This window comes from Pleurodeles waltl, chromosome 6 (genome assembly GCF_031143425.1).
Source record: "Pleurodeles waltl isolate 20211129_DDA chromosome 6, aPleWal1.hap1.20221129, whole genome shotgun sequence".
Classification (NCBI taxonomy): Eukaryota; Metazoa; Chordata; class Amphibia; order Caudata; family Salamandridae; genus Pleurodeles; species Pleurodeles waltl.
In genome coordinates, this window is record NC_090445.1 from 295,669,892 (window position 1) to 295,741,980 (window position 72,089).

A 72,089-nucleotide genomic window follows, 5' to 3' on the forward strand; every position below is an offset into this window, starting at 1 on the left:
TGTGGGCACCCTGGCACTAGCCAAGGTGCCCCCACATCATTCAGGGCAAATTCCCCGGACTTTAGGAGTGCGGGGACACCATTACACATGTGCACTGTACATAGGTCACTACCTATGTACAGCGTCATAATGGTAACTCCGAACATGGCCATGTAACATGTCTAAGATCATGGAATTGTCCCCCCAATGCCATTCTGGCATTGGGGGGACAATTCCATGATCCCCCGGGTCTCTATGACAGAACCCGGGTACTGCCAAACTGCCTTTCCGGGGTCTCCACTGCAGCTGCTGCTGCTGCCAACCCCTCAGATAGGTTTCTGCCCTCCTGGGGTCCAGGCAGCCCTGGCCCAGGAAGGCAGAACAAAGGACTTCCTCTGAGAGAGGGTGTAACACCCTCTCCCTTTGGAAATAGTTGTGAGGGCTGGGGAGGAGTAGCCTCCCCCAGCCTCTGGAAAGGCTTTTATGGGCACAGATGGTGCTCATCTCTGCAGAAGCCAGTCTACACCAGTTCAGGGATCCCCCAGCCCTGCTCTGGCGTGAAACTGGACAAAGGAAAGGGGAGTGACCACTACTAGCAACCTTGCATTTCTTCATCCTGCTGGCTTTTTCGACTGTTTCCAGGTGGTGCATGCTCTGGGGGTAGCCTGCCTCCTCTCTACACCAGGAGCTCTGAAGAAATCTCCAGTGGGTCGACGGAATCTTCCCCCTGCAACCGCAGGCACCAAAAGACTGCATCACTGGTCCTCTGGGTCCTCTCTCAGCACGACGAGTGTGGTCACTGGAACTCAACAACTCTGTCCAAGTGACTCGCACAGTCCAGTGACTCTTCAGTCCAAGTTTGGTGGAGGTAAGTCCTTGCCTCCCCATGCTAAGACTGCATTGCTGGGTACCATGTGATTTGCAGCTGCACCGGCTCCTGTGCACTGTTCCAGGATTTCCTTCATTTCACAGCCAAGCCTGGGTCCCCTACACTCTAACTTGCAGTGCACAACCTTCTGAGTTGTCCTCCGGCATGGTGGGACTCACTTTTGTGACTTTGCATGGACTCCGGCTCATTCTTTTTCCTAGTGCCTGTTCAGGTTCTTCTTTGGGTGCTGCCTGCTTCTGCAAGGGCTCCCTGAGTTGCTGGGTGCCCCCTCTGTCTCCTCCTCCAAGTGGTGAGATCCTGGTCCCTCCTGGGCCACAGCAGCACCCAAAAACCTCTACCAAAACCCTTGCAGCTAGCAAGGCTTGTTTGTGTTTTTTCTGCGTGGGGATACCTCTGCAAGCTTCATCGTGATGTGGGACATCCATCCTCCAAAGGAGAAGTTCCTAGTCCTCTTCTTTCTTGCAGAACTCCAAGCTTCTTCCAACCGGTGGCAGCTTCCTTGTACCCTCAGCTGGCATTTCCTGGGCTCCTCCCCACTCTCGACACTGTCGCGACTATTGGACTTGGTCCCCTTGTCTTACAGGTACTCAGGTCCAGAAATCCACTGTTGTTGCATTGCTGGTGTTTGTTCTTCCTGCAGAAACCCCTATCACGACTTCTGTGCTCTCTGGGGGTAGTAGGTGGACTTTACACCTACCTCTCAGGGTCTTGGGGTGGGCTATTTTTCTAACCCTCACTGTTTTCTTACAGTCCCAGTGACCCTCTACAAGCTCACATATGTTTGGGGTCTATTCGTGGTTCGCATTCCACTTTTGGAGTATATGGTTTGGGTTGCCCCTATACCTATGTGCTCCTATTGCAATCTACTGTAATTTTACACTGCTTGCATTACTTTTCTTGCTATTACCTGCATAATTTTGGTTTGTGTACATATATCTTGTGTATATAACTTATCCTCATACTGAGGGTACTCACTGATATACTTTTGGCATATTGTCATAAAAATAAAGTACCTTTATTTTTAGTAATTCTGTGTATTGTGTTTTCTTATGATATTGTGCGTATGACAGCAGTGGTATAGTAGGAGCTTTACATGTCTCCTAGTTCAGCCTAAGCTGCTTTGCCATATCTACCTTCTATCAGCCTAAGCTGCTAGAAACACCTCTTCTACACTAATAAGGGATAACTGGACCTGGCACAAGGTGTAAGTACATCTGGTACCCACTACAAGCCAGGCCAGCCTCCTACATTGGTTGTGCAGCGGTGGGATAAGTACTTGTAACTACTTACCACTTTGTCATTGTGTACTTTTCATAAGAGAATAATATACAAAACAGTTCAGTGTATGTACTTTTAACCCCAAAAGTTTTGCTTTTCTTCTCTCAAACTTTTTACAAAGTGCTGAAAAGTATTCTAAAAACTTCTAAAGTTTCTAAAAAGTTAGAAAAAGTTGTTTTCTCTGTTCTTTAAAAAGTTCTGAAACTTTTTCTTCCTTCTCACTATTTCTAAACCTTTTACTATCATATCTGTAGAAGACTCTACTCTTAAAATGGTAAATACTACTTATGACAATTTGAAATACAAGAGCCTAAGGAGTCTCTGCTTAGAGAGTGGTTTAGTCATAGGAAAGAACCCTGCAAAAGAGTTTCTATTTAACATGCTTATTGTGAATGATGAGTCCCAAGCAGGGACATCAAATGAGAGGTTAATAGAAGGTTCCCATTCTGATTCAGGGGATCTCCTTGAGGGAGGTGGGGAGGGTTCTGTACCAGATCTGCCCCCTAGCAGGACACCTAGTAATGTTGGTAGTAATGGAGGTTCCCATCACAGTAGGGGAGTCTTTATTCCTGGAGGCCAAGTTGCTATGGTTCAGTCAGTTAGGGACAGATCCCCCTCTGTTGTTTCCAATTACTCTTCTGTGTCCAAGCATTCCAAACCCACCCAGCCTGAAAACAACATGTTAGAAAGGGAACTCAAAAAGTTGAGGGTTGAAAAGACCAGACTGAAGCTTAATCAGCAACAGCTGGCCTTAGACAGGGAATCCCTCGACCTGGAGAAGGAGAGACAGAGATTGGGGTTTGGACCCCATGGTGGCAGCAGCAGTATTTCTGATAGTAATCCTGTTAGAGAGCATGATTCCAGGAATCTGCAGAAGATAGTCCCCCCTTACAATGAGGGGGATGACATCAGCAAGTGGTTTGCTGCACTTGAGAGGGCCTATATGGTACAGGGGGTCCCTCAAAGGCAGTGGGCTGCTATATTGTGTCTATCTTTCACTGGAAAGGGTAGGGATAGACTCCTTACTGTTAGAGAAAGTGATGCTAACAATTTTGCAGTTTTGAAGGATGCACTCTTGGATGGATTTGGCTTAACCACTGAACAATACAGGATTAAGTTCAGAGACACCAGAAAAGAGTCCTCACCAGACTGGGTAGACTTTGTTGACTGTTCAATGAAGGCCTTGGTAGGGTGGTTACATGGCAGTAGAGTTTCTGACTATGAAAGCCTGTATAATCTTATTCTGAGAGAGCATATTCTGAATAACTGTGTCTCTGACTTGCTACACCAATATCAAGTGGACTCAGATCTAACCTCTCCCCAAGAATTGGGAAAGAAGGCAGACAAATGGGTCAGAACAAGAGTGAACAGAAAAGTTCATACAGGGGGTGACAAGGATGGCAAGAAGAAGGATGGTGAGAAATCTCAGGATAAGCATGGTGATAAGGGTAAAACCAAAGATCCTTCTTCAAATCCTAAACACTCTTCAGGGGGTGGGGATAAATCAAATTCTTCCTCTTCTTCCCAACATACACACATTAAAAAGCCTTGGTGCTATGTGTGTAAAAATAAAGGCCATTGGCAAGGGGTTAAGTCCTGTCCAGGTAAACCACCCGAGCCAGCCACCACTAATACATCAAATCTAGTGCCCCTAGCAGTAGTGGTAATAGTGGTGGGACTGCTGGCAACAGTCAAAGTAAGGGTGTAGTTGGGTTCACTTATGGGTCCATCATGGAAACTGGGGTAGTCAGTCCCAAGACAGTTTCTGTCACACCTAGTGGCATTGGCCTTGCCACACTGGCTGCTTGTCCCCTTACAATGGATAAGTACAGACAGACAGTTTCAATAAATGGTGTTGAGGCCCAGGCCTACAGGGACACAGGTGCCAGTATCACTTTGGTGACTGAAAACCTAGTGCCTCCTGAACAACACATCATTGGACAACAGTACAAGATTATTGATGTCCATAACTCCACTAAGTTTCTTCCCTTAGCTATAGTTCAGCTTAGTTCGGGTGGAGTTACTGGCCCTAAGCAGGTGGTAGTGTCACCTAGCTTACCTGTAGACTGTCTCTTAGGTAATGACCTAGAGACCTCAGGTTGGACTGAAGTAGAGATTAATACCCATGCAGCCATGTTGGGTATCCCTGAGGAATTGCTTCCTCTCATTTCTACTGAAATGAAAAAGCAAAGGAGGGGAACAGGCCTGAAAACTCAGGATCATTCTCTAATAACAGGTAAAAAGGGCATCACAGTATCCCCTAACCACCCTGCCATTCAGGATACAATTCCTGTGGTAGGGAAAACCTCTCCTGGGGTGGCACCGGTACCAAGGGAACCATCAGCTGGCACAGCTGTACTCACTGAGGTGGAAGTACCTCTCTGTGGGATAACTGATATTGGTGAGAAAAAGTCCATTGTAGTCAACATGGAGCATCCCTCCAACCCTCCCAGAGAAACTTTAGTGCAGCAACCCTGCACTGCCTCAAAACACTTAGGACAGCAGCCCTGCCCTAGTGTGGAGCTCATAGGACAGCATCCCTGCCCTGCTCCAAAACAAGAGAAACAGCATCCCTGTTCTCTCTTACAGCCATATGGACAACGTTTTTGCCCAGATATGGCTTTACTGAGACAGCATCCCTGTCTGGCATTCGCATAACTAGAAATAGGTCCAGTGGGCAATTCCCACTGTTCTAAACTAAAACTTTCTGATAGGAACTCTGACAATATATCTTCACATTGTTGGTTAGCTAAAAAACTTCAAACAGGGTGGTTTATATCCCCACAGGGAAGTAACCATATAGTGGATGATAAAGGGAGTAAACAGTCTATTGCAGAGCTACTCTCCACTTATCACCACTTAGACAATAAAGACTCAACTGGCCAAGGTTAGCCTTATTGTCCTTCATTTGGGGATTTTGGGAGGGGGGGTTGTGTGAGAAAGTAGCCTCTTTCTAGCCTTGTTACCCCCACTTTTGGCCTGTTTGTGAGTATATGTCAGGGTGTTTTCACTGTCTCACTGGGATCCTGCTAGCCAGGGCCCAATGCTCATAGTGAAAACCCTATGTTGTCAGTATGTTTGTTATGTGTCACTGGGGCCCTGCTAGCCAGGACCCCAGTGCTCATAAGTTCATGGCCTATATGTGTTCCCTGTGTGATGCCTAACTGTCTCACTGAGGCTCTGCTAACCAGAACCTCAGTGGTTATGTTCTCTCTGCTTTCCAAATTTGTCACTAACAGGCTAGTGACTAAATTTACCAATTCACATTGGCATACTGAAACATCCATATAATTCCCTAGTATATGGTACTGAGGTACCAAGGGTATTGGGGTTCCAGGAGATCCCTGTGGGCTGCAGCATTTCTTTTGCCACCCATAGGGAGCTCTGACAATTCTTACACAGGCCTGCCACTGCAGCCTGCGTGAAATAACGTCCACATTATTTCACAGCCATTTACCACTGCATTTAAGTAACTTATAAGTCACCTATATGTCTAACCTTTACCTGGTGAAGGTTGGGTGCAAAGTTACTTAGTGTGTGGGCACCCTGGCACTAGCCAAGGTGCCCCCACATCATTCAGGGCAAATTCCCCGGACTTTAGGAGTGCGGGGACACCATTACACATGTGCACTGTACATAGGTCACTACCTATGTACAGCGTCATAATGGTAACTCCGAACATGGCCATGTAACATGTCTAAGATCATGGAATTGTCCCCCCAATGCCATTCTGGCATTGGGGGGACAATTCCATGATCCCCCGGGTCTCTATGACAGAACCCGGGTACTGCCAAACTGCCTTTCCGGGGTCTCCACTGCAGCTGCTGCTGCTGCCAACCCCTCAGATAGGTTTCTGCCCTCCTGGGGTCCAGGCAGCCCTGGCCCAGGAAGGCAGAACAAAGGACTTCCTCTGAGAGAGGGTGTAACACCCTCTCCCTTTGGAAATAGTTGTGAGGGCTGGGGAGGAGTAGCCTCCCCCAGCCTCTGGAAAGGCTTTTATGGGCACAGATGGTGCTCATCTCTGCAGAAGCCAGTCTACACCAGTTCAGGGATCCCCCAGCCCTGCTCTGGCGTGAAACTGGACAAAGGAAAGGGGAGTGACCACTACTAGCAACCTTGCATTTCTTCATCCTGCTGGCTTTTTCGACTGTTTCCAGGTGGTGCATGCTCTGGGGGTAGCCTGCCTCCTCTCTACACCAGGAGCTCTGAAGAAATCTCCAGTGGGTCGACGGAATCTTCCCCCTGCAACCGCAGGCACCAAAAGACTGCATCACTGGTCCTCTGGGTCCTCTCTCAGCACGACGAGTGTGGTCACTGGAACTCAACAACTCTGTCCAAGTGACTCGCACAGTCCAGTGACTCTTCAGTCCAAGTTTGGTGGAGGTAAGTCCTTGCCTCCCCATGCTAAGACTGCATTGCTGGGTACCATGTGATTTGCAGCTGCACCGGCTCCTGTGCACTGTTCCAGGATTTCCTTCATTTCACAGCCAAGCCTGGGTCCCCTACACTCTAACTTGCAGTGCACAACCTTCTGAGTTGTCCTCCGGCATGGTGGGACTCACTTTTGTGACTTTGCATGGACTCCGGCTCATTCTTTTTCCTAGTGCCTGTTCAGGTTCTTCTTTGGGTGCTGCCTGCTTCTGCAAGGGCTCCCTGAGTTGCTGGGTGCCCCCTCTGTCTCCTCCTCCAAGTGGTGAGATCCTGGTCCCTCCTGGGCCACAGCAGCACCCAAAAACCTCTACCAAAACCCTTGCAGCTAGCAAGGCTTGTTTGTGTTTTTTCTGCGTGGGGATACCTCTGCAAGCTTCATCGTGATGTGGGACATCCATCCTCCAAAGGAGAAGTTCCTAGTCCTCTTCTTTCTTGCAGAACTCCAAGCTTCTTCCAACCGGTGGCAGCTTCCTTGTACCCTCAGCTGGCATTTCCTGGGCTCCTCCCCACTCTCGACACTGTCGCGACTATTGGACTTGGTCCCCTTGTCTTACAGGTACTCAGGTCCAGAAATCCACTGTTGTTGCATTGCTGGTGTTTGTTCTTCCTGCAGAAACCCCTATCACGACTTCTGTGCTCTCTGGGGGTAGTAGGTGGACTTTACACCTACCTCTCAGGGTCTTGGGGTGGGCTATTTTTCTAACCCTCACTGTTTTCTTACAGTCCCAGTGACCCTCTACAAGCTCACATATGTTTGGGGTCTATTCGTGGTTCGCATTCCACTTTTGGAGTATATGGTTTGGGTTGCCCCTATACCTATGTGCTCCTATTGCAATCTACTGTAATTTTACACTGCTTGCATTACTTTTCTTGCTATTACCTGCATAATTTTGGTTTGTGTACATATATCTTGTGTATATAACTTATCCTCATACTGAGGGTACTCACTGATATACTTTTGGCATATTGTCATAAAAATAAAGTACCTTTATTTTTAGTAATTCTGTGTATTGTGTTTTCTTATGATATTGTGCGTATGACAGCAGTGGTATAGTAGGAGCTTTACATGTCTCCTAGTTCAGCCTAAGCTGCTTTGCCATATCTACCTTCTATCAGCCTAAGCTGCTAGAAACACCTCTTCTACACTAATAAGGGATAACTGGACCTGGCACAAGGTGTAAGTACATCTGGTACCCACTACAAGCCAGGCCAGCCTCCTACATTGGTTGTGCAGCGGTGGGATAAGTACTTGTAACTACTTACCACTTTGTCATTGTGTACTTTTCATAAGAGAATAATATACAAAACAGTTCAGTGTATGTACTTTTAACCCCAAAAGTTTTGCTTTTCTTCTCTCAAACTTTTTACAAAGTGCTGAAAAGTATTCTAAAAACTTCTAAAGTTTCTAAAAAGTTAGAAAAAGTTGTTTTCTCTGTTCTTTAAAAAGTTCTGAAACTTTTTCTTCCTTCTCACTATTTCTAAACCTTTTACTATCATATCTGTAGAAGACTCTACTCTTAAAATGGTAAATACTACTTATGACAATTTGAAATACAAGAGCCTAAGGAGTCTCTGCTTAGAGAGTGGTTTAGTCATAGGAAAGAACCCTGCAAAAGAGTTTCTATTTAACATGCTTATTGTGAATGATGAGTCCCAAGCAGGGACATCAAATGAGAGGTTAATAGAAGGTTCCCATTCTGATTCAGGGGATCTCCTTGAGGGAGGTGGGGAGGGTTCTGTACCAGATCTGCCCCCTAGCAGGACACCTAGTAATGTTGGTAGTAATGGAGGTTCCCATCACAGTAGGGGAGTCTTTATTCCTGGAGGCCAAGTTGCTATGGTTCAGTCAGTTAGGGACAGATCCCCCTCTGTTGTTTCCAATTACTCTTCTGTGTCCAAGCATTCCAAACCCACCCAGCCTGAAAACAACATGTTAGAAAGGGAACTCAAAAAGTTGAGGGTTGAAAAGACCAGACTGAAGCTTAATCAGCAACAGCTGGCCTTAGACAGGGAATCCCTCGACCTGGAGAAGGAGAGACAGAGATTGGGGTTTGGACCCCATGGTGGCAGCAGCAGTATTTCTGATAGTAATCCTGTTAGAGAGCATGATTCCAGGAATCTGCAGAAGATAGTCCCCCCTTACAATGAGGGGGATGACATCAGCAAGTGGTTTGCTGCACTTGAGAGGGCCTATATGGTACAGGGGGTCCCTCAAAGGCAGTGGGCTGCTATATTGTGTCTATCTTTCACTGGAAAGGGTAGGGATAGACTCCTTACTGTTAGAGAAAGTGATGCTAACAATTTTGCAGTTTTGAAGGATGCACTCTTGGATGGATTTGGCTTAACCACTGAACAATACAGGATTAAGTTCAGAGACACCAGAAAAGAGTCCTCACCAGACTGGGTAGACTTTGTTGACTGTTCAATGAAGGCCTTGGTAGGGTGGTTACATGGCAGTAGAGTTTCTGACTATGAAAGCCTGTATAATCTTATTCTGAGAGAGCATATTCTGAATAACTGTGTCTCTGACTTGCTACACCAATATCAAGTGGACTCAGATCTAACCTCTCCCCAAGAATTGGGAAAGAAGGCAGACAAATGGGTCAGAACAAGAGTGAACAGAAAAGTTCATACAGGGGGTGACAAGGATGGCAAGAAGAAGGATGGTGAGAAATCTCAGGATAAGCATGGTGATAAGGGTAAAACCAAAGATCCTTCTTCAAATCCTAAACACTCTTCAGGGGGTGGGGATAAATCAAATTCTTCCTCTTCTTCCCAACATACACACATTAAAAAGCCTTGGTGCTATGTGTGTAAAAATAAAGGCCATTGGCAAGGGGTTAAGTCCTGTCCAGGTAAACCACCCGAGCCAGCCACCACTAATACATCAAATCTAGTGCCCCTAGCAGTAGTGGTAATAGTGGTGGGACTGCTGGCAACAGTCAAAGTAAGGGTGTAGTTGGGTTCACTTATGGGTCCATCATGGAAACTGGGGTAGTCAGTCCCAAGACAGTTTCTGTCACACCTAGTGGCATTGGCCTTGCCACACTGGCTGCTTGTCCCCTTACAATGGATAAGTACAGACAGACAGTTTCAATAAATGGTGTTGAGGCCCAGGCCTACAGGGACACAGGTGCCAGTATCACTTTGGTGACTGAAAACCTAGTGCCTCCTGAACAACACATCATTGGACAACAGTACAAGATTATTGATGTCCATAACTCCACTAAGTTTCTTCCCTTAGCTATAGTTCAGCTTAGTTCGGGTGGAGTTACTGGCCCTAAGCAGGTGGTAGTGTCACCTAGCTTACCTGTAGACTGTCTCTTAGGTAATGACCTAGAGACCTCAGGTTGGACTGAAGTAGAGATTAATACCCATGCAGCCATGTTGGGTATCCCTGAGGAATTGCTTCCTCTCATTTCTACTGAAATGAAAAAGCAAAGGAGGGGAACAGGCCTGAAAACTCAGGATCATTCTCTAATAACAGGTAAAAAGGGCATCACAGTATCCCCTAACCACCCTGCCATTCAGGATACAATTCCTGTGGTAGGGAAAACCTCTCCTGGGGTGGCACCGGTACCAAGGGAACCATCAGCTGGCACAGCTGTACTCACTGAGGTGGAAGTACCTCTCTGTGGGATAACTGATATTGGTGAGAAAAAGTCCATTGTAGTCAACATGGAGCATCCCTCCAACCCTCCCAGAGAAACTTTAGTGCAGCAACCCTGCACTGCCTCAAAACACTTAGGACAGCAGCCCTGCCCTAGTGTGGAGCTCATAGGACAGCATCCCTGCCCTGCTCCAAAACAAGAGAAACAGCATCCCTGTTCTCTCTTACAGCCATATGGACAACGTTTTTGCCCAGATATGGCTTTACTGAGACAGCATCCCTGTCTGGCATTCGCATAACTAGAAATAGGTCCAGTGGGCAATTCCCACTGTTCTAAACTAAAACTTTCTGATAGGAACTCTGACAATATATCTTCACATTGTTGGTTAGCTAAAAAACTTCAAACAGGGTGGTTTATATCCCCACAGGGAAGTAACCATATAGTGGATGATAAAGGGAGTAAACAGTCTATTGCAGAGCTACTCTCCACTTATCACCACTTAGACAATAAAGACTCAACTGGCCAAGGTTAGCCTTATTGTCCTTCATTTGGGGATTTTGGGAGGGGGGGTTGTGTGAGAAAGTAGCCTCTTTCTAGCCTTGTTACCCCCACTTTTGGCCTGTTTGTGAGTATATGTCAGGGTGTTTTCACTGTCTCACTGGGATCCTGCTAGCCAGGGCCCAATGCTCATAGTGAAAACCCTATGTTGTCAGTATGTTTGTTATGTGTCACTGGGGCCCTGCTAGCCAGGACCCCAGTGCTCATAAGTTCATGGCCTATATGTGTTCCCTGTGTGATGCCTAACTGTCTCACTGAGGCTCTGCTAACCAGAACCTCAGTGGTTATGTTCTCTCTGCTTTCCAAATTTGTCACTAACAGGCTAGTGACTAAATTTACCAATTCACATTGGCATACTGAAACATCCATATAATTCCCTAGTATATGGTACTGAGGTACCAAGGGTATTGGGGTTCCAGGAGATCCCTGTGGGCTGCAGCATTTCTTTTGCCACCCATAGGGAGCTCTGACAATTCTTACACAGGCCTGCCACTGCAGCCTGCGTGAAATAACGTCCACATTATTTCACAGCCATTTACCACTGCATTTAAGTAACTTATAAGTCACCTATATGTCTAACCTTTACCTGGTGAAGGTTGGGTGCAAAGTTACTTAGTGTGTGGGCACCCTGGCACTAGCCAAGGTGCCCCCACATCATTCAGGGCAAATTCCCCGGACTTTAGGAGTGCGGGGACACCATTACACATGTGCACTGTACATAGGTCACTACCTATGTACAGCGTCATAATGGTAACTCCGAACATGGCCATGTAACATGTCTAAGATCATGGAATTGTCCCCCCAATGCCATTCTGGCATTGGGGGGACAATTCCATGATCCCCCGGGTCTCTATGACAGAACCCGGGTACTGCCAAACTGCCTTTCCGGGGTCTCCACTGCAGCTGCTGCTGCTGCCAACCCCTCAGATAGGTTTCTGCCCTCCTGGGGTCCAGGCAGCCCTGGCCCAGGAAGGCAGAACAAAGGACTTCCTCTGAGAGAGGGTGTAACACCCTCTCCCTTTGGAAATAGTTGTGAGGGCTGGGGAGGAGTAGCCTCCCCCAGCCTCTGGAAAGGCTTTTATGGGCACAGATGGTGCTCATCTCTGCAGAAGCCAGTCTACACCAGTTCAGGGATCCCCCAGCCCTGCTCTGGCGTGAAACTGGACAAAGGAAAGGGGAGTGACCACTACTAGCAACCTTGCATTTCTTCATCCTGCTGGCTTTTTCGACTGTTTCCAGGTGGTGCATGCTCTGGGGGTAGCCTGCCTCCTCTCTACACCAGGAGCTCTGAAGAAATCTCCAGTGGGTCGACGGAATCTTCCCCCTGCAACCGCAGGCACCAAAAGACTGCATCACTGGTCCTCTGGGTCCTCTCTCAGCACGACGAGTGTGGTCACTGGAACTCAACAACTCTGTCCAAGTGACTCGCACAGTCCAGTGACTCTTCAGTCCAAGTTTGGTGGAGGTAAGTCCTTGCCTCCCCATGCTAAGACTGCATTGCTGGGTACCATGTGATTTGCAGCTGCACCGGCTCCTGTGCACTGTTCCAGGATTTCCTTCATTTCACAGCCAAGCCTGGGTCCCCTACACTCTAACTTGCAGTGCACAACCTTCTGAGTTGTCCTCCGGCATGGTGGGACTCACTTTTGTGACTTTGCATGGACTCCGGCTCATTCTTTTTCCTAGTGCCTGTTCAGGTTCTTCTTTGGGTGCTGCCTGCTTCTGCAAGGGCTCCCTGAGTTGCTGGGTGCCCCCTCTGTCTCCTCCTCCAAGTGGTGAGATCCTGGTCCCTCCTGGGCCACAGCAGCACCCAAAAACCTCTACCAAAACCCTTGCAGCTAGCAAGGCTTGTTTGTGTTTTTTCTGCGTGGGGATACCTCTGCAAGCTTCATCGTGATGTGGGACATCCATCCTCCAAAGGAGAAGTTCCTAGTCCTCTTCTTTCTTGCAGAACTCCAAGCTTCTTCCAACCGGTGGCAGCTTCCTTGTACCCTCAGCTGGCATTTCCTGGGCTCCTCCCCACTCTCGACACTGTCGCGACTATTGGACTTGGTCCCCTTGTCTTACAGGTACTCAGGTCCAGAAATCCACTGTTGTTGCATTGCTGGTGTTTGTTCTTCCTGCAGAAACCCCTATCACGACTTCTGTGCTCTCTGGGGGTAGTAGGTGGACTTTACACCTACCTCTCAGGGTCTTGGGGTGGGCTATTTTTCTAACCCTCACTGTTTTCTTACAGTCCCAGTGACCCTCTACAAGCTCACATATGTTTGGGGTCTATTCGTGGTTCGCATTCCACTTTTGGAGTATATGGTTTGGGTTGCCCCTATACCTATGTGCTCCTATTGCAATCTACTGTAATTTTACACTGCTTGCATTACTTTTCTTGCTATTACCTGCATAATTTTGGTTTGTGTACATATATCTTGTGTATATAACTTATCCTCATACTGAGGGTACTCACTGATATACTTTTGGCATATTGTCATAAAAATAAAGTACCTTTATTTTTAGTAATTCTGTGTATTGTGTTTTCTTATGATATTGTGCGTATGACAGCAGTGGTATAGTAGGAGCTTTACATGTCTCCTAGTTCAGCCTAAGCTGCTTTGCCATATCTACCTTCTATCAGCCTTAGCTGCTAGAAACACCTCTTCTACACTAATAAGGGATAACTGGACCTGGCACGAGGTGTAAGTACCTCTGGTACCCACTACAAGCCAGGCCAGCCTCCTAAATTAGTAGTTGCAATATGACATGAAAGCATTTCCTGTTACTCCTATGCACAAATGCAGAAAATGTTGTTTGTGCAGTGTCTTCATTTTTTAGGGTTGCAAGCGCTCTTCCTCCTGTTGTAATCTCTCTTGGGCTTTTAACCACACTCACGTCACGCCCATCAGATTGGTTGGTTCGTGGGCTTGCCTTTTAAAATTCGCTTGATTTCATTAGTGAAAGGCATGCATACATTATGCCTTTTCCGGTGTTTAGCCCTCCTCGAGAGCACCTGTAAACTATTGAAAACTGTTAAGCTCAGACACCGGAAATATAGTAAAGTGAGCTTTATTAATTCACCACCAACCCACAAAGATGCATCGGCTCCCGTTCTCACCAACCGTCCAGTCTCTTTTACTAGATTCCAAGCTCTAGTCATCTCACCTGGAAACTATGTGACAGGCATTCCAGACCGTGCCCAACATTCTTCAGTAGCCACAACACAGCCCCTTATTATACTTAAACAAATTAAAAGGGAAAACAAAGGAAAATAAAAGACAATAGAGGATGGATAAGCAATAATATGACATAACATCATATGATGAAAAGTAACAGTAGTCCTAATGCACAGAAGTATGTAGAATCAGGAAACGCAGGGCTTCAAGATACATAATCCTTCAACCACGACAGTTTAGAATGGACCCTGGAAGGAGCTTTGGTGTACGATGATACTTTGGACGCACACACAGGGTGATTTGCCCCTCAGTTTCCCAGGTTAGCGGAATCAACCCTAGGGTTGTTCCATTTCACTATTCTAGACATACTCCACACATCTCCATAGTAAAAACCCACAACATTTTTCCTCACCTCTTTGATGCGGAAAGGACCCTTAAAAACTTGACTTCCTTTTAGTTCTAAAACCAGGGTCCTTCAGTAACACCATGTCACCAACCTTCCATTCGGTATCGGAAACTCCAGATTTAGAATCGTACCACAGTTTATACTTGTGTTAATAATTGTTCCTACGAAGAGACGCCTTACTGAGTTTCTCTTGATCAAGAACATCTGATCCCAACTTATCTCTAAACCATGAACAACAACTGGCAACTCATTAATTGAAATAAATGCACATTCTAATTGCATATTCGAAAAAGTTACTGGTGCTCATACACTAAAACACATCGTTGCCATGATGTGTAATGCCGGATTGCTGGAAAGCAAGCCAGTACTTGAAACAAAACTCTAAATAGTGGAGCACACCAAAATAATCAGTTTATCTACTATTTAAAGACAAGTAGTGTCTAATATATCAAAATGGAAAATGAGAATCAATTACATATCGTAACATTTCTTGACACAGTGTTGATGGACATAACAAAAAAAAAACATAACTAGACAAAAGATAAATGTGTAAAGAGACATGAATATCCAAAAGTCAAAAATGTTTAATAAATACAAAATACATAAAAAATGTTTATATTCACATAAATACAAAGAAAGAAAGAAGAACATTTGTAGATACAAAATATAGAAACCATCAGCCGACACGTATTTCGTCCACACCGGACTTCTTCAAGGCTGAGAAAATCACAACAAACAACACACCATTATGACAAATATATACACAACTCTCTATAAAAAATCTATTACATAATCCTTTTTTTTTTTAAATGAATGAATGCATTTTTTGTCAATAAATAGAAAAGCCACCACACCAACACCCTACTTATAGTGTAACAATTCAAAAAATAGTGAAAAAAGAGCAAGAGACCAACACCATGGGGGTCATTCCAAGTTTGGCGGGCGGCGGTCGCCGCCCGCCAAACTTACGCCGCCAATTGGCCTCTCCGCGGTCAAAAGACCGCGGGGGCCATTCAGATTTTCCCGATGGGCCGGTGGGCGCCCGCCAAGGGAGCGCCCGCCGGCCCAGTGGGAAAGGGCCTGCAACACAGAAGCCGGCTCCGAATGGAGCCGGCGGTGTTGCAGGTGTGCGACGGGTGCAGTTGCACCCGTCGCGATTTTCACTATCTGCTATGCAGACAGTGAAAATCATGCTGGGGCCCCCAGGGGCCCCACGACACCCGTTCCTGCCATCCTGTTCCTGGCGGTAAAAACCGGATCCCCTTTTCTGACCGCGGCTTTATCGCTGCGGTCAAAATGGGCAATGAAGCACCGCCAGCCTGTTGGCGGTGCTTCCGTTGCCCGCGGCCCTGGCGGTCGTGGACCGCCAGGGTCGGAATGAGGGCCCCTATGTCTACTATGCATGATTATATATACATAGTTCTATTGGGCGAACTTTAGCTCTATACCAAGTAAATAATAAGGTGTTGGTAATATGATTAATGGAGGTAGATATCTCTGTCTCGTGTGAGTATAGGCATGGGTCCAATGCTGGGTAGTTGTCTTGGTTTTGGTTATAGATCATAAGGAACCTCCCAATTTTTGTTGTTTTCTAGTCTGTTCCGGTAATAAGGAAGGAAGTTGTTACTAACGGTATGGGAGATTAAATTTGAAGAGTCTAAGAGACGGTTAATTTGTTTACAAACAGGTCAGTATGGGTGAGACCATAATATATATCCTCACATTCATTTTTTCTAAAAAGGAGGATAATGGAGTCTTGCCTTTTCCCTTTGATGGTTTATGGTAGCTCCAAAGAAGGACACAAGTGTAACTGCCAATTAAGTGACTGAAGGTACAGACTTATCACAAATAATATTTTTTCACCAAGGCGGGATATGTGGGGTCATTCTGGACCCAAAGGAGCTTAGTGTTTGCAAATTCCTCACTTACTAGGGTTTGCATGTTATATTTAACAATACCTTTTTTGGCTCTCGGAGTCTGATACTGGGCATGACTTGGAGTGGTGCATGTTACTCTCTCGGACAATAGGCAATATTCTGTAACAGTAGACATATAGGGGGTCATTACGACCTTGGTGGGCTGCATCAGCCGCCCGCCAAGATCTTACTGCCATGCGGCTGCCAGTGCGGCCGCACCCCCGCTGCGGCCATTTAGAGATCCCCGCTGGGCCGGCGGGCGGAAACCTGGTTTCCGCCCGCCAGCCCAGCAGGGATCACGGCTGCAACATAGGAGCCGGCTCCAAATGGAGCCGGCGGTGTTGCGGCTGTGCGACGAGTGCAGTTGCATAGCAGACAGTGTAAAGCTGCATGGGGCCCTGTCAGGGGGCCCCTGCACTGCCCATGCCAGTGGCATGGGCAGCGCAGGGGCCCCCACGACTCCCCGTTCCACCAGCCTTTTCCTGGCAGTGCAAACCACCAGAAAAAGGCTGGCGGTTGGGGACTCGTAATCCCCTGGGCAGCGCTGCCCAGCCGGATTATCACCACCGGGGCAAACGTGGCGGAATACCGCCGGCCCCGGCAGTGCGGCCCCGGCAGTGCGACCGCGGCGCTTCCGCCGTGGTCGTAATACTCCTGGAAGCACCGCCAGCCTGTTGGCGGTGCTTCCGTTATTTTAGCCCTGGCGGTCCCGTACCGCCAGGGTCAAAATGACCCCCATGGTGTTGGTCTCTTGCTCTTTTTTCACTATTTTTTTTATTGTTACACTATAAGTAGGGTGTTGGTGTGGTGGCTTTTCTATTTACTGACAAAAAATGCATTCCTTCATTTTTAAAAAAAGGGATTATGTAATAGATTTTTTTCTAGAGAGTTGTGTATATATTTGTCATAATGGTGTGTTGTTTGTTGTGATTTTCTCATCCTTGAAGAAGTCCGGAGTGGACGAAACATGTGTCGGCTGATGGTTTCTGTATTTTGTATCTATATATGTTCTTCTTTCTTTGTCTGTATTTATGTGAACATAAACATTTTTTATGTATTTTGTATTTATTAAAAAAAATGTACTTTTGGATATTAATGTCTCTTTACACATTTATCTTTTGTCTAGTTATGTATTATTTTTTTGTTATGTCCATCAACACTGTGTCAAGAAATGTTATGATATGTAATTGATTGTCATTTTCCATTTTGATATATTAGATACTACTTGTCTTTAAACTGTAGATAAACTGATTATTTTGGTGTGCTCCACTATTTCGAGTTTTATCTCTAAACCATGCTGGAAACATCTTGGTACAACCCGACCTTCCCCTCATGTAGTCAAAAGGGGCAATACCTGTGATACTATTGGGGGTATTACGATATGCCCACTACTGGTCCCTCAGGAGATTCCCTAGAGAAACCTGAGTTACAATAGCCTCCTGGACACAGAACTTCACCATCCTGTTCATACGCTGAGCAAGACCATTGGCCTGGGGCAAGTACAAAGTCGTTTTCAAATGTACAATGGCTAGAGAGTCCAAAAAGGACTTCATATCCAGAGATGTAAACTGCACACCGTTATCAGTGACTAAATGGCTGGGTACACCCTCCCGAGAGAATTCTTCCCTTAAAAATTAAGTCACAGTCTTGGTGTCTACAGAATTCACACATTTAGTTACTACCCACTTTGATGCATAATCTACCAAGAGCATGACATACCGTTTGTTAGCAGGTAGGAGATGGAAAGGAACCATAAAATCTAATCCCAACTTCACCCAAGGTCTCTCAGGAACTGCAACTAGGGAAAGCGGAGGTTTCACCACAACTTTGCTTTAATCATTGCGTGCACAAGTCACACAATCCTTAAACACCTCTTCAACCTCACGATCTAACCCTGGCCACCAATATACCATTCTCAACCTTGATTTGGTCAAATTCCTGCCCAAATGACCCTCGTGAGCAAAATTGATAATTTTACTTCTCAGACTAAAGGGAGGCATGAATTTGGTACCTCTGAATATTTCACCCTCACTTAACGACAGTTCATCCCTTATATTCCAGTAACTCTTTAAGTACTCAGAAATGTCCTTGTACTCTGGCCAACTTCTCACAATGAACCCAGCAAGCTCATGTCTGTCGGAATCTTGATCAACAGAAGACTTCCATTTGTTTTCATTTATAGCCATCTCCCTCACCCAGTTAATCACACACACGTCATCAGGCTCATCATTACCATCAACTGAACTTCTGGACAAGACATCCGCCACCGTATTCTTCGGCCCAGGTACATACTCAACAAAATAATTATACTCCATTAATCCTTCAACCCATCTTCTTATTCAAGGTGTCAATCCTCCAAATTCAGAAAATTTGGACGAGAGGCCTGTGGTCAGTTCTCACAATAAAAGGTAAACCCCACAAGTAGAACCTGAAGTGCCTAACCGCCCACGAGCACGCAAGTGCCTCCCTTTCTATAACAGAATACTGTTGTTCAGCTTCGTTAAAAGATCGGGATGCAAAAGCAATCGCTTTCTCTTCTTGGTCCACCCTTTGGATTAATACCGCTTCCAGTCCCTTGACACTGGCATCCGTTTACAAAAAGGTTTCGGCATGCGTGTCAATATGCCCCAAAGTGGGCATCTTCCCAATACAGTCTTTCACGAAAGCAAAAGCAGCTGCACAGTCACTAGTCCAAACAAATTCACACCCCTTCTTTAAGAGAGATCTCAAGGGTTGAGTCACGCTTGAAAAGTTGGCAATAAACTTAGAATAATACTCCGCCAGCCCTAGAAATCTTTGTCCTTGGGTTCAGGTGCACGAACAATGGAATCAACCAACTCTAACTTGGGCTTAATACCTTCACTCGAAATGGTATAACCTAGGTAAATTACAGAAGTGATTCTAAACTTGCACTTTTCCTTCTTCACAGTAAGGCCTGAACTGGCCAGCCTACCCAACACTTCTCTAAGAATTCTGTCATGTTCATCCAAAGTGCTACTGTGAACCAAAATGTTGTCTTGGAAGAATAAGACCCCCAAAACACCTTCCAAAACCTTCCTCATAGTGCGTTGGAAACAGGCGGCTGCAGAGGCCAGCCCAAAAAGCATCCTAAGAAATTGGTAGGCTCCCAACGGCGTCACAAATGATGTGAAATATCTGGAATCTGGGTGCAAAACAATTTGATGGTAGGCTGAGGACAAGTCTACCATACTGAATACTTTCAAACCACCCAGACCTGACAATTCTGCCGAAATATTGGGTAAGGGTTGGCAATCAACCCTGATGTGCCTATTAAGGTCTCTAAGATCCACACACATACAGATTTGTCTCCCATTGTCTTTTGGCGCTAAAACAATGGAGCCAACCATTCAGAGGACTCTATCTCCTCAATCACACCGGCGTTCAAGAGCCTGTTTAGCTCCGCCCGGAGGGGTTCTAACATCAATCTTGGAACTCTCCTCACCTTATGCACGGAAGGAACGGCATTCTTCTTCAGAAAACTTTTGGGCTCAAAATTGGACAAGCAACCTAATTCCTCACTAAACAAAGTAGGGAACTCCTTGAGAATCTCGAGGTCCTCATTACCATCATTCACCACCATAACCTGGCACTTAGCGTTGGGGTCCAATTTAATTCCCATATCCCGTTGGTGATGCCAACCTAGTAGGTTATTTCCTTGTTTTGCTACATAAACTTTTCCCACAGTGGCCTTACCCTGGAATTGAATACGCATGATCTTGTACCCAATCACTTCTATTTTGGTGCCCCCATAACTGACAGGGTTGATATCAGGCTCGGTTAAGGAGTGAAAGTCCTCCGCAAAAATTGCTAGCCAATTCTTGTCCCCTACCATGGTATATTGAGATCCTGAGTCAGCTAACACCGTAACTGCTTTCCCATCAAGCTTAATAGTACACTCAGGCATGACAACAGGCCCAACATCTACCATTCCAATATTGTCTCCAATATGGTTAACATTCAGTTCAATACATAAGATCATTTTGTTAACACTCTCAGTGACAGAATCTATGTTACATTTGTCACTATTGTAGACCCTGGCATAGGTACCCTTTTTCCCACACTTCCTGCACTGGGAATTATGTGCAAAACAATTTGGACTGTTCGCTGTGTGTTCAGAATTGCCTCAGCGGTAGCAACGTTGCAGTCTGGGTTCTTTCTTATTCTCCTGAATAGTTACTGGTGTTTTACTGTCACTGCTGACTCTCAAACTTCTTCTCCAAGTTGTGGTGCTTGTACCATGCACAAATTGTCCTCCCCACGGTCATTCATCTCTTTAATTCAACTGTTGGTGCTCTCCATTCCTTCAACAATTGCAATGGCTTCTCTCAAACCAGGGTTTTTCATCAACAATTTTTCCTGAACTCTTTTGTTGTTCGTACAACAGACTTATTGGTCACGAATAACGGAGTCCGTGATGTCACCAAAATCACACGTGTGTGCCAACGTGCGTAAGACAGCGACATAGATTCCCACACTTTCTGATTTCCCTTGGGATCTCGCAAAAAACTTGTGTCTTTCCAGAACAACATTGAGTTTGGATTCAAAATGTGCCGCTAAAATTGCTACTGACATTTCATAAATGTCTCTGGGTTCCCCTTCCGCCCCTCCAATAGGTAGGGTCTCAAGACTATTGTAACTATTCCTGCCTTCAATTCCTAAATTGTGTAATAAGACTGCTTGTTTCCTGGCTGGAGAGAACTGTTCCCCCCTATTGCTATCAGGTAGGAATCGAAAAGATTCTTCAAACGTTTCCACAGAAGAATTGGGTCCCCTTTATCTGATAAAAAGGGAGGTGGTTGAGACATCGTGGGGGTAGCCATAATAAGTTTACAATGAAATAGGCAATAACTTGTTGAAGTAGTGAAAATGGACAGTGTATTTCCAGTAAGGACTTATAATATGTAAGTTGCAGAATACAATGGTAAAAATAGAGATGAGCGTCTTGCAAAAAATAAAACTTCAATGTAGAAGGAAATCTTTGTACACAATTGTAACCTCCATGTGTATATCACACACGGATGTGTAGTAAAAATCTGTATAGCGTTTGCGGTCTAGTTGTTAGGGGAGAAATCAAGTACAACATTGCTTCCGTGCACACGTGCTCGTAAAAAGTCAGTAGGAGCGCGTGAGGACGTTGCTAAGGCCGCGTGTGCAGAACAAGTTGGAGCCGCTGAGAAGCTCGTACCGGCAAGCAAAACTGGCCAGAAGTCCAAAAAAAGGAAAAATAAACAGTCTCACGAAACCTGAAGCACAGGGACAGCTTCGAGGATTCCAGAATGCCGGAACCATCTGAATACTTCACCTCCCTCCAGTGGAGGTTGCCGTGGGACCACCTCCGCACACTTTGCTGTTGATGTCTCCGCTCTTGTGAGAACGGCTGAGAAAGGACTGCCCAGCTTCCCAGCTCCAATCAGGTCAGAATCACACAGTTGGGCTCCCAGGAACCGGCGGCTCCATCGGCGGGCAGAGAAGTAGAGATCAGAGGTAAGAAAATTTGTGGGTTCTGGGTTGGTGGTGATGCCAGTGTCACCTCGTCGCCAGTGTTAAGCTCAGACACCCGAAATATGGTAAAGTGAGCTTTATTAATTCACCACCAACCCACAAAGATGCATCGGCTCCCGTTCCCACCAATTCTCCAGTCTCTCTCACTAGATTCCAAGCTCGAGTCATCTCACATGGAACCAATGTGACATGGATTCCAGACCGTGCCCAACATGCTTCAGTAGCCACCACAAAAACATATGAGGCACCATGTTTTCCACATGGCTTCTGGACTACTTTTTATTTTTATTTCCTACACAGCATGATCTCACTGGACAGTAGTCAAGTGCTTTGCATGACAACAACCTTGTTACATGGATAATTGCACTTTTGCCAGTTACATAGATAATTGCACTTTTGCAGATACGTTTGACTGCAAGCGAACTTCCGTTTCCTTTTGTGTGCCTCCTTCACGCTCATGGTGGCTATCGGCTCGCTTATGTGAAACTGTTTTACTGTTCATTTTCAGTTTGTTTAAAAAAAAGTCCGGTTAGGAGTTTACAACACTAGTAGCTCTAACTTGAGCAAATGAGAGACCCGTTGCATTGCAAATCGCTTGTTATTAACTGTGTTCAGCATTCCAGGCTGGTTTTCTTTTTCCAATTTTAAAGCATGTGTACTTTAAACCTCACAAAGAAGGTTTAAGATATTTACAGTCTGCTGCTACGCCGGAAATATGTTTTTCCATTGTGAGTAACATTGTCACTGCTATTAAACTCAGGAAATCATATGTTACATCGAGATGTATATTTAAAGATTTAGTTAGTAACGATTTTTCTATTTTTGTCTTTTATAAAAGGTGTATTTATTGATGCTAGACATTTTTTAATGTCTGATTTATGTTGTATTTTATGTACTTTTATGGTCATAATATGGACTGAATAATGTTTATGATGATGATGATGATTGTAATAGTATAAAATGGGTTTGGATCCGTATTAGCATTTTTTTGCACATAAAGCCACACTTTAGTATCTTTAAGCACTTTTGCATCAGCCCCTTTTGCACTGGCATCTGGCATCTTAAGGTTTTATATTAGGATGTACACCCTAGGTGCTCTGTAAATGTGAGGACCCCCCAAATATGAGTTGCAATGAGCTATCATATGCACATGTCACTTATATAGTAGAAACGGGTAGATATGAGAACATCACCATGTTTTGAATATGGACATTTGTTATGCTTTGTGTGATATGGAAGGAGAAAAATTATTTTGCACCTCTTATTTTTATGGCACTTCTATATCAGAATGCACGCTTCAGATCATCAGTAATTGTGAGGACCCCCGAAACAGGAGTTGCAATGAGCTTGCACATGCACATGTCACTTTTTTTTTGTAGGAACGGAAGTGAATATGAGAACATCACCGCACTACCAGGTCAGTGGAAATATTTAGATTGTATGATGGACGCACTTTCTAAATTTTTCCTATTGTGGGGGAATGAAGAGTGGAGAAAGAAGCATTAAACATTGAAAATAATATTGAATATTGAAATATGTTATGCTTTGTATGATATGGAAGAAGAAAAGGTTTTTCGATGGAATGACTATTTCGGAGCAAGGTGAAAGTTTTATAATGATGGCCAGTTTGTTCCAGAATGTATCATGGTGAATTCTGTCGGTTGCCATTCTAGTGCTTTTGGGGCCAGAGAAATGGAGAAGGGACTATGTATGTTCTATTTAAAGGTGGCTGACATAATAAACAAGAGGCCCAGTAGAAGGCGTCAAGCCAAAACGCGTCAGCAGTTCATTTTATTACCTTTTTTAGTTCGCAATTTATGCATAGTTTGGGAAAGCAAATTCAGTAAAACTCGTACAAAACCATAGAAATTCAACAGTTAGAGATTTTTCAAGTAACTCGCGCATTAAGATAACTATAACTTGCGCCATCGCCATGCACAGCTAATTATTCCACAAATTATGTTATTAAAGAGATCTCGTACGTCATCTTTGATATCACTGCAACGTTTGCAAACATTATTGATAAGAAAACTGTGACAAGAGTGGCGTCTGTGATTGCCTGCTAATTAATTCCATTGAGACACCAAGGGCGTAAACATTTGTAGGCACCAATGCAGAAGAGATGCAAATGTCACTAAGTTCACTAACAGATGCATTGGTGCAAGTAGCCACTGGACTGGTGATTGGAGTTAGCAAAACCAGGCCCATTGGGCTTTTCATTCAGGTAAGACACAGGGGTCTCTTGAGGAAAGAACACTGATCTGTTGCTTGGAGTTGAAGGAACAGTGCCTGCTGGGAATTGCAGTCCTGTCACTCTCACTACTCCCCATACTTGAGAAATGTTATCCCCCAGGTGAGCTAACTTAATTTTGCAATTGATAAACAGTGGTCTTTGGAGAAGAGAAAACCATGCTGCTGTTTGGAGTTACAGATACAGAGCTTGTTGTGAGTTGCAGTTATGTTACTCACTCTAGTACACACACCTGACCAATGTTCTCCCCTAGTGAGCACACTTCAATTGAGGTTTCGCCAGCAGAAGTTTTTGAGCAAGTGGCCACTGGTCTGGTGCTTGGGCTAAGAGTAACAGTGCCTCCTGGCCTTAGCAGTCATGCCAGACCCTGTGCTATTCCAACTATACAAATGTTATCCTCCCAGGTGAGTACACTTCAATTGGGAGTTGACAAACAGGGGCCTTTGGAGTAGAAGACACTGGGTTGGCTGACTGGAATAATAGTAACAGTGTCTCCAGGCCTTAGCAGTCATGTCAGTCCCTGTACTACATTCACTATGCAAACGTTATCCTCTCAGGTGAGTACACTTTAATTGGGAGCTGACAAACAGGGGTCTTTGGAGCAGAGGAAATTTGGCTGGCTGAGTGAAGTAACAGTAACAGTGCCTCCTGGCCTTAATAGTCATGACAGTCCCTGTAATACACTCACTATACAAACGTATCCCCCCAGGTGAGCATAGGTCAATTGAGAGTTGAAAAACAGAGGTCTTCGTGGCAGAGGACACTGGACGGGTTGAGTGGAGTAACAGTTACAGTGCCTCCTGGCATTAAAAGTAATGTCAGTCCCTATACTACACCCACTATACACAGATGTTGTTCCCCAGGTGAGTACACTTCAACTGGGAGTTGGAAAACAGGGGTCTTTGGAGCAGAGAACACACTGCTGGCTAAGTGGAGTAACAATAACAGTGCCTTCTGGCCTTAGCAGTCATAAAAGTCCCTGTACTAAGCCACTATACATATACTATCCTACCAGGTGAGTACACTTCAATTGGAAGTTGACAAACAGAGGTCTTTGCAGCACAGGACACAAGTTTGTTTTTTCGGAGAGACAGTGCCTGCTGGAAGTTGTACTCATGTCAGTCCCTGTACTACACACACTATACACAGATGTTGTTCCCCCAGGTGAGTCTACCTGAATTGTCAAAATGCCAGACAGGGTTCTTTGGAAAGGTGGACACAGGGCTTGTGAGTGAAGTGACAGTGAAGATGGCAAAAGGTGAGCAGTGAGCATGCATGACATAACATTTTGGTAACATATTTTTATGTTGTGACTTACCAGACTCCACTCCCCCAGATATTCCCATCAAACTGTCAGGATACAGGATGGGAGTGCCACCTTCAGTCTTTTTGGCCTGTAGCTGGTGCCTGGAGATCAGGGAATGGACCTTTCCCATATCCAATATCCACAAATGTGTGATATTGGGAGACAGTAGCCTCTTTCTAGCATGGTTACCCACAATTTTGGCTGTTTGTCAGTGTGTTTGACTGTGTCACTGGAATCCTGCTAGCCAAGACCCCAGGGCATATGGTTTTTGGCCTGTTTGTCTGTAAGCTTGACTGTGTCACTGGGATCCTGCTAACCAGGACCCCAATGCTTATGCTCTATCTTTTCCCAAATGTATCACTACTTACTGGTAGCCCAGTATTTCATCCCAAATTGGCATACTGGTGCCTCTTATAAGTCCCTAGTATGTGTGTAGGAAAGTACCATCTTGCCTGGCATGTTACCCCCACTTATAAATGTATGTAAGTTTGTTTTTGCCTGTCTCACCGGGATCCTGCTAGCCAAGACCCCAGTGCTCATAGTTTGTGGCCTGAATGTATATACCTGTGTAGTGACTAACTGTGTCACTGAGGCTCTGCTAATAAGAACCTCAGTGCTTATGCTCTTTCTGTCTTTAAATTTGGCATTATAGGCTAGTGACTACTTTTTCTAATTGGCATACTGCAACATCCTTATAATTCCCCAGCATATGGTACCTAGGTACCCAGGGTATTGGGGATCCAGGAGATCACTTTGGGCTGCAGCATTTCTTTTGCCACCCATAGGGAGCTCAGACAAATCTTACATAGGACTGCCACTGCAGCCTGAGTGAAATAATGCACATCTTATTTCACAGCCATTTTCACTGCACTTAAGTAACTTATAAGTCACCTATATGTATAACGTAGGTGCAAAGTTACTAAGTGTGAGGGCACCCTTGAACTAGCAAAGGTGCCCCCACATCGTTCAGGGCCATTTCCCTAGACTTTGTGAGTGCGGGGACACCATTACACATGTGCACCACATATAGGTCAATACCTATATGTAGCTTCACAATGGTAACTCTGAATATGGCCATGTAGCATGTCTAAGATCATGGACTTGTCCCCCCATGCCATATATGGTATTGGGGTGCCAATTTCATGCATCCCCAGGACTCCACTATGGATCCTGAGTACTGCCAAACCAGCTCTCTGGGGTGTTTCTCTGCAGCTACCGCTGCTGCCATCCCACAGACAGGGTTCTGCCCTCCTGGGGTCTGAGCGGCCCGGTCCCAGGAACGCAGAACAAAGAATTTCTTCTGAGAGAGGGTGTTACACCCTCTCCCTTGGAAAATAGGTGTTACAGACTTGGGAGAGGTAGCCTCTCCCAACCTCTGGAAATGCTTTGAAGGGCACAGATGGTGCCCTCTTTGCATAAGTCAGTCTACAACGGTTTAGGGAACCCCCAGTCCCTGCTCTGGTGCGAAACTGGAGAAAGGAAAGGGGAGTGACCACTCCCCTGTCCATCACCACCCCAGGGGTGGTGCTCAGAGCTCCTCCAGTGTGTCCCAGACCTCTGCCCTCTTGGATCCAGAGGTGTGAGGGCACTCTGGAGGCCTCTGAGTGGCCAGTGCCAGCAGGTGACGTCAGATACCCCTCCTGATAGGTGCTTACCTGACTAGGTGGCCAATCCTCCTCTGAGGACTATTTAGGGTCTCTCCAGTGGGCTTTTCTTCCGATAACGACTTGCAAGAATTCACCAGAGTTCCTCTGCACCTCTCTCTTCGACTTCTGCCAAGGATCGACCGTTGACTGCTCCAGGACATCTGCAAAACTGCAACAAAGTAGCAAGAAGACTACCAGCGACATTGTAGCGCCTAATCCTGATGCCTTTCTTGACTGCTTCCTGGTGGTGCATGCTTTGGGGGCTGCCTACCTTCATCCTGCACTGGAAGCCATGAAGAAATCTCTAGTGGGTTGACTGAATTTTCCCCCTGCTCCAGCAGGCACCAAACTTCAGCGTTACCGGTACTCAGGGACCCCTCTCATCCTGACGAGATGGCCCCTGGAACACAGGTGGTGGACCCAAGTGACCCAGACTGTCGAGTGGTCCATCTGTCCAAATTTGAAAGAGGTAAGTCCTTGCCTCCCCTCTCCAGACAGTAATCCTGTGCACCACGTGAACTGCAGCTACCAGGACTTCTGTGCAAATTTCCATTAAATCCTTTGTGCACAGCCAAGCCCAGGTCCCCAGCACTCTGTTCTGCGCTGCTCAGCTCCCTGAGTTGATCTCTGGCTTTGTGGGACCCTCTTCTGCAGTGTTGAGATGACGGCCATGTTCAGACTTCTTGAACCCATGTTCAAGTATTTCTGCGGGTGCTACCTTCTTGTGCATGGATTGTCTATATTGCTGAGGGCCCCCTCTGTCTCCTCTCCCAAGTGGCAACATCCTGGTCCTTACTGGGCCTGGACAGCACCCTTTTTCTTCAACCACAACTCTTGCAGCTAGCAAAGGCTTGTTTGTGGTCTTTTGCTTCCTCCAGCTCTCTGTGGGACATCTTCTGTAGGAGAAGTTCCTAGCACCTTTAGTTGTTGCAGAATCCTCAGCTTCTTCCATCCAGAGGCAGCCATTTTGCACCTTCATCCGGAGTTTTGTTGGCTCCTGCCCCCCCTGGACACTTTCACAACTCTTGGACTTGGCCCCCTTCCTTTGCAGGTCCTCAGGTCTAGGAATCCGGCTTCAGTGCTTTGCAGTCTGTTGTGGTCTTTGCAAAATCCTCTATCACGACTTTAGTTTGTTTCTGGGGAAATAGCAGTACTTTACTCCTACTTTCAAGTGTCTTGGGGTGGGGTACCTTGGACACCCTTAGTGTTTTCTTACACTCCCATTGACCCTCTACACACTACACTAGCCTAGGGGCCCATTCGTGGTTCGCATTCCACTTTCTTAGTATTATGGTTTGTGTTGCCCCTAGGCCTATTGCATCATATTGTATTCTATGGTGTTTGCACCACTTTCTGCATGTTTTACTTACCTGATTTTGGTTTGTGTGTATATTTTGTGTATTTTACTTACCTCCTAAGGGAGTATATCCTCTGAGATATTTTTGGCACATCGTCACTAAAATAAAGTGCCTTTAGTTTTGGTAACTCTGAGTATTGCCTTTCTTATGATATTGTACCTATTTGATATAAGTGGTATAGTAGAAGCTTTGCATGTCTCCTAGTTCAGCCTAAGCTACTCTGCTATAGCTACCTCTATCAGCCTAAGTTGCTAGAACACTACTAATCTACTAATAAGGGATAACTGGACCTGGCACAAGGTGTAAGTACAATCAGGTACCCACCAGAAGCCAGGCCAGCCTCCTACAATATGGTACGTAGGTATCCAGGGCATTGGGGTTCCAGGGGAACTCTATGGGCTGGAGTATTACTTTTGCCACCCATAGGGAGCCCATGCAAAGGCTTCTACAAGAATGGCAAGAATAGTCTATCACCTTTCCCCATAAGAGGGAATGCACAGGGGTGACAGGTAGTAGTTTCATTTAGATCAACAGTGCTTGAGCAAGGGTAGAATCGGAAGGCTTCAATAAGTGCTTAGAGAACCACTGCCCTGCCATTTTAATGCTGGTGTCTGCAACACCACACAAAAATGCATTAGTAAAGCATTATAGTGACCCTCTGCTACCCAGAGGCGTGCTGTGAAGAGCTGAAGCGAGTGCAAACAAAAATACAAAACAAAATGAACTCTGGGCACCATGGGAAAATAATTGCATCACATCAGGTGAGCTCATCTACTAACTATGTGCTGTCAGTGAGGTCCATGTGTGGGGTAGCTGTCCTGCTTAAGCTCTGGCCTTGTGCAGGCAGACCAATTCCCACCATTGTGTGATGGTGCCCTACGTGGATCTAGGGAGTGGTCCTTGCCTTTTATTTTCTGACAAAGCGCCCTCCCCATTGCACTGACCATGCAGGGAGATTGACCCCAGAGGATGGCACTGTAGCAACTTCACTTTTTAATGCCTGTGTTGTGTCCCACACCACTAAAGGGGTGTATTTGTGTCCATGCACTACCAGGAAGGGGTTGAATACACTGACTGGCACATTCAGTCCTTGTGTGACCAGTGAGTACATCTCCTACTTTTAAGGGCATATATTCAGACCTTGCTGCCCCAGAGAGTGCAGGATTCTATTCACTGGCGTAACAGCACAATCAGTAAACAGTAACAATCAGGAAACAGTACTCAACCATTAAGTGAATTAACACTGATTGTAATACACCAGAGCCTACGTTTTTGTGTTCCAAAATCAGTTCATGTAACCTGTAATGCTTAATAAACGTGTGCTCTGAATGCCAAGTTCCAGCCCTACAAATCTCCCACAAAGGAACACCTTGCAGTTCAGTCCAAGAGGCAGCTACACCACCTGTGGAACAGCCCTGCAGACCAGAATCTGGAGGTAGACCAGAGCCGGAATATGCTAAAGCAATAGTCTCCTTGATCCAGTGACTCAATGTGATCTTGGATGCCTTCCTCCCCTTTCCTGTGATGCCAACGTGATAAACAGAGAACTACATTTCCTGTAGTCTTTGGATCTTTTAAAGTAACTCAAGAGAGCATGTTTAACATCCAGTAAATACAAGAGAGATTCCTCTGCATAAGTGTTTAGGATAGAAAGCAGGAAGAATCAGATCCTGAGAACATCACTTAGGAAGGATGGATGGATCAGGACGAAGAACCACAGAGCATCAAGAAAAGAGAGAAAAGAAGGATGACAGAGTTAAGCAGATAGCTCACCCAGCCGATGGGTAGAAGTGACAGCTACAAAGAATAAGACCTTAAAGCAAAAGACTTTAAGAGCTTCCAAATCCAAAAGTTCAAAAAGTGGGGTTTCCACAGCTTTTTAAAACCAAAGAAAGGTCATAAGAAGGGAAAGTATACTTCACTAAATGGCAAGAGATAGCAGAGTTCCTGAATAGCCTAGCAACTAAAGGAACCACCTCATTGACCAGGTCATATTTTGCATGGAACGGCTTAATTGCATGTCACTGCGACTTTAAGGTTGACAGAGAAATATTCTTATGAAACTCATCCAATAGAAACTGGAGAACAGAAGAAACAGAACAGTCCACGGAAGAAAACCCTTGAGCAGAACACCAGGAATCAAAGAGCTTCCAGTGAAGAGCTCCTAGATCTCTAAGCAACAGTAGTAATATAAGGTGGTAGACCTTGTTCCTCCAACCTCATCTTTTAAATCTCGAAGCCGGATGAAAAAGGCAACAAAGCTTAAGCTATGTGCAAGACATCAGGGGGGCCAGGGAGAGGTGAAGGAACCACGGAAGGCCCTGTGCCATGCGCCTCAGGAGCAGGAGCCAACTGCACATGGGTTAGTAAGGCACCACCACAATGACTTGGGCCTTCTCCTGTTGAATCCTGCACAAGAGCCTATGGATCACAGGAATATGAGGAAAGGCAAAAACAAGATTCCGGGACCAAGCCGACGTCAAGCCATCCACACCCCAAAAGCCCTCCTCCTGGAAGCTGGAGCAAAACCTTGGTAGAAGTGCGCTGATCCTGGAGACAAATGGATCCAGAAAAGGGAGGCCAATTCCTCAAATGTCCCTGACAGTAGTCTTTGTCAGCTACAATTTCTGGGAAGGAAAAAACTTCTGACTTACCATGTCTGCCACCACATTGTCCAGGCCCTTGATGTGAACAGCTGTCAATGAGAGAAGACAAGTTTCTGCCCACTGACCCAGACTGCCGGCCAAATTGTTCAGTGATTGGCGATGGGTACTCCCCAGATTATTGATATAAGTCACAGTCGCCAGGTTGTCATGCATCAATATGTGCTGGTGGAGCAGGTAATGAATGAAGTGATGCAGAGCATGGGAACCAGCCATCAGCTCTTTCTAATTCTATGACCTCTGTTCTTCTGCTACAGGCCATTTCACTTGAGCTGAGAGGGACCCCAGTGATGCCATCCAGCCCAAAACACTCACATTCATTGTTACCACCACTGGCAGGTCTAGACGCATCAGCATTCAATTGAAAAGGTTATCTTTGACCCTCCAGCACTGCAGAGACAGCTTGACATGCAGGGAGAGGGGAACCAGACAGTTCAAGTCCTTGACTAACGGGGCTCCCTGGGTAATCAGATGGTCTCCTATGAAACCTTGCAGATGGAACTGTCAAGACAGTTACTGCCATATGCCCCTGAATCTTCAACCATTGAAACAGGGAGGCTGAATTGCCGACAATAAGGTTCCTAAACAACCCAATGTAGTCTCACCATCCTGTTCACTGGGAGAAACACCTTGCCCAGGTGAGTGTCGAACCATGCCCCAACCGTACTGGAGATCCCTGGAGGGAAGAAAATGACATTTTGGAAGGTTCAAGAGGAATCTGTGACAGTGTAGCCTAGCAATGAGCAAAGACAAGTGACATTTGAGGATCAAAGGAGATGGATCTTGGAAAAACCAATCATCCAGAAAAGAACAAGACTCCCTAGAGATGAAAATGCACCACTAGGGCTGCCACCATCTTTGTGAAGACCCTTAGAAAGGACCTTGGCCAGATGGCAGAACCCTGAACTGCCAGTGTTTATCTCAAACAGAGAATTGGTGGATTTTCCAATATCCAGTGCACATCACTATGTGCCTTCAAATCCAATGAAGCTAACCTGGAATTAGGTTCTAACAAAGGACTGACTCTCTGCAGGGGTTCCATTTTGAAGCCTTTCTTCCTCACATAATGGTTCAATGATTTCAGGTCTAATAAAAGGCAAAACCCTCAATTTTCTTTGGGGACGATGAACACAATGGAGTAAACTCCTTGTCCTTCCTCTTCCTTTGGCACGGGGATGATGACCCTCTTGTTGACCAGGGATGGAATGCCGTCCCACAAAACCAACTCTTTCTTGAAGGATCTTGGAACATGGGTGATAACGTCCCCATTTGGACTGGAGTGGTGCTGAACTTGATTCGGTATCCCCACTGCAGAACCTTTAGCTCCCACTTGTCTGTGGTTGTGGAGAGCCATGCCCGCTGGAAATATCGAATCCTGCCACCAACTTCATACTCTGGACCATCTATTACCCCTAGCCAGAATAGTCAGAAGTGCTGACTGGTGTTCTTTGGATAAGGTTTCCCTTTCTTCTGAAGCTTTCTAGCGGAGAATCTGGGATGAAACCTTGACCTTTGTTCCACATTCTGCTGCCATCTAGAAGATTGCCTGAATGATCCAGTCCTAAACTGAAAGGAGCTCCTCTGGCCAGATTGCTTATCAAATGAATAAGTATGCTTCCTCTCCTTAAATAGTTTATAAAGTGTTTCTTCCAATTCAGGACCAAACAACATATTCCCTTTACAGGGCATTCTCAGGGCTGCAGACTTTAGAGCAGAGTCATTATTTTAGTTCACCTTGCAGCCACAGACATCAACACAAGAGTGCTGCAGCACAGACCTCATCACACAAAATCTCAGATAATACCTTGACCTGCTTCTTCATTGTCTCCAACACCTTCCTTCATAGATTTGTAACATTCTTTAAAGCCTGACAACGAGGTTTGAGCCATGTAGTGATCATATATCCCATTGGGAAGAGCCTATTGTGAACCAGAATAGACTTTCTTCAGGGCTCCATCTACTTTTTTTATCTGCAGGATCCTCAGGAATGCTCTTCTGTGGCATTTAAGAGTGACCCATAGACTTGCCATCACAGAGTCTACATGTACTGAGTCAGGAAGTGTCTCCTCCATCAGTTTTGAAGGATACAACTTAGACATAAAGCAAGGAATATTAATTTTATCTGGGTCCTTCACTCGTCAAGAACCACATCCATAACATGCTGATGAATAGGAACTCTCATATTCACAGGCTTTTTAAATTGGCACAAAACAGCATCCTTTGAAGTCTCTGCCACCTCCTCCGAAGGAAACTCTATGTTATTCTTGACATGGGCAAGCAACTCAGGCAACATCTCCTTCAAAACAAGCTTCCCCTTGTGATCAGGAGGAGGAGGGGAAGAACTCTCTGACAGGTCAGAGTTAGACAGGTCAGAGTACAAACTTTCAATATCTGCATGATGCCTTTTTATGTCTCTTTAATGAAACCAGTGTCTCCATCACTATTTTCTTGATTAACTCTGCATCTGTTGAAGATTTTGTTTTTTTAGGTTATGAAAGTGAAGGAGAAGAAGACCCAACAGATGAAAAAGCCACAGGAGGAGAAGACACATAATTATGAGCAAGCAGCACCTTCCTTGCAGAACCCACCACAAACATTGAGTCCAAACTCACAGGATTAAATACAGGCAATTGTCGAAAATACAGTGCTTGCTTTGGGCAGTCAGTATCAGCAAAAACCACTAGCTCACTAACAGCTCCTCTCCTCGACGGGTTAGCGCACATGCACAAAGGGACACATCCATCAATATGCGTGAGTGCAGTAATCACTCCTGCACCCATGAAAAAACATTGCAGAATATATATGTGGGCCGAAAATGGATGTAAAATGCTAAACGTGAAATTACACGTGGGGAAGTCACAAAGAAATCAACTCCCGGCATAAACATGGCCTGACTTGCTGCACGAAGTAAGAAAACTGAATAAATGATGGGGCCTCAACGCCCACACCTGCCAAAAGTCACTGGTCACCACCCGGGAGTACACTTCATAACTCACCACCAGTGCTGTTCCTGCTTTGGTAGGATGAGCTTCCTCAAAGCCCAGTAGGGAAAAAGAGCCATCCTACAATGCTGGGAGCAGATGCCCAGCAAACACTCCAGAGCTGTCACTATCCCAGTCCACAGGGCAGGAAACATAGCAGGATGTACTGGGGAGGGCTATGTTCTTTTAGTTCCCAGTAAAGGTGGGGGGTGCTTATAGCATTTCCTGTTTTGTTTTTTTCCTGTTCTGGGATTGGTAACTAAACCTCATGGTTAAGGACTGGGGCGAGGATGAAGGACCTAGAGGTAATGCTAAGATACTCTGCTACTGTGAAGACAAGATCATAGATCACATGAACTGCAAGGTGAAAATTTCACCTTCTGGATTTCCTGATTTTACTTCTCAAGTTTAGGGTGTTTGATTAGCAAAATCCAAAGGGAGGAGCTCCATTAAAGAAATGGAACACTGAATTGTTGGTGTAACAACAGGCCTCGATTATTTGACCTGAAACTCTGGATTAGTTGGTTAGGAACACTAGTTCTTAGTTCAACCATGAATTGCAGGGATGTTATTATAGTAGTGTATTGGTGAAAACACTATTATCATAGAAGCATAGAAGTTTTATACCCTTTGGAGCTTAGAGACGCCATATGCAGGAAAGGCTAGTGAAAAGGCCATCACAATAATCCAGGCAGAGCATGACTACAGTGAGAATTAAGGCGACAGTCAATGAGCAGTGATACAGCAATGGTTTCCCTTTCAGATGACCTAGGAGGAAAATTTTGTTTTGCAGAATGCATCTGTTGGAAAGTGGATTATTGGTAGGGACACAAAAGTACCTACACTTAGGTATAGCCCACAAACCCCCACTAGTGGATTATTGGTAGGGACACAAAAGTACCTACACTTATCAATAGGCCACAAACCCCCACTAGGTTCAGTTAGGTCTCAATAAATTAACACCCAGTTCAACCCTTGGTAGCTTGGCAATGAGCAACAAGGCTTAACTTAGGAGACAAAGGGGGTCATTAAGATCCAGGTGGTAAATCCCGCCTACCGCCACAGCGGCGGTCGCCAACATACCATCGCCTTGGCTACCGACCATCCATGCCATTATGACCCTCGCCAGACTTCCGCCAGCAACGTTCATGGCGGCTGACAGAGGTAAGGTAGTGCTGCTGCAGGCAGCAGTAGTGCCACGCCAGAAGAACGCCACCGGCTGCATTATGACCCATAATACGGCCTAGCGGTGTTCCACTGGTGGATGCTGCCGCTGACAGCAGCGCTGCGTCCCATCTCCTGCTGGAGGACACCCTGCAAGGAGGTAAGTGGGTGCTCCGACAGGGGAGGGGGTGGGGGGTGTTGTGTGTGGGTGTGTGTGACTGTGTTTGTATGCGTGCATGCGGATGTGAGGCGTGTGTAATGCGTGTGTGCAGGAATGGGTGTGTGTGCATGTATGTTGTGTCATGTGATTGTGTGTGTGCGTGGATGGATGTTAGTGAGGGTTGCTGTGTGTGTGTATGAATGTATGCATGCGTGGGTGAATGTGGGTATGCATGTGTATATGCGTGTGTTTCGCCGTGTCTGTATGTGTGTTAAAGTTGGGGGGTGGGATGGGAGGACTCTGGGGAGGGGAAGGAGAGCAGGGGTGACCCCTATGAGTGCCAGGGAAGGAATTCCCTGGCACTTATTGTGCCTACCGCCATGGATTTTTTGGCGGTGAAAAAGCCCCCATGAGAACCGTGGTGGTATGTGGGGTCATGATACCAGTGGCGGTACAGTGACAGCCGCCAGGCTGGAGATATATATCTCCAGCCCAGAGGCTGTTACCGCTGTGGCGGCTGTGTGGTACATTGGCGATATGGCTTCAGCCATACTGCCAATGTCATAGTATGGAGGTAAGTGCCACCAGCCTGCTGTCGGTACTACCACCATACTAGCACCTACTGCCGGGGTCGTAATGACCCCCAAAGTGTGTAAAACATTCAAGTATCACAAAACAGTAATAAAGTAAAAGACAGGAAACAGTTTAAAAATCCAAAATCAATTGATAAAAATAGGAAATATTTTTATCTTTATTGTGACATCCTTAAGGGTTAGAACTCCAACTCCCCGAATGCAACTGCTCAAACTCCAAAAGGAACTTTGGTTAGCTACTTTTCACCTGCAGCAAGCAGGGAGTCCCTTCTTGAACCAGTTGAAGCCAAAGTCCTTTTAATGGTGAAACCCAAGTGTGCAGCTGTGCAGTCCTTCAGAGTCCAGTGTCCAGGTTTAAGTCAGGGGTCCAGCAGGGCAGTCCTTCTTCTTCTGATGTTGTTCCTTGTAGGGGTCTAAGGTATGGGTGCAGCTCTGCCAAATTTATCCTTGCGCCTGGGGTGAAAAGTAGGGGGGGGCACTACCCCCTGGGATGACCACTTCCTGGGAAGTGTGACAAAAATAAATCCCAGGGATCAACATTCTTTAAAAATCCAAAATGGCTGAAACTGAATTTTGGAGGCCATGTCTGGCTGAGCACACCCACTTGTGTGGCTAAAACTCCTTAACACACCCTCTGCTGCCCTCCTCGAATCTAATCAAGAGGGCACCTAATTGTCTGGGTTTGCAGGAAATGAGGGAGGTCCTGAGCTGTTCCAAATGTCCTTCCCTCCTTTGAAGACCAGTTTGGCTGCTCTCCCCTATCCTGTTTCACCATCTGTTGAGGTAGATCTCCTCCCCCAGGCACTTCCTTTGTGTTCAGCCCAGGCCACTTTAGATTTCATAAAGGCAGCCTGGCCAGACTGCCAGAGGCTGGCCAATCAGAGAAGGACAATACAGAGCTGAAGTTCACAACTTTCAGGTAGAGTTCTAAACCTCTTTCCTTCAACTATCTATATTAAATCCAACAATGGCAAGTTGTGGGATTTATTATAACAATTAGTTTGATACCAAACTTGAAATATCTGGCTCCTATTGGGACTTTATCAATTAATATAAAGTCTTCCTATTGTAGCATACAGAGCCCATTTACTACAGTGAGGGAAAAACACATTTGGCTATTTTACCTCACCAGGATTTATAAAACAATTTGTATAAGGTCCCTGTTTCTAGGTACATAGCACCCAGCCCTAGGGGCACTTAGGGAACGCCTTAGGGGTGACTTTTATGTAAAGATAAGGTAGTTTAAGTCTTTGAACATACTTTGAACTCCAAAGTTGAATTTGCATATTAATTTAATTTAAAAGCAGCCAGCAAGGCAGGCCTTCCCTTAAAATGTCACTGGGCACCTAAGAGTGCACCTATGGGTGCATTACCTATGCTGAGGTCCCTCATGTCTACATGCCCTACCATATACTAGGGACTTATAGGTAGGTTGATACTGCCAATTATAATTAGCCTAATTTGCAGAATGCATTTTACACAGAGCACTGGCCCTGGGGCTCGTAAGCAGTACATAGGCACATCGAAGAGTTAGTAACCACCAGTATCAGTGCAAAAAGGTTTGGGCAAAAAGGAGGACTTTCCTACAGCAGTCATCTGAACGGAAAGTTAGCGCTTACTATTGAAGATCTAACTCAGATTATATGCATCAAGCATAAAGAACCGGCAAAGGGATGGTTTACAAGACCCGTAAGCAATAGTACACATATAGCTAGCTGTTCTGCATCCATGGGTGAACATGAGACAGGCAATAGAATAACTTGGTTTCTTACAAAGTTCCTATAAATTTTCCATAAGTCACCACCTTGCAAAGAAAGTCAACACGGAATATAAATTCATACTTGCAAATACAGATCTACAAAGAAACTGAGCAGCTGATCATGTTCTACAAACATACCAATGCGTTTAATAGAGATGTGTGTGCTATTGTTAGTAGTATTTGACATGGCTATTGTAAACACAGTCTGAATAAACAAGCATGAGACCATGAGAAAAAACAACACCAGATGCACTATTTATGTTTTTAGATTAATGGCAAAGGTATCCTGCTTAGAATTTGCTTTTCAGTGAGTACTTCACACAGTTATCCTTTGTGAAGAAAGCCAAAAGCTACTACAGATGTGGATAGACGCATATTTTTCTTTTATTGAAGGGTTCACCTGTGTCCATTTTATGTGGGTTCTTGAATGGATTTCGTAATTACAGTTACTCCTATTGCTTTAGAACGCTTCACGGCTTTTCTATTAAAAACATCACTTATACCAGTTTTTAATTTGCAACAATATCTTTCAAGGGCTGTTGTTTTGAAACTTTACCTAGATAAATCCCTGCAACATCGGCATGTGTCTGTTTCCATTAAGACTAACAAATAAAAACTAAAACGAAATGCACCACTTTTCATGTTTACACTTTAGTGAAATGTAGATTGTATCTCTGATCCTTTGGTAAAAGTGAGCATTAACGTGATCATTGTAAATGTTAGAAATGTGCTGGAATTTTAGTTCAACTATCAGTACAAGTGTGTATGTTTTTCTTTTGCATATTCACAGCAGTTAAGTGATTGAATCATTGACGAGTTATTTTTAGTTACATAAATGACTTGTCAATGCTTTTTACAGCTTGGTGCAGGGCTCTGTCAACCTCACAGAGCCCTGCACGAAAATTGTATTCTTTTTATTTTCAAAAAGAAAATCCTGAAGTGGGGTTTTGTTTTTGAAAGTAAAAAAAACATGCTCTCCTTTCCATGGAAGTGTGGTGTTGCTAGGTATTCGGTTGCTAAGGTAGATTGGTAATAGTGGGTGACCAATCATGATTCTTACTTGGAATGTTAAGTAGTGACCGTTTGGGGGGACAGTTGGCACGGACTTCGCCTGTGAAGGACGTGCTAGCCTGCTCTCTCCTCCGTTATAAATAGATTTCAATTTATTTGATTGCAGTTTGTGTGCCTCTTCACTACAAATTGGTGACAAGCTGAGACACGCTTACCTGCAATTCAGAAGAGGCGCAAAATCCCATTGGCAGAATTCTTCACCTTGCGGCTGGATCGAAGGAGCTGTTCCCGCTATCACAGTGCATAGGTATAACTGTGAGATGGGGGAGAGCAGGCTGGAGGGTGAACAAGACTTGTGGACTTGTGTGTCTACTTCATCGTATCATTGTCCAGGTATGTACGTTTGAGGGCACGCAAGCCATGCGTGTGCTTATTAGCTATTATTTTAAGGGAGCAAAGTGTGGAGGCACAGCACGTGGAGGAGACACAGTGAAAGAGGCAGACAAAGGCCCTCATTATGACAGTGGGGGTGACTGTTAAAGTGGCAGAAATACCACCAACAGGCTGGTGGTAATTACCGCCAAATTATGACCATGGCGGTGATAACTCTCATAAACAGCCCACCATCTGCCAGGGCGTTAGCACCACTTACTACGGGGGTAGCCATCAACAGCCAGGCAGAAGACAAGGTACTGATGCTCTTCTACGCCATGTTCCACCTGGAACACCAATGCGGACGAAGACAACAACGGTAAGTACAGCCACCTAGCATACAAGGGAGTGAGGGAGGGAGGAAAAGGATAGTGGCACACACATGCACAACACACACCAGACACACATACACCATACACACAACCAGCTGCAGACATAAACCAATGGCACACAACACACAGCATAATACCTGCAGGTCGGCAGTACTGAAATTGTAATAGCAAGGCAATACCCACCATATGAATCAATTTTAGAACAAAGATACATGAACAAGTGTCCAGAAAGGGCCAATGCCCATTCCAAAGTACATAAGGTCTACATGGCCACATGGCACAGTCCAAGCCCAAATTGATCCTGACCAACTCTGCACAACACTGTGCAGGGGCACCATCTCAGAAGTGGACACGCACCTCAGGGGAAAGGAGGTTGGGGGGCACCTCAGCTGAAGTCGAGAACTTGCCCACTGCTTCTGAGGGGGACTTCACGCCCTTTCCGAATGCTGGGGAGTGCAAGGTCACAGTCTCGAAGGTGGGGAACTTGCCCACTGTTTCTGGAGGGGGCTCCATGCTCATTTCCCAATGCTGGGGAGTGCAAGGTCACATTCTCTGAGGGAGGAAACCTGCCCAATGCTTCTGGAGGGGGCTGCTTGAACAAAAGTCCCTGGAGGGTGGCCTACATGCCCTCTTCTAGAGGTGAGGGCTGCATTGTCTCTGCTGGGGAAGGTGTCTCCTGGGCAGCCTCTGCTGGAGGTGAGGGCTTCTGTGTCCCAGCTGGAGGTGAGGGCTTATTGCCTGTCATTGGTGGTTGAGTGGCAACCTCTTCTGTCATTGGTAGTGGAGTGGGAACCTTTTCTGACATTGGTGGTTCAATGGGAACCCCTTCTGTCGGTGGTTGAGTGGGAGCCTTTTCTGACATTGGTGGTTGAGTGGGAACCTCTTCTGTCATTGGTGGTTGAGTGGGATCCTTCCCTTTCCTGGCTGGTGGAGTAGGATCCTTCCCTTTCCTGGCTGGTGGAGTGGGATCCTTCCCTTTCCTGGATGGTGGAGTGGGATCCTTTACAGTCTTGTCTCCAGAACTAGGAGATGCATCTACTGTTGCCGTGGGCTGTTTGGCTGAGGTGCTGCGCTGGGCCATTGGGACCCTGCTCTTACGGGCAAGATGGGGGGGTGGGGGAGGGGGAGGGGGAGGGAAGAGGTCATGTTGGGCAAGGAAAAGCTTCTTAGGGATGGTGGGACGGGAAGAAGGAGGAGGGATGGGAGTGGAGGTTGAGGGAGTGGTTGTTGGGTGTCTGAGTGCCTGCATTTGTTGCCTCTAGGAAGGGGGGACATTGTGGGAGAGGACACAGGGGACACGGTGATGGAGGGGTGGAAGTGTCTGCTAGTGAGGTGTGTGTGCTGCTTGGTGTGGTGATGCTGGTGGTGGCTGTTGAAGCAGTGCATGCAGGTGTGTGTGGACATGACTGGGAGGGAGGTGGAGAAGGAGGAGGAGGGGGAGACAGTGGAGGCAGTGGATGTGGATGTGTTGCTACTGTCTGCTGTTTGTATGAGTGCTTGTGGACCGAAGTGTGGTGCCTGTGTGATGTCTTGTGTGCATGCTCGTCTGTACGTGTGCATGGGATGGGTTAGGATTGAGGAGACTGGGACTGGGAAGTGATAGTTAGAGGGGGGACGGTAGGAACAGGGACAATGGCTGCCATAAGAGAGGAGGCCAAAGCCTGAATTGATCTCTGTTGGGCCGCCAATCCACTGTGGATGCCCACCAGGAACGCATTGCGTTGCTGCATCTGCGATGCCAGCCCCTGGATGGCATTCACAATGGTTGACTGCCCTACAGAGATGGATCTCAGGAGGTCAAAAGCCTCCTCACTCAGGGCAGCAGGGCTCACTGGAGCAGGGCCTGAGGTACCTGGGGCGAAGGAGATGCCCAGCAGGTGGGGTGGTCACAGAGGTGTCCGCCACCATCAGGGAGCTTCCATCGGAGGAGGTATCTGAGTCAGTGTTGTCACCTCCTTTCTCCACCGTGGTGCTCCCCTCACCCTCCGTCCCACTGGTTCCTTCGGCATCAGCAGACTCTGCCTCCTGGGTCCTGTGGGATGCAGCTCCCTCTGTCGCTGGTGGCCCTGCTCCTCCACCAGATGATGCTAATGCACACATGGACAGGATGACAGAAGGAGAAAGGGGGGGTAGAGAAAGGGAGCACTGGGTCAATTACAGCACCAACACCACAGTTGGCATACACAGCACCGTCACACACAGGGATCACGATGGAGCACTATGCATTGCACTGGCATTGTATTGACTAGATGCCACAGCAAGATGAGTGCCAAACACCTCCAACTGCACACCTCCTGGGATCCACAAAGCCCTGACTGACATGGAATGCAAACGAGGTAGGTTACCTGCATTTGCCAACATCCATTATCCTTGAGCTGGAACAAGTTGCAGTGTCTGTCCTGGCATTAAGGGGCACCCACTAACTCACAACCACCAACCAGATCCCATGCCACCTCCAATGATTGTAGTAAGGCCCACTGTACTCAACCCCTTGTGGCTGCAGTGATGCCCTCAAGCGCCCTGCCAGCTCTGGGTAGGTCATTGCCAGTATGCGGGCCATCAGGGGGATCAGGTTTTGACGGGCAGCTCTTCCTCGCTGGGAGGCCATCCCAAGCTGGAAGCGTCTCAGGTCTGCCCACCATTTCCTGCAGTGGGTGCTCTACCTGCTGTAGACCCCCAGGGTCTGCACGTCCTTGGTGATGGTATGCCACAATCCCATTTTTGGATGGGCGCTGACCTGCAGAAGTAACACAGACAGCATTACACATACAATTCAGCCTGTCACGCATATGTCCCCAAATCCCATTTCCAAATCCAATGGCACACACATCGCCCGGCACACACCATGTACACTACCACCAGACATACCACCCCACATATGACACAATGCCTGCACACACATCTCCATGCAACCCTCCCACATGCATTGTGCCCAAGGTGTACTCATTCGTTGGTTTGGAGGCCCATACAGCTGTTCATACTGGGGCAGGACCCCATCCACCAAGCACTCCAACTCCATCGAAGTGAAGGAGGGGCCCTTTCCCAAGTCACACAGGCCATGTTAGGTTCGAGACACAGGTCACATCAGCACACGCAGTGTAGGTGTTGTCCTGTGGAAAGTCAGGAATCAAGTGTTTAGGAAAGTACCATCTTGCCTGCCATGTTACCCCCATTTTTACTTGTGTGTCAGTTTGTTTTTGCCTGTCTCACTGGGATCCTGCTAGCCAGGACCCCAGTACTTATAGTTTGTGGCCTAAATGTGTTCCCTGTGTGGTGCCTAACTGTATCACTGAGGCTCTGCTAACCAGAACCTTAGTGTTTATGCACTCTCTGCAGGCTAGTGACCATTTTTACCAATTCTGATTGGCACACTGGAACACCCTTATAATTCCCTAGTATATGGTACCTAGGTACCCAGGGTATTGGGGTTCCAGGAGATCCCTATGGGCTGCAACATTACTTTTGCCACCCATAGGGAGCTCGGACAATTCTTACACAGGACTGCCACTGCAGCCTGGGTGAAATAACCTCCACGTTATTTCACAGCCATTTAACACTGCACTTAAGTAACTTATAAATCACCTATATGTCTAACCTTCACTTAGTGAAGGTTAGGTGCAAAGTTACTATGTGTGGGCACCCTGGCACTAGTCAACGTACCACCACATTGTTCAGGGCAATTTCCCCAGATGTGTGAGTGCGGGGACACCATTACACGCGTGCACTACGTATAGGTCGATACCTATACGTAGCTTCACAATGGTAACTCCAACATGGCCATGTAACATGTCTAAGATCATGGAATTGTCCCCCCATGCCAAATCTGGTATTGGGGTGCCAATCCCATGCATCTTCTGGTCTCCAGCATAGACCCCGGGTGCTGCCAAACTAGCTCTCTGGGGTTTTCACTGCAGCAACCGCTGCTGCCAACCCACAGACAGGCTTCTGCCCTTCTGGGGCCTGGGCAGCCCAGTCTGAGGAAGGCAGAACAAAGGATTTCCTCTGAGAGAGGGTGTTACACCCTCTCCCTTCGGAAATAGGTGTTTAGGGCCTGAGAGGAGTAGCCTCTCCTAGCCTCTGGGAATGCTTTGAAGGGCACAGATGGTGCCCTCCCTGCATGAACCAGTCTACACCGGTTCAGGGATCCCCCAGCCCCTGCTCTGGCTCAAAACTGGACAAAGCAAAGGGGAGTGACCACTCCCCTGTCCATCACATTCAGGGGTGGTGCCCAGAGCTCCTCCAGTGTGTCCCAGACCTCTGCCATCTTGAATGCAGAGGTGTGAGGGCACAATGGAGGCCTCTGAGTGGCCAGTGCCAGCAGGTGACATCAGAGACCCATCCTGATAGGTGCTTACCTAGTAAGGTGGCCAATCCTCCTCTGAGGACTATTTAGTGTTCTTCCTGTGGGTTTCTCGTCAGATAACGAATGCAAGAGCTCACCAGAGTTCCTCTGCATCACTGACACACAAGTAAAATTGGGGGTAACATGCCAGGCAAGATGGTAGTTTCCTACAGTGGACCAAATTGGAGCCTGACCCGATATCAACTATCGGTCATCCCACTGGGATCCCCCTTCTTGGGCAGGTTCTATCAGTGCTCCATTTCCTGCAACTGGTTCTTTCCAAGTGACAATGGGCTTGGCAGTGGAGATGTCACAGCCAATGTTCTCAATCGTTCTGGTAAGGGTACTGTCTGCCTTGGTGAAAAACATGTGCAGCTACAGTTCTTTTCAGCAGGTGGAAGATTTGGCCACTGTGAAAGCGGGATTCTATGCAATGGGACATTTTCCCAATATTATTGTCGAGATTGACAGTTCACATATTGCATTTGTCCCCCCACCAGAATAAACAGGTGTTCAGGAATCTGAAGAGTTTCCACTCACTCAATGTGGAAATGGTGTGCCTGGAGGAGCAGTACATCTCTTACGTTACTGCCATGTATTCTGGGTCGGTGCATGACACCTTCGTTCTGAGGAATAGCATCATCCCAAATGAGATGGCCCAACTACAGAGGCACAGGGTGTGGCTAATTAGTGAGCCAGAGTCCCCATCCACTGTATGTCAGTGTATGCCTTCAGGTGTTATCCCCATAGCATTGTGTAATGGCTACCCAAATCTTTTGTGACTCCTGATCCCGGTGAGGAATGCCAGGACAGGGGCTGAGAACAGTTATAATGATGCACATGGGCAAACCAGGAGAATAATCAAGAGGACCTTTTGCCTTCTGAAGGCCAGGTTGAGATGCCTGCATCTGACAGGTGGATCCCTGTGCTACTCACCCAAAAAAGTCTGCCAGATAGTAGTGGCATGCTGCATGTTGCACAACCTGGCCCTCAGACGACATGTGCCTTTTCTGCAGGAGGAGGCGACTGGAGACGACCCTGTGGTAGCAGTGGACCCTGAGAACAGTGAGGATGAGGAGGATGAGGATGAGGACCACAGAATATCAGTTATAAAACAATACTTGCAATGACACACAGGTGAGACAGTGGAACTGACCATTCCTCTGACTATTGATGTTTTCTGTGTGGCTGCATCATGAAGGCATTCACTTCATTTGCATTACAACTTACTGTCACCTATGGCTTGTCATTTAACAGATGTTGGTGATATGACAACGGTGTCCTGATGTGTTTACTGCAGACAGCTACAAGTCATTATTTGTAAGCTATCACTTGTTCAGATCATTTGCACTAGATGTGACTGTTCGCATAAATGCACATTTTCAACACATAAAACGGTGTGACTCAAGTTGAGTTCAAGGGTGTTTATTGTAGTGCAAATAATTGACTGAAAAGAGCAATGGAAAGGGGTGATGGTAGAGGAAAGTCCAGGGTATTGTTCCAGTCTGTTTGTAGCACAGGTCCAGTGTCCAAAGGGCCATAGGAAGGGGAGCAAAGGCAGTTCAAAGTGGACAAAGTGACAGGGTGGGACACAAGGGGGACAATCGGGAGAGTCTAATTTCCTGGCGGTGGTCTTGGTCTTCGCAAGTGTCACTGGCTTCTGTCTGGGTCACAGGGAACGTTTGCGGGGTGGTTCACCTTCTGCAGGGGGGAGGGGTGCTGGTTGCCTGTGGGTCCTGTGGTGGGGCCTCCTGCCCACTAGCTACAGTGGAAGTGGAGGGCAGGTCAATAGACTAGCTAGTGGTAGGGGCCCGCTGCTGTGCTGTTGATTCCCACATGATGTTGGCCATGTCTGCCAGCACACCTGCCATGGAGATCATAGTGGTGTTGAGAGCCTGCAAGTCCTCCCTGATCTCCTGATGGTGTTCCTCCTGCAGCCGCTTGTTGTCCTGCATGTTGTTAAGGATCTGGGCCATCATGTCCTGGGATTGTTGGTAGGCACCCAGGATCTTGGTGAGTGCCTCCTGGAGAGTCGGTTCCCTGGGCCTCTCATTCCCCCGGCACACAGCGGTCCTCCCAGTGTCCCTGTTGCCCTGTGCCTGTGTCCCCTGAACGGTGTGCCCAATGCCACTGACCCCAAGTCCCTGATTGGCTTGGGGGTGAGGTGTGGACTGGGGTCCCTGTATAGGTGGGCATACTGCTGATTGACGGGTCCTGGGCACAGACGTGTGGGGATGCTGGGTGGGTGCTGTGGTGTTGGATACTGATGGGGGAGGCTCTGTAGTTGAGTGGGAGTGGGCTGGGGTGACCGACTGACCAGTGGTCCCTGATGGGCCAGGTAGTTCATCCAGATCCTCTCTGCTGAGATTGGCTGGGGCAATGACTGTAACATAATGTACATCCCTAGCTTCCCCTCTATCATTGCTGTTGCCCTGCCACCTTTGTTTGTGTATGGTGATGTACTGTGTGATTGCTAGTTCCCCTATGCTGTGCATGCTTTTGTGATGGGTGTCCATGCTGGGCTGTGAGGGCTGTCAATGCATTGGTATAGCATGCAGGGCCTGGCATTGGAGCCAGTCATATGTTTAGGTGCAGTGTGTGGGATGGAATGGAGTGATGGGAGTGAGGGTGAGGGGGTGAGATGCCATGCAGGCATGGGGTTGTTAAGTAGTAAATGTTGATTCACGAGTGTCCAGTCATCCGACAACTCCAGTGAGTCCCTCAGGATGCAGTAATGTCAAGACTTGCTCCTCCCATGCTGTGAGCTGTGGGGGAGAAGGTGCGGGTCCACCACCAGTCCTCTGTATGACGAGCTGGTACCTTGCAGTCTCGGAATGTACCTTCCCCCGTAGGTCGTTCCACCTCTTCCTGATGTTGTCCCTTGTTCTTGGATGCTGTCCCACGACATTCACCCTGTCCACGATTCTCCGCCATAGCTCCATCTTCCTGCAATGGATATTTGCTGTACCTGTGCTTCAAACTGCTGTGGCTCTACCCTGACTATTTCCTCCGCCATGACCTGCAACTCCTCATCTGTGAAACGGGGGTGCCTTTGTGGGGACACCGGTGTTGTGTGGTGTGTGTAAGTGTGTGGGTGTTGGGTACTGTGGTTGAATGTGTGAAGTGCGGTGCGTGAGGGATGTATCTGTGTATGTGGTATGTGTGTCTAGTTGTCACAGTGGGCTCAGTGTCAGTCTGGTGACAATAATTTGTATTCGTAAAGGGTTGTGGGTAATGTGGGTGTTTTTTATAGTGCTGTGGGTGGGTGGGTGTGGTGTGTGTATGAGTGTAAGGTCTGTGTTTTTGGTATTGGCCAATGTTGTTTAGTTTAGAATATTGGTGTCCATTCTGAGTGTGCCGGTGTGTACTGCCAATGGTTTACTGCCATTGAATGTCTGCCGTGGTGATTCATGGGTCATAATGTGGTGGGCGTTGTTTTGTTGGCGTAATGGTATGGGTGTTTGCACCTCCACTTTAGCACTGACCTTTGGGCTGGTGAATTTGTGTATGTGGCACTATTCTGTCGGATTGGTGTGTGAGTGTCACAATTTGGCAAATGGATGTTCGCCTTTGTGGCGGTATGTTGGCAGCGGTCACCGCAGCAGTAAGTGGGATTTACCACCAATGTCATAATGAGGGCCATAATGTGCAGATAAAGCACAGTTCATAAGGCACTGGAGTTCTCAAGCTTGGTTGTTAGTGCATGGTGCAAATATCCTTCGGGCACCACAGGACGCACCACAGCACTACGCAGACCACCATTTTGTGAGGAGTCTTTCTCACGTTATCTGGATAGCCTTTTTAAGGCTGGTTTATGCAGCACTAAATAAAAAGTGAGCATTGCAGTTACAGTGACATGCACACCCTGTATGGCGTGTCACAAATAAATTACAGCGTATTTAGTGAAATCACAGTGAATCTGTATTGCGCAGTCTTTCAGCTCATCGGCGGTGAGTGCACCTAATAGAGTACCAGTGATATACACCAATTAAGTATGTCCAACATCTAAGGTGACACTCAAACCCTTTGCAAAGCAGAACTTGGATGGTAACTGTAGGAAAGTACCCTCTTTCTTGGCATGGTTACCCCCATTTTCTGCCTGATGTCAGTGTGCTTGACTGTGTCTACTGGGATCCTGGTAATCAGGACCGCAGTAGTTATGCTCTCCACTTCTGAAATTGATTGTCATATACTGTTAACATAGTATTTCACCCACAATTGGCATACTGGTGCCCCCTTATAAGTCCCTAGTATATGGTACCTAGGTACCTAGGGCACTGGGGTTCCAGGGGATCACTATGGTCTGCAGCATATATTTTTCCACCTATAGAGAGCCCATGCAAAGGCTTCAGCAGGACTGCCATTGCAGCCTGCATAAAAAGGTGCATGCACCCTTTCATTGCCATTTACACTGCACCAGGTCACTTATAAGTCACCCCTATAGCAGGCACTCCAGCCCTGAGGGCAGGGTGCAAAGTACCTGTGTGTGGGGGCACTAATGCACTAGCAGAGGTCCCCCATGACTTCCAGGACCATTTTACCAGACTTTGTGAGTGCGGCGATGCCATTTATGCGAGTACTGGACATAGGTCACAACCTATGTCCAGCTACGTAATGGTAACTCCGATCATACACATGCTTGGAATCAAACATTTTGGAATCATACCCCAAGCAAGCATTGGTTGTATGATTCCATGCACTCTGGGGGCTCCTTAGAGGACCCCCAGTATTGCCATTGCAGCCTTCTGAGATTTTCCAGGCAGCCCGAGCTGCTGCCACCTCACAGACAGGTTCTGCCCGCCTGTTGCTTGAAAAGCTTGATCCCAGGAAGACATAACAAAGGATTGTCTTTGGTAGAGGGGTGTTACACTCTCTCCCTTTGGAAATAGGTGTTGCAGGCTTGGAGGGGTAGCCTCCCCAAGCCACTGGGAATACTTTGAAGGGCAAATTTGGTGACCTCCTTGCATAAACCAGTCTACATCGGTTCAGGGACCCCCAGTCCCTGCATTGGCGTGAAACTGGACAAAGGAAAGGGAGTGACCACTCCCCTCTCCATCACCACCCCAGGGGTGGTGCTCAGAGGTCCTCCAGAGGGTCCCTGGGTTTTGCCACCTTGGATTCCAAGTTGGCAGGGAACTCTGGGAGCATCTCAATGGCCAGTGCCAGTAGGTGACGTCAGAGCCCTCCCGTGATGGGTGCTTACCTGGTTAGGTGACCAATCCCCATTTCAGGGCTACTTAGGGCCTCTCCTTTGGGTGGTTCTTCAGATTCAGATTGTAAGACTCCAGCAAGAATCCTCTGCATCCTCCACTTCAACTTCTCACCAAAGAAACTGGCATCTGGACCCTCCAGGAACTCTACAAACTGCAACAAAGAAGCAAGACACCTTCTGCAACATTGTATCTTCAGCAACTGCAACTGTTTCCCGGTCGAGCCTCCTCTGAAGACAACCTGTCTTCAGTCTTCACCAGAAGAGTAAAGAAATCTCACTTGGGGTGAAGGACTCATTCCCCTGCTTCAGCAGGCAACTACTGCAACAACGACTGGCTGTGTGGATCCCCTCTCCTGCTGAGCTATGTGGATCCTGCATCCAACTTTGTTGGAGGTAGGAGCTTGCCTCCCCACCTAAGACAGTACCTCCATGCACCATGTGTTTTGCAGTTTCCAAGACTTGTTGGCATCCTTCCACAAAGTTCTTCGTGCATCTTGCAGCTCCAGCCCCCAGTACTCTATCCTGTGACACACAGCTACGTGCATGATTCTCCGGCGGCGTGGAAGCCTTTGTCATAGTGCTGTGTGGGTCTCTTCTTACACCTCCTTTGTCCCCATGCTGTGGGAATCTGTGACTGCTGTCTGGTCTTCTGTGGGCTCTCTGAGTTGCTGAGAGCCTCCTCTGACTCCCACTCCTGGGTAGAGTCCAACTGGTCCTTCCTGATCCCGGGCAGCACCATTTTCCATTAACCGCAAGCTTTGCGTGTGCCAAGGCTTGTTAGTGGATTCCAGCGACGCAAACCAGACTGCAATCCTCCATCTGGCTTGGGACATCACTTGCACCAACCAGGAACCCGATTCCTTCTTCTTGGGTGCAATACTGACTGTTCTTCTTCACCGGTGGTTCTTCTTTAGCACCTTCATCTGGGTTAGCAGGGGTTTCTGCTCTCCCTGGACTCTTCTGTGCTTCTTGAATTTGGCCCCCTTCTTCCACAGGTCCTCAGGTCCAGGAATCCACTGTTGGTGTCTTGCAGTCTCTTCTGGTTCTTGCATAAGCCTTCTTTTTGTTTCTGTGTGTGTTCTGGGAAAGTTACTGTGTTTTACTATTGCTTTCCTGTGCACTGGGGTGGGTTTTAGAACTTACCTTTGGGGTTTTCTTGTACTACCAGCTCCCCTCTACACACTACACTTGCCTAGGTGGAAAACCGACATTCACATTCCACTTTCTTAGTATATGGTTTGTTTTCCCCATAGGCCCATTTCTAACAATTGTGGTTTTCATTATTTGCACTGTTTTCTAACTTTTTTTATGCCTATTTAGGCATACTAGTGTATACAATTTGTGTATTAGATCCTAAGGGAGTATAGTCTCTATGGTATTTTTGGCATTTGTGTCACCAAATAAAAGTACCTTTATTTTTGTAACACTGAGGCCCTCATTATACGACCCTGATGGTGGGTGATAAAGTGGCAGTAATACCGCCAACAGGCTGGCGCTAATTACCTCCAATTTATGACCATGACAGTGATATCTCTGATAGACAGCCAGTGTACCATACCGACCACCAGGGCGGAAACAACAGTCACCACGGCGGTAGCCGCCTACAGACAAGCGGAAGACAAACTACTGCCCACCATATTAAGACACACGAATCCGCCCCCTTTCCAGGGAGGTACCAACACCATCAAAAGCCTGGCTGAAACAGAGCACAAAAGTCGAAGGACTCAACATTGGAGACACAGGGAAGAACCAAGCAGCCATAGAACATGCAAGTCTTCCTGATGATCTTCTACGTTATGCTCCACCTGGAACACCAATGCCAGCGAAGACGACGACGGTGAGTACAGCCGCCTAGCACACAAGGGAGGGTGGGAGGAGAACGACAGTGATTCACACACGCACAACACACACCAGACATACACACGCCATACACAAAACCATATGCATTACAAAAACAATCTGACAACAAAAATCTGCAGAATAATACAAGGACAACAGGAGTTGACAAAAGTGATTGTAATCAGTCGAACAATAAAATCAACAATCCGATTTGGCCATGAAACAGATATGTACACTTGTATAAAAAAGGGACACTGCCCAGTCCATAGTTCAAAGGGCCCACATGGCCACAGGGCACTGTCCAAGGCAACTCTCGAATCCCGCTCCAATCCAGATAGAACGCTGCAAGGGCATCAGTTGTCAAATAGGAAGGCGCCTCAGGGGGAGGAGGGGAGGGACCGCAGCCGGATGCAGGAACAAGCCAAGTGGTTCTGGAGGGGGGCAACATGCCCTGTGTTCTTTGTCCCGGGGAGTGCAAGGCCACAGCCTCTCAAGTGGGTGCCTTGCCCACTGGTTCTGGAGGGGGCAACATGCCCTGTGCATTGTCCTGGGGAGTGCAAGGCCACAGTCTCTCAAATGGGTGTCTTGCCCACTGGTTCTGGAAGGGGCAACATGCCCATTGCTTTGTCCTGGGGAGTGCAAGGCCCCAGTCTCTCAAGTGGGTGTCTCCCCCACTGGTTTTGGAGGGGGCAACATGTCCTGTGTATTGTCCTGGGGAGTGCAAGGCCACAGTCTCTCAAGTGGGTGACTTGCCCACTGGTTCTGGAGGAGGCAGGCCGCACAGTAGCCCCTAGAGACTGGACTACATGGTGTCCACTGGCGGTGATGGCTGCACTGTGTTGGTGGTTAGGGGAGGCTCCTGCTCAGCCCCTGGACTCTCTGATGGCTGCACTGTGGTGGTGGTTGGGGGAGGCTCCTGCTCAGCCCATGCACTCTCTGATGGCTGCACTGTGGTGGTGGTTGGGGGAGACTCCTGCTCAGGCCCTGCACTCTCTTATGGCTGCACAACCACCACTGGCGTTGGTGGCCCTCTGACAGCTGGTGGTGGTGGCGGAGTTTGGCTGACAGCTTTCACTGGCATAGATTGTCTCCTCTCCTCCTGGTCATGGCTTGGGGATCCCTTACCCATCCTGGCAGGGGTGGATGGGCTCTTCCCACCTCTGCCTGCTGGTGCAGGCTCCTTCCTCTTCTCTCCAGCTAATGCAGGCTCCTTTCCCATCTTCGCAGCTGTTGCAGGCTCCTTTCCCTTCTTTCCAGCTGGTACAGGCTCCTTCCCCTTCTTCGCAGCTGGTGCAGGCTCCTTCCCCTTCAGTATTGTTGGTCTCGAATCCCTACCACCATGAGTAGGTAGTGCTACCACTGTTCCTGTGGACTGTGTGGCTGAGGTGCTGGGCTTGGTCCTTGCTACCAGTGGAGAGGTCTAGGGAAGAGGTCGATCGTGGAAAGGAAAAGCTTTTTAGGCACGGTGGGGTGGGAAGAGGGAGGAGTAATGGGAGTGGAGGATGAAGGAGTGGTTGTTGGGGGTGTATGTCTGCTGGATTTGGGTGCAGGTGCATGGGCTGTATGCTGTTGTTAGGTGTATGGAGGTTGGGTGTCTGAGTGCTTGCGTTTGTGTCCTTTAGGAGGAGGGGGACAGACACGGATGGAGAGGACACAGGGAACACGTGCATGGATGTTGTGGAGGTGTCTGCCAGTGAGGTGTGTGTTTGCTTGGTGTGGTGATGATGCTGGTAGTGGATATTGATGTAGTGCATGTAAGTGTGAGTGTAGACGTAACTGGGTGGGAGGTGGAGGAGGAGGAGGGGGAGACAGTGGAGACAGTGGATGTTGTCGTGTCTGCAACTGAATGGTATTTGTTTGAGTGCCTGTGGGTTGAAGTGTGGTGCTTGTATTTGCCTGTGCCACTCTTGGGTGCATGCTCGCATGGCTGTGTGCTTGGGATGGGTTGGGGTTGAGGAGAATGAAACTGGGAAGTGGAAGTTGGAGGGGGGACAGTTGAAACAGGGACAATGGCTGCCATCAAAGAGGAGGCCAGAGCCTGAATCGATCTGTTGGGCAACCAATCCACAGTGAATGCCCTCCAGGAATGCATTTGATTGCTGCATCTGGGCTGCTAGCCCCTGGATGGCATTCACAATGGTTGATTGCCCTACAGAGATGGATCTCAGGAGGCCAACAGCCTCCTCACTCAGGGCAGCAGGGCTCACTGGAGCAGGGCGTCAGGTGCCTAGGGCGAAGGAGGTGCCCACCCTCCTGGGTGAGCGGGCACACGCAACTCGCTGAGGGGCTACTGAGATGGCAGTACTGGTACGGGGGTGGCGGCTGTACCTGCAGATGGAGTGGTCACAGAGGTGTCCGCCACCACCAGGGAGCTCTCATCGGAGGAGGTATCAGAGTCTGTGTTGTCCCCTCCAGTCTCTGCCGTGGTGCTCCCCTCGTCCTCCGTCCCACTGGTGCACTCAGCGTCGGTGGACTCTGCCTCCAGGGTCCTGTGGGATGCAGCTCCCTCTGGCGCTGGTGCCTCTGCTCCTCCACTAGACGATGCTAATACACAAAAGGACAGGATGACAAAACAAGAAAGGGGGAGAGAGGCAAAGATATACAAGGGCAATGACTGCACCAACACCACCGTTGGTGCACACAGCACCCTCACACACAGGGAACATTTGCCGGATATTTGCCAGCGCAGCGGTAAGCTGGCGGCCGTCAGCATGGCGGTAAGCAGCATTTACCACCAATGTCATAATGAGGGCCTGAGTGTTTTCTTTCATGTGTGTGAGTACTGTGTGACTACAGTGGTATTGCATGAGTTTTGCATGTCTCCTAGATAAGCCTAGGCTGCTCAGATACCTCTAGAGAGCCTGGCTTCTAGACACTGCCTATATTTAACTATTAAGGGATAACTGGACCTGGGCTAATGTTTAAGTACCATAGGTACCCACTACAAACCAGGCCAGCCTCCTACAGTAACTTACCTCTTTTGTTACGTATTAGAAAAAAATGAGACTTTGAGTAGACCTTTCTACCTTTTACTTTACATAATATGTACCAGTGTTGTTACTGTTATTTCTTTGTAAAGCACAGATGTGAGGTGTTTAGCACTGTTAGTGTAGTTGTGTTCTTACCTTTTCATTGTTAAACCTTTGGCAAAACATTTTCACTTACTCCTCCCCCACTACCCTACCCTTTTTGCTGTGCCTGGGTAAACCCCAAATGAAATGAGTGGAAGAAGTGCTTCTCAAATTACTTTTTTTGCCGTTGAAGAAGAGGGGCCAGAAGAATTTTCTACTTCCAGGAAGAAGAAACTCCTTTTCACAGCCGAGGTCCAGAATGGATATGAGTTTTTAACCAGATGGAAAAATGGGCCATGTCTGGGAGGATGGGGAACAGGATGTTCCCTGTGTTAGAGGACCTTGTTGGGTACTATCAACCTGCTATATCTGTAGCAATTGAAAGGTTCCATTTCTTCCAGAGAAGACAAGGGAAATATGAACCTGTTAAAGATTATGGCCCTCATTATGCCATTGGTAGTAAATTGCACTTACCGCCCGCTGACTTTCGCCAACATACCGCCTCCCGCCTCCGTGGCGTAAACCTGTTCCCGATATTATGACACACACACACCAATCCATCACTATTCAGCCACAGACACAAGTCTGCTACACCAAAGGTCAGTGATAAACTGGGGGTATCCAAACCAACACCGTTACGCCAACAGAACAACATCCACCACATTATGATCCACAAATCACCACGGCGGACATTCAATGGTGGTAAACCATTGGCGGTACATACCGATACGCTCAAAATACACTCACACATACAAAACAACACCACATTGGACAATTCAAACTACACACACCTGACACCCATACACACACCACACCCACACACCCACACCACTATAAAACACACACCTGCATTACCCATAACTCTTCACGACTACAAACCATTGGCACAAGACTGACATCACGACCACAGACAAGACCAGAGCCATAAACCACCATCACCTATATACCACCCACGCACCCCTCATCACACACCCCAATACATCACCCTACACACCCTGACCCACACAACTCACACAATACCCATGGCACCACAAAGACACCCCCAATTCTCAGAGGAGGAGCTAAGGGTCATGGCGGAGAAAATTATCTGGGTAGAGCCTCAGCTACTTGGAGCACAGGTGCAGCAGATATCCATTGCTAGGAAGATGGAGCTATGGCGGAGGATCGTGGACAGGGTCAATGCCGTGGGACAACACCCAAGAACCAGGGATGACATCAGGCAGAGGTGGAATGACCTACGGGGGAAGGTGTGTTCCATTGTGGTAAGACACCAACTCGCTGTACAGAGGACTGGCGATGGACCTCGACTTCCTCCCCTACAACTACCAACATGGGAGGAGCAAGTCTTCGCAATCATGCATCCTGAGGGCCTGGCCAGAGTAGGAGGAGGACTGGACTCTGGTAAGTCAACTCTATATTACTATCACCCCCCTACCTGCGTGCCATCACATACCCCCACCCTAACTCTCACCCTCAAACCCATCACTCCACCTCCTCCCACACACCTCACCATCACATCCCACCCATCCCAATGCCAAGCCCTGCATGCACCACCGGTGCATGGACATCACTCACAGCCTTGCATGGTTAACTATCACCAAAGCACTCACACTAGAGAGAATCAGCTAGCCCACCACATACCAACTTACACAAGTAAAAGCTGCCAGGGCAAATACAAACAAAGAGGGCAACCCACTGATGCACAATATCCACATACAGAAACAATAACACTGCATTTACATCCCCACAGGTACCCCAGCCAATGTCAGTGGTGAAGAGGTGCCAGCACTATCCAGTCCCCTAACAGAAGAGGCCAACAGTGATGACAGCAACTCCATTCCCCTGGATCTGGATGACCAACGTGGCCCATCAGGGACCTCTGGACAGTTGGTTACCCAGGCACAGTCACACACACCACCACAGAGCTTCCCCCATCAGGAAACACCACCACAGCACCCACCCGGCGTACCCATAACTGTGTCCCCAGGACACGTCAATCAGCAGTGTGTCCACCACTACAGGGACCCCAGGACACACCTCATACCCAAGAAAATCAGGGGCCCGGGGTCAGTGGTAGTTGTTTCACAGTTCAGGGGACAGAGGCACAGGACAACAGGGACACTGGGAGGACTGCTGTGCGACGGGGGAGGACAGGCCCAGGGAACCGACTCTCCAGGAGGCACTCACCCGAGATCCTGGGAGCATACCAACATTCCCAGGAGACCATGGGCCAGATCCAGGCCAACGTGCAGGAGAATAAGCAGCTGCAGGAGGGACAGTACCAGGGGATCAGGGAGGACTTGCAGGCCATGAAGCCCACCCTGTTCTCCATTACAGGGATGAAGGCAGACATGGCCAACATTATGAGGGAGGCAGTCACAAAACAGCGGGCCCCTGCCACTAGCCAGACATCTGAACTGCCTTCCACCTCTTCTGCCGCTAGTGGACAGGAGGCCCTTCCACAGGACAAACAGGCCACCAGCACCCCTCCACCTGCAGAAGGAGAACCACCATGCAAACGTTCCCTGCAATCCAGGCAGAAGCCAGAGACTATTGCCAAGACCACCGCCAGGAAATGAGACTCTCTTGATTGTCACCCTTGTGTCCCACTCTGTCACCCTGTCCACCCTGAACTGACATTGCTCCCCTTCCTATGTCCCCTTGGACAATGCACCTGTGCTACAAATAGACAGGTACTATACCCTGGACTTTCCTTCATCAGCACCCCATCCCAATGCACTTGCCCCTCTTCTTCTTAGCACTTCAATAAACACCCTTCGAACAAATACAAGTATGGAGTATGTCAAATTATTTAAATATGTATTCGTTTAACCGTCTTTAAACATTGAAATTCAATTGTACAGTAATTCTGCGCATAGGAAAGACCTGTATTTGGCTGCAGTGATCCAACCAGGAGCGATAGTGGGGCACCAACATCTGCAAAATGAATTGCAAAAGGGTATAGTGAGTGGGCATAGACGTGGGAAATAACAGCATGCCAGTGACAAAGATAAACCATGAAATGGCAAAGAAATATGAAGTAACACTGTCTTACCTGTGTGTCATTGGAAGTATTGTCGAATGACTGCATTTCTGTTGTCCTCATCCTCATCCTCTGCCTCCTCCTCCTCCTCACTGTCCACAGACTCCACTGCTGACACACGGGCATCTCCAGCCTCCTCCTCCAGCAGAAATGGCATATGGCGTCTCAGGGCCCGGTTGTGCAACATGCAGCATGCCACGATTATCTGGCAAACCTTCTTGGGTGAGTAGCACAGGGATCCACCTGTCAGATGCAGGCACCGAAACCTGGTCTTCAGGAGGCCAAAGGTATTTTCAATAATCCTTCTAGTTCACCCATGTGCCTCATTGTAACGTTCTTCTGCCCTTGTCCTGGGATTCCTCACAGGGGTCAGTAGCCATGATAGGTTTGGGTAACCAGAGTCACTTGCAAATATCGAATGACAACATGTAGCCACATACTATCCCATATGGCCCACACCATACCCATTAACCAACATCCACTGGGTGGGAAACTCACCTATTAACCACACCCTGTGCCTCTGTAGTTGGCCCATCACATATAGGATGCTACTATTCCTCAGGATAAAGGCATCATGCACCGACCCTTGATACTTAGCATTGACATGGGAGATGTACTGGTCCGCCAAGCACACCGTATGGACATTCAAGAGTGAAAACTCTTTTGATTTCTGTACACCTGTTCATTTTGCCGGGGGGAGGGGGTGGTACAAATGCAATATGTGTACCATCAATTGTCCCAATGATGTTGGGGATATGTCCCATTGCATAGAAGTCAGCTTTTATTGTAGCCAATTCCTCCACCTGGGGGAAAACAATGTAGCTGCACATGTGTTTAAACAGGGCAGACAACACTCTGGTCAGCACTATTGAGAACATTGGCTGTGACATTCCTGCAGCCAAGCCCATTGTCACTTGGAAAGAACCAGTTACCAAGAAATGTAGCACAGATAGGACTTGCACACGAGGGGGGATGCCAGTGGGGTGACGGATAGCAGATATATTGAGTCAGGCTACAGTTGGGCACACAGCTCAGTGATTGTGGCCCTGTCAAGTCTATGGGTGAGGATAATGTGCCTGTCCTCCATTGTTGCCAAGTCCACCAGGGGTCTGTGCACGGGGGTATGTTTCCATCTCCTATTCATCCGCAGCGGTGGCAATCTATGGGGCAAAAGAGTGAGGAGCTGGTCACAAACTGTACATCATAGCCACAACAGTACAATGCATGATGTTAATTTTTAATGTATAAATGGCATTTGTCCTGTATGTCCAATTTTGAACCGTGATGCAGTTATTATCCATGGTCTGCCTCCACCCACCTAAATTGGCGTCACCTGTCCTGTGTGGAGGGACAGGTGGAAGTGACGTAATTCCACTGACGTTGTTCGCCGTTGTGGGAGGCAGTCGGCAACTGCCGTGCAACTCCTCGTTGGTTAAAATTGGGCCCTATGGGGTACAGTGCCCAATGGTGATGGACACCGGTGGTGATGGTATGCATCGCTGCCGACGTGACCACCATTTTCTATCTGATCACTCACTTGCTACCTGGCCTTCAACAGGAGAGGACCTGCTGCTGTAACCTGTGACTGGAACCCACCATGGCTTGTGTGACTGGGGAACAGGCGTAGGAGGCTGGCTTGGCTTGTAGTGGGTACCAATGGTACTTACACCTTGTGCCGGGTCTAGTTTTCCCTTATTAGTAGAGTGTAGTAGTGTTCTAGCAGCTTATGCTGATAGAGGTAGCTATAGCAGAGCAGCTAAGGCTGAACTAGGAGACATGCAAAGCTCATGCAATACCACTTATATCATATAGGTACTATATCATAAGAAAGACAATACTCATAGGGCCAGATGTAGCAATGTCCAAATTTGCGATTCGGAAATTGCGAGTCGGTGCGACTCGCAATTTCCTATTCGCAAATTCGGATGTAGAGCGGTGTCTCAGACACCGTCTGCAAATCGCTATGGGTTCGCAAAGACCCTCCTCATTAATATTAATGAGACGGGTCGCATTTTGCGACCCCATAGCGATTCCCTGCACTCACAGGGATGGTGGCCAGCTGGAGACAGCAGACCTCCATGTCTGTGACTGCTTTTTAAATAAAGCAGTTTTTATTTTTTTTGTATTGCAGCCCGTTTTCCTTAAAGGAAAACGTGTTGCAATACAAAAAAATTACGAAACCATTTTGTTTCGTTTTTTCAGAGTAGGGAGTGGTCCATTGGACCACTGCCTGCTCTGAAAAAACATTAACGGCAACATTTACAAAGGGGAAGGGGTCCCACGGGGACCCCTCCCCTTTTGCGAATGGGTTGCCACCAGTGTGACACTGGTGGTAACTGCAAATTGCTTTGCGACCGCGTTTGCGGTCACAAACCAATTTAGCATTGCGGTGCGAGTCGCAAATAGGAAGGGGACACCCCTTCTTATTTGCGAGTCACATTCCCATTTTGCGAGTCGGTACTGACTCACAAAATGGGAATGAGCATCTCGATGCGCATTTTGCATGGTGCAAACTGCGATTTTCGCAGTTTGCATCATGCACAATGCTACCTACATCTGGCTCATAGTTACTATTAATAAAGGTACTTTATTTTACTGACAATGTGCCAAAAATATCTCAGGGGATATACTCCCTTAGGAGGTAAGTAACATACACAAAAAAATACATAACTAAACAAATCAGGTAAGTAAAATAGTCAGAAAGAAGTGCAAACACTGTAAAACACAATACGATGCAATAGGCCTAGGTGCTAAACAAATCATATACTAAGAAAATGGAATGTGAACCACAAATGGACCCCTAGGAAAGTGTAGTGTGTAGTGAGTTATTGGGAGTGTAAGAAAACACTAAGGGCCTGATTCCGACCCTGGCGGTCATGGACCGCCAGGGCCGGGGTTGGAGGAAGCACCGCCAACAGGCTGGTGGTGCTTCCGTGGGCATTCTGACCGCGGCGGTACAGCCGCGGTCAGAAACGGGAAACTGGCGGTGTCCCGCCGGTTTCCCGCTGCCCCAGGGAATCCTCCATGGCGGCGCTGCTTGCAGCGCCGCCATGGGGATTCCGACCCCCTTATCGCCATCCTGTTCCTGTCGGTTTTCACCGCCAGGAACAGGATGGCGGTAACGGGTGTCGTGGGGCACTGCAGGGGCCCCCTAACAGGGACCCACATTGATTTTCAGTGTCTGCCAAGCAGACACTGAAAATCGCGACGGGTGCCACTGCACCCGTCGCACGCCTTCAACTCCGCCGGCTCCATTCGGAGCCGGCTTCCTCGTTGAAGGCGCTTTCCCGCTGGGCCGGCGGGCGGCCTTCTGGCAGTCGCCCGCCAGCCCAGCGGGAAAGCCAGAATGCCCGCCGGGGTCGGAATGACCCCCTAAGGGTGTAAAGGAGACCCCACCCCAAGACCCTGGAAACTAGTTGTAAAGTACTACTATTTCCCCAGAAACACACTAAAGTCGTCATAAAGGATCTTGCAAGCTCCACAACAGGCTGCAAAGCACTGAAGATGAATTTCTGGACCTGAAGACCTTCAAAGGAAGGGGACCAAGTCTAAGAGTTGCTAAAGTGTCCGGGGGGGGCAGGAGCCCACTAAACCCTGGATGAAGGTGCAAAATGGCTGACTCTGTTTGGAAGAAGCTGCAGGTTTTGCAATAAAGAAAGGAGATAGGAAGTTCTTCTTCATGCAGAAGATGTCCCACGGTGTGCTGGAGGATGCAGAGGTGTTTTCTTGGCAAAATACCACAAACAAGGCTTGCTAGCTACAAGAGTCACAGTTGGTGAAAAAGGGTGATGCCCGAGCCCAGGAAGGACCAGGATGTCGCCACTTAGAAGAGGAGATAGAGGAGGCCCTCAGCAATATAGAGAGCCCTCCGACAGGAAGGAAGCACCATCAGAAGTCCTTGAACACGGGTTCAAGAAGACTGAACATGGCAGTCATCTCAACACTGCAAAGAGAGGTCCCACAACACCGGAGATCAACTCAGGGAGCTAAGCATTGCCAGACAGAGTGCTGGGACCTCGGCTCGGCTGTGCTGACACCATTTCTTGGAAATGTGCACAGAAGCCCCTGTAGCTGCAGAAAACACAGTGCACATGATAACTGTCTGGAGAGGGGAGGTAAGGACTTACCTCCTCCAATTTCAGACAGTTGGACCACTGGACAGTCTGGGTCACTTGGGTCCACCACCTGTGTTCCAGGGCCACGCTCATCTGGATGAGAAGGGATCCAGAGTACCGGTGAAGCTGAGGTTTGGTGCCTGCTGAAGCAGGGGGAAGATTCTGTCAACCAACAGGAGATTTCTTTGTGGCTTCCAGTGCAGGGTGAAGGCAGGCAGCCCCCAGAGCATGCACCACCAGGAAACAGTTGAGAAAGCAGGCAGGATTAGGGGCTACAATGTCGCTGGTAGTCTTCTGGCTACTTTGTTGCAGTTTTGCAGGCGTCCTGGAGCAGTCAACAGTCGATCCTTGGCAGAAGTCGAAGAGGGAAGTGCAGAGGAACTCTAGTGAGCTCTTGCATTCATTATCTGGTGAGGTACCCACAGGAGAGACCCTAAATAGACCTCAGAGGAGGATTGGCTACAGAGAAATGTATCAGGAGGGGTATCTGACGTCACCTGCTGGCACTGGCCACTCAGAGCTGTCCATTGTGCCCTCACACCTCTGCATCCAAGATGGCAGAGGTCTGGGAAACACTGGAGGAGCTCTGCGCACCTCCCTTGGGAGGGGCTGGTCAGGGGAGTGGTCACTCCCATTTCCTTTGTCCAGTTTTGCGCAAGAGCAGGGCTGGGGGATCCCTGAACCGGTGTAGACTGGCTTATGCAAGGATGGCACCATCTGTTCACTTCAAAGTATTTCCAGAGGCCAGGAGAGGCTACTCCTCCTAGGCCCTTCACACATATTTCCAAAGGGAGAGGATGTAATACCCTCTTTCAGAGGAAATCCTTTGTTCCAGGCCCCAGGGGGGCAGAAACCTGTCTGAGGGTTGGCAGCAGCGGTAGCTGCAGAGAAAACCTCGGAAAGTTAGTTTGGCAGTACCCGGTCTCTATTCTCTATGTGCAGCACCCAAAATCCAGAATCACGCCTCTTGCAGCTAGCAAGGCTTGTTTTCTGGTCTTTCTGTGTGCAAACAACTCTGCATCCTCCAGCACGCCGTGGGACATCTTTTGACCAAAGGAAAAGTTCCTGGCACCTTCTGGTGTTGCAGAATCTTCGGCTTCTTCCACCCAGAGGCAGAACTTTTGCACCTTCATCTGGGGTTTAGTGGGCTCCTGCCCCCTCTGGACAGTTGCGTGTCTCTTGGACTTGGTCCCCTTCCTTTACAGGTCCTCAGGTCCAGGTATCCATCTTCAGTGCTTTGCAGTCAGTTGTTGCCTTTGCAGAATTCCCTATCTCAACTTTACTGTCCTTCCGGGGTAGTAGGGTAAGTTTACTCCTACTTTTCAGAGTCTTGGGGTGGGGTATCTTGGACAGTATTAGTGTTTTCTTACACTCCCAGTGACCCTCTACACACTACACTAGGTCTGGGGTCCATTTGTGGTTCGCATTCCACTTTTGGAGTATATGGTTTGTGTTAGTTTAGCTACCTCTATCAACTTAAGCTGCTAGAACAACTCTAATCTACTAATAAGGAATAACTGGACCTGGCACAAGGTGTAAGTACCACAAGGTACCCACTATAAGCCAGGCCAGCCTCCTACAGCCCACCCCAGCTACAGGTATAGCCACCACCCCGTACCAGCACCACCCTCCCAGGAGCCCTTCATCAATTTACCTGTGCCCGCTTACCCAGGAGGTGGGCATCTCCTTTGCCCCAGGCCCCTCAGGCCCTGCCACTGTGAGCCCTGCTGCCCAGAGTGAGGAGGCTATTGACCTCCTGCGATCCATCTCTGTAGGGCAGTCAACCATTGTGAATGCCATCCAGGGGCTGGCAGTCCAGATGCAACAGTCTAATGCATTCCTCGAGGGCACTCACACTGGCTTGGTGGCCCAACAGAGATCAATCCAGGCTCTGGCCTCCTCTCTGATGGCAGCCATTTTCCCTGTTTCCAGCCTCCCCCCTCCAACCTCCTCTTCCCAATCCCATTCCCCTCAACCCCAACCTATTCCAAGCAGACAGGCAGACGAGCATGCACACAGGACAACACACAAGAGTGTCACAGGCACACACAAGCACCACACATCATCCCACAGGCACTCACACAAACACCATCCAAATGCAGACATACCAACATCCACTGCCTCCACTGTGTCCCCCTCCTCCTCTTCCTCTACCTCCCTCCCAGTTGCGTCTACACTCACACCTGCATGCACTACATCCTCATCCACTACCGCCATCACCACCACACCTAGCAGAACACACACCTCACTGGCAGACACCACCACAACAGTCATGCACATGTTGCTGTGTCCTCTCCCACTGTGTCTGTCCCCCCCTTCCAAGGTACACAAACGCAAGCACTCAGACACCCAACAGCCATCCACCTCACAACAGTATCCAGCCCATGCACCTGCACCCAAACACAGCAGACAGTCACCTCCCACAGCCACTTCCTCTTCCTCTATTCCCAAACCTTCTCCCTCTTCCTGCCCCAATGTCCCTAAGAAGCTTTCCCTCTCCACCTTTGACCTCTTCCTTACCCCTCCCCCATCCTTCACGTTTGGCCAGGGTGCCAAAAACCCAGGCAAGCACCTCAGCCATACAGTCCACGTGCCCAGTAGTCTCCACACCCATTCGTGGTGTGAAAGGATCCAGGGCACCAGGCAGCCTCAAGGAAAGGGTGCCTGCCCCAAGTGCTGCCATGAAGAGAGAGGAGCCTGCACCAGGTGCTGCCAGGAAGGGCAAGGAGCCAACCCCAGCTGCTGCCAGGAAGGGCAAGGAGCCTTTTCCAAGTGCTGTCAGGAAGGGCAAGAAGCCATCCCCAGCTGCTGCCAGGAAGGGCAAGGAGCCTGCCCCAAGTGCTGCAGGGAAGGGCAAGGAGCCATTCCCAGTTGCTGCCCGGAAGGGCAAGGGGCCTGCACCAGCAGGTAGGAAGGACAAGGGGCCTGGTGCAGGGACTCAGTCTGAGCCCCCACCATCAACTATGGTTGTGCAGCTGTCTGAGGCTGCAAGGGATGGGCGGGAGCCACCCCCCACCACCACCAGCAGCTGAAGCACCACTACCACCAGTGGGCAGCCATCCAAGGCTGCAGGGGATGGGCTGGAGCCTCTCCCCACCAGCAGCAGCAGCAGCACCACCACTACCAGTGGGCAGCCGTCCGAGGCTGCAGGGGATGGGCTGGAGCCTCCCCCACCAGCAGCAGCAGCAGCACCACCACCACAACCAGCAGTGGCCATCCGTCTGAGGCTGCAGGGGTTTGGCTGGAGCCTATCCCACCAGCAGCAGCAACAGCACCACCACAACTACCAGTGGGCAGCCGTCTGAGGCTGCAGGGAATGGGCTGGAGCCTCCCCCGGCACCAGCAGCAGCAGCACCACCACCAGTAGGCAGCTGCAGCAGCACCACCACCACCAGAACCAGCAGTGGCCATCCGTCTGAGGCTGCAGGGGATGGGCTGGAGCCTCTCCCACCCACCAGCAGCAACAGCACCACCACAACCACCAGTGGGCAGCCGTCTGAGGCTGCAGGGAATGGGCTGGAGCCTCCCTCCCACTCCATCAGCATCAGCACAACTGAGCAGCCGTCAACGCCTGCAGACGGTCTGTAGTCCTGCCTCCATGGACTGCTGTGCGGCCTGCCCCCTGCTAATCCTGTGGGAATGACACCCAGCTGAGAGACTGTGACCTTGCACTCCCCAGGATCAGAAGCAAAGGGCAAAATGCCCCCCCTCCAGAACCAGTAGTTACGACAACCACTCACCCCATCCTCTCCAGGATCAGAAGCACAGGGCACAGGGCACAATGCCCCCTCCAGAACCAGTGGGTATGACACCCACTCACCCCATCCTCCCCAGGATCAGAAGCACAGGACACAATGCCCCCTCTAGAACCAGTAGGTAAGATACCCACTCACCCCATCCTCCCCAGGATCAGAAGCACAGGGCACGATGCCCCCTCCAGAACCAGTGGGCAAGTCACCCACTCGAGAGACTGTGGCCTATCACTCCCTAGGACCAAGCACTGGGCATGTTGTCCCCTCCAGAGCATGTGGGCAAGTCACCCACTTGAGAAAATGTGGCTAATCACTCCCCAGGACCAAGCACAGGGCATGTTGCCCACTCCAGAACATGTAGGCAAGTCTCCCACTTGAGAGACTGTGGCCTTGCACTCCCCAGGACCAAGCACAGGGCATGTTGCCCCCACCAGGACCAGTGGTGTTGTTCCATCTGCCGGCTGAGGTGCCCCTGTACTCTGTCCCCCTGAGGTGCCTGCCTATTTTCCAACTGATGCCCCTTCAGTTTTCTCTCCATGTTGCTGCAGGTGACGAGTGTGGCCTTAGACTTTGGCCTGTAGCTGACGCACATTGAGGACTGGGCAGTGGCCCTTGAACTGAACATATGTATATACCATTGGATTTAATTTATACTCACTTTCTTCAATTCCTGTTGTCCTTGCATTATTTCTGAGGGGTACGGGGCCAATATGTTTTACTACTGCATCTGATTGTGTGTACGGTGTTGGGGGTGGGGGTGTGTGTTGTGCGTGGGTGTGTCACTGTCTTTTTCCTCCCTCCCTCCCCTGTGTGATAGACGGCTGTACTCACCGTGGTCGTCATCGCCATCGTTGGTGTTCGTGGTGGAGCAGGACGTAGAAAATCATTGGGAAGATCTGAAGTTCAGGCTCCATGACAGCGTGGTTGTTCCCTGTGTCTCCAAAGGTGAGTCCTTTCCCTTTTGTGATGTGTTTCTGCCAGGCTTTTGATGGCATTGGTACCGCCCCAGAAAAGGTGGCAGATTTAAGGTTCTTAATATGGTGGGTGGATCATTGGCCTACGCCTAGCTGTGGGCGGCTACCTCCATGGTGCCTGTTGTTTCCGCCCTGGCGGTCGGTGTGTTGAAGTGGCTGTCTAGGGATTTATCAACGCCATGGTCATAATTTGGCGGTAGTTACCGCCAGCCGGTTGGCGGTGTTACTGCCACTTTATCACCGACCGCCAGGGTTGTAATGAGGGCCTGTTTATCTGCTCTTAAGAAACTGGCAATCTCTTGTAAGTTTGCCACTTTGCATGATGAATTCAATCGTGACCAAATTATCATGCACACTAATGAGTCTAACTTACAAGACAGGGTTTGGGTTAATGGTAATTCTTCTCTTAAGGATATTTTTGCTTTGGTCAAAAAGAGTGAACTATCTAAAAGATGTGCAAAAGCGGCTACAAATTCTGCATCTTCAGAATCTGAGCTTAAAGATGAAGAAGTGATTTGCTAAGTTTCTAATGTGCGCAGCAACAAAGCTAAGGATGTTGATAGCAGAAAACTGAAAAACAAAAGCCCACTCAGGGGGAAGAATTTAAGTTGTTTTAGGTGTGGTAATAAGGATCACCTTGCGAGAGATAAGAATTGTCCTACCCTTAAGGCCAAACGTCAATTTTGCGGGGTTACTAGACATTACGCTAACGTGTGTAGGAAGAAGAATAAGAAAACGTCTATGGGAATGATGGTTAAGGAATGTTATGTGTGGCGTGTTCTGTACTAAATCTGACATAGTACCTATAAACAAACCAGTGTTTAACATGACCATAGGAGGAGTTGGTATCTCTATTGTAGTTGATTACAGCTCACTATGATTGATGGAAAAATGTGGTGGAAAATTTAATTGAGGTATTAGGTGAGCACCTGAGAGACACAGACATTTATCCAGTCACATTTAAAGGTGAGAAAATTCCTATGTTGGGGTACCTTGTGTTACCCTTTGAGTTTAAGGGCAAAAAAACATTAGTAAATTGTATGTTGCCAAAGTAGAGCCTTCTGTTTTGGAATGGATGGACCAAAGTACTGAATCCCAACACTGTGGATCAAGAAATGTTGTCGGGAGAATCTGAACAGGCTCTTGTTGTTAAATTAAAGGGAGATTTCCCTGAAGTGTTTTCTGGCCAGGTTGGTATATTGGAGAAGTTGTACACAAAATAGTTGTTGGAAAATGGATTTTTGGTAAGGGCAGGTAAGTACCTACACTTAGCAATAGGCCACTAAGCCCCACTAGTTCAGTTAGGTCTCAATAAATTAACCCCAGCTCAACCTTTGGAAGATTAGCAACAAGCATTAAGGCTTAACTTAGGAGACAAAGGGGGTCATCGTGAGTTTGGCAGACGGAAAAGGTTGTCCGTCAAACTCCGCTGTCAGGTTACTGCCAGTGCGGTCCCCTTCTCACAGACCCCATAAAGAGCTTCCTACTGGGCCAGCGGGCGGAAACAAAGTTTCCACCTGCTGGCCCAGTGGAAAACACCCTACAACATTGATGCCAGCTCATAATAGAGCTGGCGGCAATGCTGTAGTGTGGGGGGTGCACCAGCACCAGTTGCAATTTTCACTTTCAGCAAAGCAGACAGTGAAAATAATGATGGGGATGGCCGGGGGGGCCCGCACTACCCAGGCCAAATGCATGGGCAGTGCAAGGCCCCCCCCTACCCCGTCTCCACCAGTATATACATGGCGGGGCTACCACCATGTAATTGTAAACTGAGAAGGGACTTGTAATCCCCAGGGCAGTGCTGCTTGCAGCACTGCCCTGGCAGATTAGGACCGGCAGCACTGCCAGCCCCTCCAGTGGAGGAGAACTGGCAGTGCTGGCAGTCTGACAATGGCACAACGATCGCGGTCGTAATGTGGATGTCAGACAACCACATTGGCAGCGGTCCAACCGCCACTGCGGCCCTAGCGATCTTAAGACTGCCCATGTTGTTATGAGGCCCAAAGTGTGTAAAGCATTCAAGTATCACAAAACAGTAATAAAATAAAACACAGGAAACTGTTTAATAATCCAAAACCAGTTTATAAAAGTAGGAAACATTTTTGTCTTTTTTGACACCAAAACGAATAAAATCAGATAAGGTGAACCAGACATATACATTTTTAAGTAAATACTGTTTTTTTAGCATATAGAAACTAAAAGCATCAATCTGGTCATTTGGTCGCACCTCGACCGGGGCAAAGTCAAAACTTCAGGCCGCGATGGAGCCCTGCTCGACTATAGTAAGCGGGAGGCCTCGATCAAAAGTTTAACTTCGGTCGTTTTCTTGAAGATTTTCTTCAGCAGGACGAAGTCACCAATCCAATCCGACCGCCCTGGAGCCTTCTTCAGATACGCATTGCAGGAGACCTCAGGGATGACGTCTGCGTTCAGACTTAGACGTTTTTCAGGATGAAAATCTCATCCGGGCCAAAGTTGAATCCTGATCCAATGTTCCTAGAGCCCTCCTCGGATACACTGCGTGGGAACTTTTTACCTTCACACTTAGGGAATCATTATGAACACAGCGGTAAACACAGCTGTGTTCATTCTGGCGGTCTTTCCATAGACCGCCAGCCCCTTTGAGACCCCTCCGGCTTCATTACGAACATTCTGCTGGTCCGGCGGGCGGAAACAATGTTTCCGGCCGCCAGCTCAGCAGAATGCAGAGCCGGGGGGCCCCTTCCACCAGCCTTTCCCTGGTGGGGGAACACGCAAGGAAAGGCTGGGGGAAACAGAGTACATTATCCGGAGAATGTAAGATAAGTTCATCCGCCATCGTCAGGCTGTCTGGTGGCAGTAGCCTGGTGGTGGCAGAGAGCCATCACAGGCAGCCCTCCCTGTGTTCATTATGTGGCGGTTGAGACCGCCATGCTGGTGGCAGTAATTTCCGCTGCTGCCGGCATGGCGGTCTCGACCGCCATGTTCATAATGAGCCCCTTAGTCATTTTTTGGGAGGTATTTCTCTCTGACATTGGACAACCTTCCACAGCAAGCCAATTTTGAGTCAATATCATCGGATTGCCTTTCCATGACAACCCCTGTGAAATCCTGGAAGTCTGGCACTCCGGAGTTTTTTGCGGTCACTGTATGCAGGCTTGACTCTAGAGGGTGGGTGGTCCCTTTATGGAGCTTTTTAAATCCTGAACACACCCCTCTCCTGCCCTCTCCTAATCTAACCAAGACGGCACCTAATTGTCTGGGGTTGCAGAAAATAGGAGAGGTCCTGAGCTGCTCCAAATTTCCTTTCCTTCCTTTGAAGATCAGTGTGGCTGCTCTTACCTGTTTTACCATCTGCTGAGGCAGATCTCCTTCCCTAGGCACATCCCTTGTGTTCAGCCCAGGTCACTTTACACCTCATCAGGGCAGCCTGGCTAGGCTGCCAGAAGCTGGCTAATCAGAGAAGGGAACTACAGAGATGACGTTGGCAACTTTCAGTTAGAGTTTTAAAACTCTTTACCTTGACTAGTTATCTTAAATCCAACAATGACAAGCTGTGGAATTTATTTTAACAATGAATTTGATTCCAAACTTAAGGTATATGTCTCTTATGGGGACTTTGTTAGTTAAAATAATGTCTCCCTATTTTAGCCTATGGAGGCCATTCACTACTGTGAGGGAAAATTTATTTGGATATTTGACCTCATCAGGGTTTATAAAACAATGTGTATAAGGTCCCTGCTTAGAGCTACATGGCACCCAACCGTAGGGGCACTTAGGGCACATATTAGGGGTGACTTATATGTAAAAATGAGGTAGTTTAAGATTTGAAAGTACTTTTAATTCCAAAATCAAATTTCCATATAACTTTAGTTAAAAGTTTAAAAGTAGTCAGCACCTATGGGTGCACTACCTATGAGGGGTCCCTAAACCTACATGCCCTACCATAAAAAAGGGACTTATAGGTAGGTTGATATTGCCAATTGTAATTCATCTAATTTGCATATCCACTTTACACAGAGCACTGGCCCTGGTTCAGGTAAGCAGTACACGGGGTACAGCCAAGAGTCAGTAATCACCAGTATGGGTCCAAAATGTTTGGGTTTGACCAGGGCAAAAAGGAGGACTTTCCTTCAATAGTGTCGAAGGAAGGTGTGATACCTCTTAAAGGATTTCCCAGGAGTACTGTACTTCCACAATGATTTTCCTATCCTGGGGAAGAGAAAAGTTGCACTTGATGGCAACTTATACAAAATATTAGGAAAATGCAGAGAATATGAGTTAACTGCAGAATTAGACAAGTGCACTTTTTGTAGGCAGTCTGTGACATACTCCGGACATGAGATCAGTGAGAAGGGGATCTTGCATAGGAGGAAGCTTAAACAGTCTATCAGGGATGCCCCTGCACCCCATGCAAGGATGAAAAAAGGTCATTTATAGGACTTGCAAAACTGTATTTAAAAATTGTGAAAACATTTCTGGAGAAAACATACAACATACAGTTTTCGACAGAGTTTTGAGTGAATTGAGATGCTGCAAATAGAATTTGAAAGAATCATGGATGATAACTGTATGTCTATTCCTTTACAAGATTTTGATTCCAAGGCTTGCACAGTTTTGACTACTGATGCCAGTAGAAAAGGGTTAGGGGCTGTGTTATCCCATATTTCAAGCAATGGGGTAGAGCATACAGTATCCTATGCTTCTTGATCCCTGACATCCTCAGAGAAATAGTATGCTGTTATTGAAAGGAAAATACTTGCATGCGTGTGGGCAACAAGAACATTTAGGCAGTTCCTATGAGGCACTAAATTCACACTATGTTCAGATCCTAAACCGTCACTAAAAATGTTAACTGATGGCTCAGCCAAAGCCACTTCGTATAGCCAGAATGACTTTCGGTTGCTTGATTGTGCATTTAAGGTGGAATACTTACCAGGCAGGAAAAATAAGGTTGCAGACTACCTTAGCAGATCACCTGTCTAAAAAGAGGTAGCAGAAACAAGTAAGTGGGATGGCTATAGTGTAGCCAGTGTGGATTTTGAAACTGTGACCATTTCAAAGAGTGAATGGAAAGCTGGTTATATGGAAGACAAAGTTTTGGGCAAGGTGGTTGTGTATATGTTACAGGGATGGCCAGATAAAGGAAACATCTCTGAGAAATACAATACATTTTGGGGTCTTGAGGAGGAATTATCAATCGCAAACTCAGAGATTCTTTTCAGGGGGACAAGTTGTTCCTCTATTCAATCTCCATCAAAGAATTCTTGAGTTAATGCACGAAGGGCATTTAGGAATCAAGTCCACAGAGAGAGTTAAGACTTCCTGCTAGTGGCCTGGAATTGATTTAGAAACGGAGAAATGTGTGAGGATTTGTGAACATTGTGCGAATGCAGGTAAGATTAATCTAATTTTTAGACCAACCCAAGGCCTAAATGAGATACCTTCAAACCCTTAGGAAGTTTTAACAATTGATATTCTAGGTCTAATTTTGCATAGCTGTGGGGCTCCTGAAGGAGGCTGGCCTGGTTTGTTATTCCTTATTTGAGAAATGTAGGCATTGTCTAGAAGCCAGGGTCTATAGGGGAAGCTATAGCTGAGCAGGCAAGGCTTATCCAGGAGATATGCAAAGCTCATGCAATACCACTATTGTCACAAAGTGCTCACACACATGAAAGAAAATACTCAGGGGGTCATTTTGCAAGACCGCCAAGGTACCGCCATGCTGAAGACCGCCAGTGGTGGCGGTCTTCCGCACCGCGTATTATGACCGCTGGCAGTCATTTTTCGTACAAATAGCCACCAGCAGACATACTGGTGGACAGCGGGAAAGTGGAGGTTGCTCAACCTCCACCGCCACCTCAACAGAACACCGCTCACTGAATCACATCCCATGATTCGGTGTGGCGGTGTTCTGGTGGTGGAGCTGCCCCCATGGATCCCGTCCCCTCCCGGAGGATCAACGGACAAGGTAAGTTGATCGTCCGTTAGGGAAGGGGGCGGAGGGGTGTTGTGTGTTGTGTGCGTGCATGGGGGTGTGCGTGTGAGTGTGTGGGGGGGTGAGTGAGTGAGTGTATGCGTGCGGGGGTGCTGTGTGTATGGGAAATGTGTGCAGGTATGTGTTGTCGGGTTGTATGTGTGCGTGTAGGGGTGTGTATATGTGCATGTTCGGGGTCGGGGTGGGGAGGGGGGTTGTGCCACCTTTTGGGGATGGCAGGGGGGTGGGGGGTGTTGGGGAAGGATTCGTGGGGGGCGGCGGGGTGGGGGAGACCCCTATCAGTGCCAGGGAAGGAATTCCCTGGCACTGATAGTGCCTACCGCCATGGATCTCATGGCGGTTCCCAACCA